The sequence below is a fragment of the Homo sapiens genome, chromosome Y (assembly GCF_000001405.40).
Source record: "Homo sapiens chromosome Y, GRCh38.p14 Primary Assembly".
NCBI lineage: Eukaryota > Metazoa > Chordata > Mammalia > Primates > Hominidae > Homo > Homo sapiens.
Window position 1 is genome coordinate 15,531,748 of NC_000024.10, and position 72,089 is coordinate 15,603,836.

The 72,089-nt window shown below is 39.7% G+C and overlaps 1 pseudogene; it reads left to right on the forward strand.

Annotated features, from left to right (window-relative positions):
- Window positions 15,471–35,162, forward strand: STSP1 (steroid sulfatase (microsomal) pseudogene 1; annotated as a pseudogene).

Sequence of the window (72,089 nt, forward strand, 5' to 3'; positions counted from 1 at the left end):
GAGCTCAAACACTGTGCTTGGAGAACCGCTGCTCTCTTCAGAGCTGTCAGACAGGGATGTTTAAGTCTTCAAAAGTTTCTGCTGCCTTTTGTTCTGCTATGCCCTGCCCTGAGAGGTGGAGTCTACTGAAGCAGGCAGGTCTCCTTGAGCTGCGGTGGGCTTTACCCAGTTTGAGCTTCCCAGATGCTTTGTTTACTTACTCAAGCCTCAGCAATGGCAGATGCCCCACCCCCAGCCAGACTGCCGCCTCACAGTTCAATCTCGGACTGCTGGCTAGCAGTGAGCAAGGCTCTGTGGGGGTGCGACCCACTGAGCCAGGTGCGGGATATAGTCTCCTGGTGTGCCATTTGCTAACACCATTGGAAAAGCGCAGTATTAAGGCAGGAATGTCCCGAATTTCCCTGTACAGTCTGTCATGGCTTCCCTTGGCTAGGAAAGGGAAGTCCCCCAACCCCTTGCATTTCCTGGGTGAGGCGAGGTCCTGCCCTGCTTCAGCTCACCCTCTGTGGGCTGCCCTGACTGTCCAGCCAGTCCCAGTGAGATGAACCAGGTATCTCAGTTAGAAATACAGAAATCACCCATCTTCTGCGTCAGTCACGCTGGGAGTTGCAGACCTGAGCTCTTCCTATTCAGCCATCTTGGAAGCTGATATCAGTATCTTCTTGTTTTTTGTCTTGTTTTGTTTTGGTTTGGTTTGTTTTTGTTTTTTTGTTTTTGTTTTTGTTTTTTGAGATGGAGTCTTGCTGTGTCATCCAGGCTGGGATGCACTGGCATGATCTGGGCTCACTGTAAGTTCCGTCTCGTGGGTTCATGCCATTCTCCTGCCTCAACCTCACAGGTAGCTGGGAGTACGGGCAACCACCACCATGCCTGGCTAATTTTTTGTATTTTTTTCCTAGAGGCAGGGTTTCACCGTGTTAGCCAGGATGGTCTTGATCTCTTGACCTCGTGATCTGCCCTCCTCAGCCTCCTCAGCCTCCCAAAGTGCTGGGATTACAAGCATGAGCCACCATTCCTGCCCTTGGTTCCAGTATCTTTCTACAGAGCAAGGCGGATATCAGCATTGACTGTTTTCTCTTTCTGACATTTTGCATCCAGACAATTACCAGGTTCTGTTGATTGTGTCTCAAATTGGCTCAGTTCTCTCCTGCCTGCCCCTGTGCTAGTCTGGACCAGCTTCCCTGGGGGGGTTATGGCAATTGTCGTGGGATCCACTCTAGTTTCTGTCTAACCCTTCTGCAAGGGAGCAGCCAGAATGTCTGCAGGAGTGAAATGAAACCATGCCTGTCACCCTAGTGTCCTCAATCTCTGCTTCATCACTTCTGAATAAAGATAAATGCCCCAAACCTAAATTAAAAGAAAAAAATGATAAATACCCTCCATGTCTGATCATGATGATTTATCCTGACCTCTTGTCCACCTCACAGTCAGAGTTTTGCATGGAAAAAATAACGAACCAGCCAATGCACACAGTTTGTAGTAATACTGCAACATCGGCAACTTATACAATAATGATAGAAAACAAAGAATATGGAGATAAACACACACATATTACTTGAGTGTCTCTCTGAGTGGCTGGTTGATAGTTTCTCTTTTGTGCATTTATAATAAAAGTAAAAAAACAACAAAAATATACTTTAAAAAAATTCCATTTTTGTGTACAAAAATTACAAAGCATAGTAGCCCAAAGTAGGTCTCTATATAGCTGTTTATTTTTGTGTCTGTGTGAGATTTTAGTTAATAGTCACATAGAGCCTGCATTTTGCTATATTTAATCTCTTTTTCAACAATTTCCCTTGGGGCTACACTAAATGCCTTTTTTTCTAATTTCAGTGCTTTCAATTTTCAATTGTAAAACACAAATTTATTTATTTATTTATTTATTTATTTATTTATTTATTTATTTATGAGACAGAGTCTCACTCTGTTGCCCAGGCTGGAGTGCAGTGGTGCAATCTTGAAGTACTGGAAGCTCCGCCTCCCGGGTTCACGCCATTCTCCTGCCTCAGCCTCCCTAGTAGCTGAGACTACAGGTGCCTACCACCATGCCCGGCTAACTTTTAAAATTTTTAGTAAAGACAGGGTTTCACCATGTTTGCCAGGACGGTCTCGATCTACTGACCTCATGACCCACCTGCCTCAGCCTCTGACAGTGCTGGGATTACAGGCGTGAGCCACCGCGCCCGGCCCCAAAATTTATTTTTATATGGTTGCTGAGTTGAGACATGTGTCCTTAAATCGCTTATATAAATTCTGATGAATGATTACTAATGAAACATGTTCTTAAAATAAGTTCAACATGACATTCAGAGCCACTACTCTGGAGTGCTTTTCCTCATATTCATTGACACAATTGAACTTCTCATCTTAAGCTGTTGGAGTTATCTACTACTGTGTAACAAATTGCACCAAAACTTAACAGCTTAAATCAACTCACATTTGTTATCTCATTGTTTCTGTAAGAGAGAAATCTGGGCACAGCTTCTAGGTCTCTATTAGTCTGCAATCAAGTGCCGGAGCTGCGGTCTCATTTGTGGTTCAAATGTGGCAGCATCTCTTTCCAAGCTCATTTAGTTGGTTGCAGGCAGGGCTTAGTTCCTCACAGGCTGTCTGCCTGAAAACCTCAAATTTTGCTGGCTGTTGGCTAGACATTTCCCTCTTTTCCTTATAACATGAGCCTCTCCATAATGGCCACTTACTTCATCCACAACCAGAAAGATCTAGAGTGCCAGCGAGATAGAGGTCATAGTCGTTGGCAACCCAATCACAGAAGTGACATCTGATCACTTTTCCCTTATGCTATCATTGGAACTAAATCAGTAGGTGCAGCCCATACTCAGTGGGAGGGGATTGTATCAGATGTGAATACCAGAAGGGAAGTCACTGGGGCCACTTTTAGTTGGCTGACCACATTTTTTTAAAAACACTATTACTATACTTTATACTCTACATATCATATTGTTATTAATAATAACTTACAAATTAATAATTCAATATTATTAAATAACTACAGTGAAAAACTGTGGCCTCTTACTATGATTTCCTTACTAAATCAATAAGTACTAAGAACCCAGAAGGAGACCCTGTCTCTCTCTAAAAAAAATTTAACATTAGCTGGGCATGGTGGTGATCCCTTGTAATCCCAGCCACACTATTAACAAAATTTAAGGTCCCCAAGGCTGAGGTGGGAGGATTGCTCGAGCTGGGAGGTCAAGGCTTCAGTGAGCTTTGATTGTGCAACTGCAATCCAGCCTGGGTGAAAGAGTGAGACTCTGTCTCAAAATAAATAAATAAATTAAAAATAAATATTTAACAATCCTCAGTGTGTAGTTTTATCCTCAAAATAATACTTATAAGGTATTATTATTCCTCTTTTACAGAAGAGAAAACTAACAGGCTAAATATACAGCTCGTGGTTTCACTGCTAGCAAGCACGGGAGAGAGAACGTAAATCTCAACAACAAAAAACACATTTCTGACTCTACTGCCCAATTTAGTGGACATAGTACTTGCGGATTTCCTCATTTGACCAGTCAAAGTCTTGTAAGGTGACTGTGTGTCTCATCCAATGTGGAACCACCACAGGACTGTTATGATGTCATCTTTCTAGGTTTTACACCGTGTTTGTGGAATTGAAATGGATTCAGTTGAATTGTCAGTGAATTGCTTTCTATTGTAAAAGTGTAGCTAGATTAAAATGCCCCTAACAAGTTACACTTGCCTACCACTTTATCATTTTGGAAAACTTTTTTTGGGGTGGAGGGGGAGGGCAGGGTCTTGGTCTCTCGCCCAGAGTAGAGTGCAGTGGCATGATTATAGCTCACTGTGTAGCCTCAAACTCCTGGGCTCAGGCCATCCTCCTGCCTCAGCCTCCTGATTAGCTGGGACTACAGTCACGTGCCACCAAACCCAGCTAATTTTAATTTTTTTTTCTAACCTCAGGTGTCCCACTGGCCTTGGCCTCCCAAAGTGCTAGGATTACAGGCATGAGCCAATTCCCCTAGCCTAATTTTTAAATTCTTTGTAGAGTTGTGATCTTACTATGTTTCTCAGGCTGGGCTTGAACTCCTGAGCTCAAGCAATCCTCCTCCTCAAAGTGCTGGAATTGCACATTTAAACTGCTGCATCTGGCCACATTTCAGAAATATTTTATTAGTCATCATGGGTGACTCCATGATGGTTAAGGTGACATCTCAGAGTGATGTGCAGAAGAATGATTCACAAGGAGAACATGCCTCCTAAAGCATCATAGCTGGTGGTCTGAGATGAGGTCAGAGTATGACTCATTTCTCCTTTCATTCTGCTCGTTCTTGAAAAACAGAGAATAAAAGCTACCAAGGAGATAATTAAGGAGAGTTAGGAATCAGAGAGTAGCTGCAACCAAAAAAAAAAAAAAAAATGGAGACTATCACATTTCCTGGCTTGGTTATCTTTACAGGAAGAATTCTGGAGCTCTGGGTTTGCTTTTTATGAAAACAGGAGATCCTGAAAAGGGAGGGAGGTGAGAAGGTGATTGGAAGTAGGTCAGGGGAGAGAGACAGAGAAGGCTATGGTGTCCAGGCTGGATGCAGTGGCCCATGCCTGTGATCCCAGCACTTTAGGAGGCTGAGGTGGGCAGATCACTTGAGGTCAGGAGTATGAGACCAGCCTGGTCAACATGACAAAACCTCGTTTCTACTAACAACAAAAAAACTTAGCCAGGCGTGGTGGTGAATGCCTGTAATCCCAGTTACTCGGAAGGCTGAGGGAGGAAAATCACTTGAACCCACTAGGTGGAGGTTGCCGTGAGTCCAGATTGTATCACTGCACTCCAACCTGGGCCACAGAGTGAGTACTCTGTCTAAAAAAATAAAATAAAATAAAATAAAGAAGGATATGATTCCCAATGATGAATGTGTGGGACTAAGGATTTTTTTTTTTTTTTTTTTTTTAGTTGGAGTCACTCTGCTGCCCAGGCTGGAGTGCAGTGGCACAATCTCGGTTCACTGCAACCTCCAGCTCCTGGGTTCAGGCGATTCTCCTGCCTCAGCCTCCTGAGTAGCTAGGACTACAGGCTTGTGCCACCACACCCAGCTAATTTTTGTATTTTTAGTAGAGATGGGGTTTCATCATGTTGGCCAGGATAGTCTTGATGTCTTGACCTCATGATCTACCTGCCTCGGCCTTCCAAAGTGCTGGGATTACAGGCATGAGCCACTACTCCTGGCTGGATTTTTTAATTTGGGTTCAGACTGGCAAGGAGCACGATGCTGTTGTGCATAGGATAACTCTTGATAAAAATGCAAGGTAGCGAAAGATTTGCCACATGGACAAATGGTGGAATAAGCAACTGGAAAGGTATGAGAAGAAGAAATATTTTCAGCCTAATGTTTGCCTCGAAAAGCCTTTTTGGAGATGGTTGCCTATGTGCATTGGAATTTAAGGGCTTCTATAACTTGTAGAAGTATATTATACCTAACGAAGATTGTCTGTTAGAATTGAAATGTACTTGAGGGTGCAAACAAGAAATTTTCACCTACTCAAATGGATTGTCATTTCCAAATCCTTTGGTAGATGCCCGTCTGCCTATGTACAGGGACAGAAGAAATAAATTGCAATTCTGTTATGTACAGGAGGTGAAAATGCTACAGATGATATTGTAATGCCAAAGGTTGTTGCCTTAGACACACCAAAGAATTTGTGTGGTGGCTGCTTGCGGAGAGTGATGGAGACGTGGACCAAGATTAAAAAAAAAAAAAGCTGTAGGCTTTATTGAGCAGAGTAACAGTATAAAGCTTCCACAGCGTGGAAGGGGTCCTGAGTGGGTAGCCAGAGTTTGATTATGCAGTTGCCTTTTAAACTCTTTAAGGTGGGAATTACGTCCAGAGGGAAGATGTTAACCAAGCAAGAAAAAAACCAGTAAATTATTTTGTGACATGCCTTAGATTTTGAGGAAAACCAAAATTGCAACTTAGGTTTTATCTACCTTTTGACCTTGCAGCAGCATGGTAAAGGAGACAGGATTTTACAGGACTTTACAAAGTATGTTCACAAGGAATTGGAATTGGGAGCATAGATAAGGACCACTGGTCACAGAAAAACAGGTCTTTAACATTCCTTTTAGTTTTAGGGGAGGGGGAAGGGAGAGAGGGAGAGAGGACACAGGGAAGCTTACAGCAAAATTTTTGCTGTCTATAGCTTTCTTGGGGAAGAAAACACATGCAAAAATCTTGCTGTTAAGAATATAACTTTAATATTATTCATCCAGGACAAAAGTAAGTCCTGAAGCAGGAAATAAGTGAGTTTCACAGCTTTCTGAGCCTTTACTTGACGCAGGAATGCCAGCTGGCCCCTCCTTTCAACAGGGAGGGTAACATGCTAGCAGTAATGCAGTGGTTTCAACCAGGGGCACTTGTGTGCCCCAGAGGATATTTGGCAGTATCTGAAAGACACATTTATTTCACAACTAGGGGAGAACAGAGAGGGTTGGGGGAAGCATCCTGTTGGGGTTTTGTGAGTAGAAGCCAGGGATGTTGCTAAGCATCTTACAATGCACAGAACAGCTCCCCTCCCCACCAATAAAGACTCATTTAGTCCCCATGTCAATAGTGTTGAGGCTGAGAAACACTATCAACAAAATCTGAGGTCCCTAAGTCAAATATCACTCATGATAAAAATGAGTTCCCCTGTTATTTTTTCACACAGGCGAAATTGGTTAAGAAGTAGGTAAAGCAGTTGCAGTGCTTGGTACATATTAAGCACTCAATTATTATTTTAATATAAGAAAAATTGTGTATTTATTTTCTGTATCTAGTGAAACATGAACCTAGTAATGAAGTAGATACACAGAACACAGCCTGCTGCCTCTAGCCTTCTCTGATATGAATACTATATATTGCACTCTTAGAGAGACAGGTTATTAAGCTCATTCTTTTGCAAATTTCTAATATTAGTTATGGATTTGTAAGGCATTAAATCTACTTAGGGACTCCTGATTCTCCAACCCTGAGCTTTTCATGGGCATTATTAATGGTGTTGTTGGTTATCTTTAAATCCTCCAGTGTGTCTCACACTTCATATTTAAAGACGGATGCTAAATTTGAATCTTCTCTGTACCCTGTAAAACCTTCCAATCATTTAAAAACTGGTGGATGGCCCTGCTTAATTTCTTCTCTGGTTGAAATGGCATGAGGGCCTTTTAATTAAACAGAATAAACATACATGTTTGATTTAATGTGTCTTTCTTAGATACTTGCTCAACCAGCCCCTGCTCACATGGTGTCTACAGTCCAATTAGGAAGGGGAACAATCCTCTGATCTCTGATTTACAAAACTTCTCTGTGATTATTTACTCATTGGCTCAGTTTACAAATATTGACTATCTAGTGTGTGCCAAGCGTGAGAGTGGATGGTAGGGACATAGCCAGGAGGCATTTAGACTTCTTCCTGCCTGCAGAATGTTTCCAGTGTAGCAGGGAAGATTAAACACAAAATAACCCAAACTGCAGTTGCTTGTATCATCAGTACTGAGAAAGAAATGCACAGTGATAATAAAAGGAGAACTTATTCCTCCCATACAAGGAACTTCCTCCCATGCAAGGAATCCCTAGATAAGTCACATGGAAGCTGGGGATGGGGGCTGAAGATTGGCCTCTCCAAATTATCTCTGTCCTTCTTTCATTCTTCAGCCTTTCCTCACCTCACTCCAATATGAGGTCCATTGTTATGATTGCAGTTTTTAAAGATGGGAAAGTTCACCTTTTATTACATTCATCTAGCTGTTTAAACAGAAGCATGCAGTACTTGTACAGATATTTTTGCTCATGCTTCCGATTTCTGTATCACGGATGTGGAATTGGAGCCTAGATTTGTCAGCCAAAGAGTTAATGATGTTGAATGCAATGAAGAATTGTCTCAAAATAGCTTTTCCAAGAAAGGGATAGTGTTTCTAAAACAAACAAACAAACAAAAAAAACACACGACAAAATGTGTTGGAGCACACATCATCTTGAGTCTAGTCTTAAAAAGCCTGTTTACAAGATAAGCCAGTTTTCTCTTTGTTACCAAGTTTGTGTTTAAGGACTTAAGATTTGGGAGAGACTCTCTACTTAGCTGTGGGTCCTGCCCAGCACAGTGTTCACAGTCTGCAAGGAAGGTAGCAGGGTACTGCATGGGATTTTATGTTAATGATGTTCAGGGGATGGTAATTCTCACCTGGGAAGGAGATGATCCATTAGTAACACTCTCAGTCTGTGTCTTAGGCCAGTGTGAAGCCATCACAGATCTTTAACTGCAAAATAATAATTTTATGATGAGATAAGGGGTAGTTTTATTTCTGGCCTCTTTTAAAAGAGAGAAGAGGCAAAGTCTATGCTAAGGACTATATCATTTTTTTCTAGACTTTCTATAGAATTCATGTCAAGTGAATGTCATAAATTATAAATGAAATGTGTGTCACATAAAATAATTCTGTGGTAATAATGATAGAACTAAGCTGAATAATCTGAATATACCAAATACATGTCTGTGTGTGTGTGCATGTGTGTGTTTTCATGTAAACATTTCCCCCATCATAGAAAGTGAATGACCATCAAACACATCCTTGAATTCTAGGATTAGTCCCATGGACTTTAGTCTCCCAAGGAGATAAAAGTGAAGAGACTTAAAGCAAACAAACAAAAAAACTATTTTGCCCTATTTATTTGAAAAAATAAGAGTAAGAGAATCAATCACTCAATCACCTTCCAAAGCTTAGGAATCTAACTGAATAACAAAAGTACCAACTCAATGTAGATAAGGAGAATTGAGTGGATCAGGAGAGAGAGAGAGGTGATTGACTATGATTAGTAATGTCATGTGTGAAGGAAGTACCCCCAGACTGCCAGTCACATAGCTTCCCACATTTAATGTGTCTTCTTTAAAAAATAGCATGCTTCTGAAAATACTTCACATTCTACTAGTGTGCAGCTGCAAGAACATAGAGTTAATGATTGCATGGAACAACTATGTAGGATGTTGTAAGAAAAAATACTTCTCTTGGAGCTAAGAGGAAAATGTAGTTGACAGTGACTTCTTTCTCATTACTGAATCTCTACTCTCTCACACCAGCTTCCTTTTTTTGCTGTAATAGAGTAGTATTCAAGCAGCAGAAATTTTTGTCTCCCTTTCTCTCAGCAGTGGCTGGTACAGTCTGGAGACATCTTTGGATCTCATAACTGAGGGGAGTTATACATGTTACTGGCATATAGTGGGTAGAGGCTAGAGATAAGCTGAATATCTTGCAATGCACAGGACAGGCCCCTACACTAAGAATCATCTGTCCCCAAATGTCAATAGTGCAGAGACTGAGAAATCCTGATTTAATGCCATTCATGACATATAACGGAACCCATTATCCTGACTGTCTAGTTTGCATTTGTGTGTACTCCTTTACCAAGGCTGAATTAAGTAATTTAGTGAATATTTATTCACTCAGAGAGCCATGGGGGAGAATTGCAAAGGAAAATTAAGGGATTATAAATACTTTATGGGAAGTCAAGGTGAATACACATGAAAACAGACCAAAAAAAAATCCACTTCAAAATGTTGTTGATTTTCTCTGGACCCTAATTATGTATATTATATCAATATTTGCAGTGCATAGCTTTTGTCTGTTTTTGCAAACTGACAACTCAGATAATATAGTGTCTCAGCAAATTGTTACCACAATAATGTCATGTACACTCTGAAGCTCAACAGTTTAACACAACAGTGTATATTCTCACTGGTTTTTCTGTTGGCTGAAACAAACAAGCTCCAAGCTGCCTGTTGGGCTGTGTCTGCTACAAATGCATTTATTCTGGGGCTCAGGCAGAAAGGGAGGTAGCACATACTAGAGAAAGTGCTTCTTGTAGTAATGACAAAAGTACAACGGGCCAGGCTAAACATGCAAGTATAATGTTTCTGCTTCTCTTACATCTGATAGCATCCCATTAGCTAAGCCAAATCACATGGTCAAGCCCCAAATCAACGCTGAACAAGTATACTGTGGTTTCTATAAAGCCAGTGCAAATTACATGGCCTCATTCAATACCAGTGGGTCAGAGAAAGGATTGCATTTTGTTGTTGTTGTTGTTGTTGTTGTTTTGAAACAGAGTCTTGCTCTGTCAGCTAGTCTGGAGCACAGTGACATGATCTTGTCTCATTGCAACCTCTTCCTCCTGGGTTCAAGGGATTCTCCTGTCTCAGCCTCTGGAGTAGGTGGGATTACAGGCACATGCCACCACGCCCAGCTATTTTTTGTATTTTTAGTAGAGATGAGGTTTCACCATGTGAGCTAGGCTGGTCTCGAACTCCTGACATCTGGACTGCCTCAACCTCCCAGAGTGCTGGGATTATAGACATGAGCCACCACTCCCAGCCATCTTTTTTTTAACTAAAATGTTCATTTTAATATTTCCATTTCAAATCTAACATTACAAGATTTTTTCTTATTTGTTTTTTAAGATTGGTTATTTATAATTGTGGCAAAATACACATAACATAACATTTACCATCTTAGCCTTTTTTTAAGTGGCATTAAGTATGTTCACACTGTTGTGCAGCCATCACCACTCTTTATCTCTAGAGTTATTTTCATCTTGCAAAACTGAAACTCAGTATCTATTAAACAATTATTTCCAATTCCCCGGGATTGAGTACTTATTTTTTAAAAATAATAATCTACCACCCATTTTTAATCAGAACAAGGCTTATTTTTAAAGACATAATTGGCATATAGCATGCATTTATACTTTCCAGCCCAACCTATGCCTAAGGTGTATTCTATCCAGGATAGAGACATATCTTCAGGACCCAAGGTAGAAGCACCACAGAAGTCTGTTTTACTCAGATAAAAAAGCCTATTGAGAAGCAATTCCTTCCAAGTTCAGGCTGAGAAGCAGTATGGGCCACAGCCAGGTAGCCTGATTAGAGAAATCTATTGACATTCAGACACATGTCCATTGATCACTCAACAGGGAAGTCTACCTAATTCTCAGGTTCCAAGGGGGAAAAAAGTGAAGTGCGCTTTTACTGAAATCCACAAGAAATATTAGGACTTAGGGCATCAACAGCATATAGCTGGAAGCTTCAGGAACAACCAGTGCAGGAGCCAGCCATCTGGCAGCAGTAGGGGCTTTAGCAGTATTAAACCCCAAAGTCCATGAGACAGAGCTCCGTATCCTCATCATCAGCCACCAGTGGTGGGACTCAGTCTGGGTGGGCAGTGGTTGTGAGGTTTTTAGACAGGACCTGTTTCTATCAGCAGGAACAGGAGGCATCAGTACAGAGCCCTGGGAAATGACAGGCATTATTCAGTAGCTAAGGGAACTGCTTGAGTAATTAGAAAAGCACTGAAGTCTCCACCATGTGGAATGCTGAAAAGCCCATTAGAAATACTGGGTTCCAGGGACAATCTGAGAGAGAAGAGCCATAAGGAGTCCTGGGTGCTAGTCTAGAAACCACAGCTTGCTGTGAGTATGACTACGGCAGTTCACTGAATCTCTCTGGGTCTTTGTTTTCCCTTCTGAAAGTAAGAGAATTGAGATACATTATTTGCCTGGTCTTTTCTAACTGATATTGTCTTACCTGAATATTATACGAATGTTGTTATATTATATCAAGCCAGCCTTTACATTCATGCCAGGTTTTTTTGGTACAAAGTCTGTATTCTGTATTTAATAAATAAATTAATTAGAGAGTCTCACTCTGTCACCAGGCTGGAGAACAGTGGCATCATTACAGCCCTCTGCAGCCTGGAACTCCTGGGCTCAAGCAGTTCTCCTGTGTTAGCCTCTCAAGTAACTGGGACCACAGGCGTGCATTACCATGCCCAAATAATTTTTATTTTTATTTTTTTTAGAGACAAGATCTTACATATTTCCCAGTCTGGACTCAACCTCCTGAGCTTCAGCAGTCGTCCCTCCTCAGCCTCCCAAAACACTGGGATTATAGGTGCGAGCCCCCATGACCAGCCAATCTCTCTGAGTCTTAGTTTCCCCATCTGAAAATAAAAGAATTGGGATGCGGGATTTGCAAGGCATTTTTTAACTGAAATTATACTATCTGCATATTGCGGTACACTCTGAAGCCAGTGTTTAAGTTCATTCCAGCTTCTCACTGTGCAAGTCCACAGTCTTAAACCATGCTTTTAAAAAAAGAGGTTATTTCTCATTTTTTTTCAAAGCGTAAATATTAGCCTAACCATTAAGATGGACAAAGTCTTTGACATGAAGACATTGTGTGTCTGGATTATTTCATTCAGTCTTACATGAGGAATTCAGTAAGAAGTTACTTTGCACCAGCTTTGTCTGTATTTAGCATTTAAGCACATTAAACTAAATTGGGGGCCTTTAGACTCAATGGCAAAAATAGTTTCACATAATAATAGCAGAGTGCTTTTTACATTCATAATCTCTGTTTGAACATGTTAAATTCAAGATACCAGGTAGATGTCCGTATGGAGAACCTAATTCATTGTTTGGACATTCAGTCTCTCTGGATGAAAAACTGTGGTGTTTCTTAGCATTCATCTGGTATTTAATCTCACCAAGACAGCATGTGTATTTCATAAAGGTAAGGAGGAGATCACAAAAGCAGAAAGTGTCTTGAGGATTACAATATTTAGGAAAAGCACAAAGTGTCTTGAGACTTATGAACTGGACAATGGACAATGGACACTAAGAAGTGGCACCAGGTCAGGAAATACGTATAGTCATTGTTTGATTGTTTCTTTGAGTACTTGCACCAAGTTAGCCTACACATTTGTTTAAATTATCAAACTAATGGTCATATAACTGGAGGAAACTCTGTGTGTCTGTCTTCTCTTTAAAAATTGGAAGCTACTACAAGATAACATTTTTCAGGATGGGTGCAAGCTCTGGGTTGGCAAAGTCCCCTCCCCATATCAATTGCTAAACCCAGGCCATTTCCCATCTCCCATCCAGCCTTTGTAATTATGTGGGGTTGTGATCCTGATTCTGAGGTCCATGAATGAGGAAGAACCAGCAAATAGAGACTCTGCAGAAGGAGGGACACAATAGGAACCTCAGGGAGCGTGTTCAAAGAGGAGTGCATACCTGAGCGAGGGAACAGCTCACTCTGACAGGTGTTGCTGGAAAGCCAGGGAAGAGATTCTGCCATACTGTGTGCACTGGCCTTGATGCCAAGTGTCCTCAGTGACTCTGGGGGTGCTGTCCACATGCACTAAGTCTGGTGTGAGTGCAAGAGCAGATGCAGAGTAAGGTCAAGCTCACATGCCACTTTACATGCTGAAGGGCGATCAGTGCTCCACATATGCAGCAATGAGGGTCCAGTGTCAGGAGAGAACAAATAGGTACACTAAAAGCCCAGACTCCACCAGTACACATGCATGTAAGATATCTGTACTATGCCCCCTAAATCTGCACACATTTAAAAAATTAAAAGTAAGTAAAATTAAGCTGAGCACAGTGGCTCATACCTATAATTCTTGTCCTTTGAGAGGCCAAGGCAGGAGGATCACTTGAGCCCAGGAGTTTGAGACCAGCTTGGGTGACATAGCAAGACCCTATCTCCTCAATAATAATTGAAAATAAATTAGCCAAGCCCAGTGTTGCTCACCATCATACCGGATACTCAGGAGGATGATGTGGGAGGAGCACTTGAGCCCAAAAGCTCGAGACCAGCTTGGGCAACATAGTAAGGTCCTTCACTCTGAAACATAATAAAAAAAAAATTACCCAGGCATGGCAGTGTGCAACTGTAATTCTAGCTTGCTCAGGAGGCTAAAGTGGGAGAATCACTTGAGCCCACGAGTTGGAGGCTGCAGTGAGTTATAATCACATGATTGCACTCCATCCTGGGCAACAGAGCCAGAACCCTGTCTCAATTATTTTTTAAAAGAAAATAAATAAAAATAAAATTACTTAATAAAATGAAAAAAATGTTCAATTTCTTTCACTTTACAGTTAAGAAAACTAAGATTCAGAGAGCTGATATGATTAACAGCTACCCACCCCACCACCACCTAAACTGAATGTCATGAAATTTTTTCCTGGGCTAGTGAGAAAAATAAAGAATATATGTATATTTTTTCCCCCTGGGAAGGTGAGAAACAGAAAGAGAAAGTAATGAGTTCTGTCTCCTGATGTCAGGGTCAGTGCAGCAGAGACTTGGCTCTGGAAGTTTGTTTTTGTTTTTTGATTTTTGATTTTTTTTTTTTGAGAGGGAGTCTCTCTCTGTCACCCCAGTTGGAGTGCAGTGGCATGATCTCAACTTACTGCAGCATTTGCCTCCTGGGTTCAAGCGATTCTCCTGCCTCGGCCTCTCAAGTAGCTGGGGTTAGAGGCACATGCCACCATGGCTGGCTAATTTTTGTATTTTTTGTAAAAACGGGACTTCTCCATGATGGGCAGTCTCATTCCAAACTCCTGACTTCAAGTGATCTGTCTGCCTCAGCCTCCCAAAGTCCTAGGATTATAGGTGTGAGCCACCACAATCAGCCAAGAAGTTTTTGAGAGCAAGAACCTGGCTCAGGACTCTGAACCAGGAGGTGGGAGAGATACTGCCTACCACAGCTTATGGGGAGAAGACTAGAAAGACATTGATATTGAGTAAGATCTAGGGCTACCACACCACACACCTACCTACCACCTTCAAAGAAACCAAGCCAGGCCTTTCTCTGGCTGGGAAACATGTTGAGTAACCTACTCATATTTGCTCAACATAAACTCTGGTTCTGAATAGAGAACCTGTTGCAGGTGGGTCAGCAAAACCGCAGGAATCAGAAGAGAGGCAAACCACAAAATGAAGTAGAAAGCCAGCAACCCCCTCAACAAGAGGGACTCTGACTCAAGGGGAGACAGGCTATGGAACACACACATAGACCTCCACACAAAAGAGGCATTGTGTGTGTGTTCAAGCTGCCATTCTCCCTGAAGCTTCCTCCACCTGTTATTCTTGGAAGGAATGAAATGCAGTGAGGTGAGAGAGTGTTGAGATGGCAGACATGGACAATGGATGAATTCTCTTCCCTCTGTATATTTTCCAGCACAAAGAGCTGCCCCAGGCTGGTGACCTTGTGCACTTTGAGTTTTGAAAGGTTTCCATGTTTCCCTTAAAAAGCTACTAAGCCAGGACAGGCATCACAACTTAGTCCTTTGAGAGGCTGAGACATAAGGATCTTTTGAGCCCAGGAGTTCAAGACCAGTTTGGGTAATATAGCAAGACCTCATCTCCACAAAAAATACAAAGAGTAGCTGGGCATGGTGGCACATGCCTATAGTCCCAGGTACTTGGGAGGCTGATGCAGGAGGATTGCTTGAGCAAAGACAAGTGTCTTTCTTGCACATATTGTGTGACAAAGGCAAGTTTTAAGAATGGCCGCTCCAGTCACTTTGTGCAAGGAGGGATAGGGGTCCAAGAGGTGGAGGGTCACAGCCAACCACAAGCCAGCATTGTTCATTTCCTTTTTGTGTCCTTGTCCTTTACAGGAAGAAGAAGATTCCTTTCCACCTACTGTTCTTTCCGTGAGAAGCTGAGAGCCATGCAGCATCAAGGCCGAACATCATCCTGGTCATGGTTGACGACCTTGGCATTGGAGATCCTGGGTGCTATGGGAACAGGACTCTCAGGTTGGAAAGGCAGCTCCTCAGTAAACACATAAATCATAATGTTGAAGAAAATCTTCTCCACAAGACATAGCCAAATGTGTCTCACTTTCAACCTGAACCTTTGCATAACATTGCTTTTTACTTTTTTAAAATTAGATTGACCTATGATGTTGCTTAAATTTTAAAAAGCATATGCAAAGATAAGATCTCAGTTTTAAGAGAGCACTTTTAATTAATTATCTATGTGTGTTTTCTGCCTCACCTTTTGCCTGCATTTTTAAAACTTTTACAGATTACTTTTTACATCTGTGATATAGATCTTTTTAATTTAGTTTTTCTTACCAGTGTCACAATTTTATTCAGTTTTTTATTTTATCTTTTTTTAACTTTATGTATTCCTAAGGTGTATTGAGATAATAGATAACTGTTCCTACCAAGATGTCTTAATTAAAAAGTTAGAGCCAAGTCTTTAAAGTTAACTCTTTACCAATTATCAAAAGAAAAAATGTCTAAAAGTCCCATGGAAGAATTGATAGCAATATCAACCCTAGATCTGTCTTGGGCTCTATGTTAGAGTCCCGTTTTTTCTGAGTTACATTTCTCATATTATAGTTTGTAATATCACACCCCAAAATAGTCATTTTTTTCCATGGGCCAGTATAGACACTAGGAGGTTTAATTCAAATGCAAAAACCCTCTCCATCTTCTAAGCAGCTCACTCTTTAAGAAAACAGCAAAGTAGAAATACTGATAATTAAACACATTCACTAAATTAATAAATGGCCACTAGTTTGACATTACAGATCCAAAGGAAGTATTTCCCCCTTCAAGCTATGCATCACTGCAGCACTACTCTTGGAGAGTATTGCTCTAGGGAAGACATAGGACCAATGAACAAGATGTATACTCCCACCCCACAGGTGGCCATCTTGGAGGGGAGCCTAGTTAGCCATATCATTGCTTCACAGTGAGGAAGCTGGTGGGTTGGTGGAGTATGGACTACTCTCCTAAATACAGGTCATTTCCTTGCATAAACAAGGAAGAGCACTGGAGGCCCCTGAGAATTTCATCTGTACCTGGAACTGAAGGATGGCAGATGACTAGCCAGGTAGGGAGAAAGGGATTCCAGGATTCCCAGTGGAGGACTTGGGATATATCTTGTGGGGTATAGCTTAGTATGGTCCAAAAACTAAAACATATTAATTCCTAAATGACTTCCAAACGATGATCAGCCTATCCATTCATGGAGAAAAGGCACCAGGGTGGCTTATCTTGCATAAGGTATCACTTTACAAGTGAGCTCATAACAAGTATTTATAAAGTGTATTAAAAAATAAGCCAACAAAGGGTATGTGGGGATCACAACATCTAATTTCTTCACTATAATGTTTGTGCGTTTTCCCTGGAGCATATTAACCCACTTATTGATGCTCACTGTTGAGGCAAATGGAATCTGAGTATTTCCTGTCCCTGGGGGCATGAGGAAATTAGGCAGGGGCTTATTAAAGCTGGTTTTTGTTATTCCCTTTGGCTGTGTTGGGAAGAGGGGAGTCAGATTGACCCTGCAGATTTCTCTTTTTGGGAAACAGAGAAACTTGGAAGATGTGAGTGGGAGTACCTTCCCTCCTTGTAGTATACCATTTCTAAGACTTGGTTTCTCTCTTCAAACTCGGGGCTAGTGGGACCAGGAGCTCACAGCCCTCTATAGCATGAATGGACCTTCTGGGGATGTCCTACCTTCATCATTCACATATCTCCATGGTTTTGTTGTAGTTTGAGTCTTGGTTCTGTATCATTTCTTTCCTGCTTCCTCTGCATCTCATTTTTTCTCTCTCCCTCTCATAACCCCAGACTCACCCTTGCTCATTGAAAAGTTTCTTACTATAAAGAGCCACAGCACAGCTTCATTTTGAAAATTATCACAAGGCGGCTGGGCACGGTGGCTCACATCTTTAATCCAAGCACTCTGGGAGGCTGAGGCAGGCAGATCACTTAAAGTCTGGAGTTTGAGACAAGCCTGGTCAACATAGCGAAACCCTGTCTCTACCAAAAAATATAAAAATTACCCAGGCATGGTGGTACATGCCTGTTGTCACAGCTACTCACGAGGCTGAGTTGGGAGAATTGCTTGAACTCTCAGACGTTGGGGGTTGCAGTGAGCGGAGATCGCACTACTGCACTCCATCCTGGGTATAGAGTGAGACCATGCCTCAAAAATAAATAAATGAACAATAAATGAAAATGATCACAAATACTATCATTCTTTTTTCTAGGACTCCCAATATTGACTGGTTGGCCAGTGAGGGAGTGAAACTCACTCAGCACTTGGCAGCATCACCGCTGTGCACACCAAGCAGGGCAGCCTTCATGACTGGCCGGTAGCCTGTCTGATCAGGTAACCTAACTGCATTGCAGGGGCTGTGGTCTCCTTTGGGACAGCTTCTCACCTCCAGGTATCTCCTGGTTCCTAAGGGTTTATTTTTTCCTGGTTCAGGAATGGCATCTTGGTCCTGCACTGGAGGTTTCCTCCTCACAGCCTCTTCGGGAGGACTTCCCACCAATGAGATTACCTGAAGGTTGAAGGCTATTCAACAGTGCTAATAGGTATGGGCATCTGAGGAACAGCAGGGAGGACTTGGACAAAGTTCGTAGAAGAGTGGGAGAGAGCATCATGACAATTATCTTAGGGATAACATCAGTGGTATACTTTGAACAATTTTAATTGGGAACAAAATTATTTCAATTCTAGGTTAAAACCACAATGAGCCTACCTGGACTACTTGAATGTATAGATGTGTGTGTGTGTGTGTGTGTGTGTGTGTGTGTGTGTGTGTGTTTTGTCTGGTGTGTGTGTGTAGAGATAAATAGATACTTAGATAATTCCTTATGATAGATGGATAAATGGATGAATGGATGGTTGGAAGAAAGCATTGATGAATGGATGGATAGGTAGATAGATAGATAGATAGATAGATAGATAGATAGATAGATAGATAGATAGATAGATAGATAGATAAAGATGATATAGATGTGATGGATGGATGGATGGATGGATGGATGGATGGATGGATGGAATAGATGATAGCTAACTAGGTAGCTAATTACCTAGCTACCTAGATAGATAATAAAGAGACACATAGAGAAACAGATAGAAATATAGAGAGATACATATATACATCGATATATAGACAGATGCAGAAAGAGACAAAGATGAGATAGATGGATGGATAAATTGATAAAATAGATGATAGATAGATAGCTAGATAGATAGATATTATCAATAAATAAATGCAACGAGAGAGGCAAAGATGACAGATGGGATGGATGGATGGATGGATGGATGGATGAAATAGAGATAGATAGATAAATAGATAGATGAAATAGATGATAGATGTAACAGATGAAAGATAGACATATAGATGGAACACACAAAACTATATATACACATCATGCTATTGATAAAAATTTTCATTTTACTTTCCAGTACTAAAATTATGTCAGAATTTGTCATGGTTGACACACTCACTGATTTTATACTGTAGATAGGATTGACACCTTCCTGACTGCATGAAGAACTTGAGTCTAAGCAAGTCGTAAGATGAATCCTAGCGAACCTCAGAGGAGCAAAATGACTCATCTCTTTCTTCCAACATCTTGTTAAAAAAAATCATTTTTTGAGGCACTCATTAATTTAGTGATCTAATTAACATTTTATAGGACATTTTCAGAGGTGCTTTAAATAATTGCTGAGTTACTGAGAGTGATTTCTTCATGTCTCAGGGGTATGTTCTGAAGTAAGTATTCATTTCCACTTTTAACATTCATGGAACAAAATTAAGTTGCTTCTAAAACTTTAATTTTAAGGGCCTGTCTCAGAAAAGCATCTGGGCAAGAAAAAGACAAAAAAAAAAAAAAAAAAAAAAAAAACCCTTGTAATTTTCTGTGGAGTGTTTCCTGCCCATTAAAAATGTTAGGTATTTTCTTTTGGGATTTTGATCCGGTTGGGCTTTTTTGTTTTTTTTTGTTTTGTTTTGTTTTGTTGGAATCACTAAATTACTTCCTATTTTCTGGTAGACTGAGTAGGTAATACCTTAGCATTTGTGGAAAAAGAAGTGAAAAACTCTAAGGTCCTATGAGCAGGAAGGTTAGCTTCATAAAGTAGTCAGAAAGAGCCTCCTTTTCAGTATGTGGGAAAAGAAGCTTGGATTGGAATCAGGGTATTTATTGGGACTGAAGTGATCCCCCATTTGTCTTCTCAGAGAAATGGCACATTGGGATAAGCTGTCACAGCAAGACTGACTTCTTGCTTTTCATCATAGCTTTGATTATTTCTATGGGATGACCTCCTTAACCCATCTGAGAGACAGCAAGGCAAGGGAGGGCAGTGTCTTCACCATGGGCTTCAAGAGACCGGTCTTCATCCCCCTGCAGATCATCAGAGTGGCCCTCCTTACCCTCACTGCACTCAATTGTCTGGGGCTGCTCCACCTGCCGCTGGCCACTTTTTTTGGCCTTCTCTTCCTAGCAGCTCTGATCCTGATCTTTTCCTGGGCTTCTGTGATTACTTCCAGTCCCTGAACTTCTTCATCATGAGGAACTACCAGATCATTCAGCAGCCCATGTCCTATGGCAATCTCACTCAGAGGCTAATGGTGGAGGCAGCCCAGTTCATATAGTGGTGGGTATTGCCTTGACTTCTGATACTGCCTGTAAAAAAAAATCATTCTGGGTTATTTTTTTGTGGAGCTGGAAGAACCAGCAGCGTTATTGTGCTAGCCACATTTTCCCTTCCATACCTAACATATTTCTTCATCCAGAGATCTCCATAGCACATGTTTAACAGCTTCAGAAAGGTATTGCAATGCAGTGTGCTCTCCTTAGGGTCTCTTTGCCAACATTCCCCACATCCTGGGCCAGAAAGTCCATGCCAAAATAATGTCTGCTGATGACAAAGGAGGTGTCAGATAACCCGCTGGCCTTTACTCTTCAAATGTGGCCATCAAGAGAGGCAAGGTAATGGTTTATGTTTAGCTGAGAGATTGTCCTTGTGACATAAATAATGTGGAAAGATCCAAAATATTTTGGGCCAATCTCTGGGCAAACAAAACAAAACAAAGACCTCTGTAAGTAAATTGGGTGAAGTGAATGACATCTTTTGGGTCTCTTGAGTCCCACTGAGTTTATAGTTTTGGGGATTGCAATCTGTAAATGGAATAACTGTCAACAGAGGAGCAGAGAATATTCCTGAGTTATACAGGTATAAGTATAATATATACGTATATTATAATACATAATATAGAGAGCATGAAAATACATAGTTAGATATGTAAAGGCTAATCAAGAATATTTGCTATTCAAAACACACAAATTAAAGTATTTTTTCAACTTGTAACTGTAGAGGACAGGACATTGAAGAGAAATGGAAATTTCAACTGAAAATCAGAACTTTGGTCTTTTTTTTGTTTGTTTGTTTGAGACGGAGTCTCGCTCTGTCGCCCAGGCTGGAGTGCAGTGGCGGGATCTCGGCTCACTGCAAGCTCCGCCTCCCGGGTTAACGCCATTCTCCTGCCTCAGCCTCCCAAGTAGCTGGGACTACAGGCGCCCGCCACTACGCCCGGCTAATTTTTTGTATTTTTAGTAGAGACGGGGTTTCACCGTTTTAGCCGGGATGGTCTCGATCTCCTGACCTCGTGATCCACCCGCCTTGGCCTCCCAAAGTGCTGAGATTACAGGTGTGAGCCACCGCGCCCGGCCAGAACTTTGGTCTTTATGGTGACTTAAATCCTAGGGAAGATTTAAAAGATAGTTTTGGGGGTGATTAAAAAATTATAAAGGAGGCAAAGGAAATGTAAGTAATATTGGTTTATCATCCAAATAATTGCATGACACAAAATTCTAAAATCAATATCTGGATTGAACAATTATTGACAATAAAAGGGAAGTTACTGTGATGAAAGGAAAGTATATTAGAGATTTAATTTAAAAATAAGCAAATGTGCTTAGCCTAAGAAGAAATATGTAGTTAAGGTATGTGGAAGCTACATAAGGTAGGACTGGTGAGAACGGTAAAAGGTAACATACTCTGTGAAAATTATTTTGTCGTTTCCTCACATGGAAGATGTTGTGTTCCTCTGTCCAGATCTTGTGTGCATGGAGTTGATGCTTTACTGGAGGTTGGGAATGGCAGTGGTTCTCCTCACTCTCTTCTTCCAGTTATGAAACAGCATAGAAGCAACCCATTCACCTGGAGGTACAACAGTGTCCTGCTACCCACAACATCATGGATTATGCAATAGATAAATCATAGGGTATATTTTTGTATATCTGTTATCACAAAAGTGTTTCGTCAACTCTGACAGAAACCCACATATGGTTTGGGTGTCTGAACAGACTATGAAGTGACCTACACAAAAGTTGCCATTGATAGTGTCATTTCCTCCCTCTAAAAATCAGACAGAAGTAGAATGATTAGTTCTTATAGTTCACACCACCTCTCAGTTTTAACAAATTTTATTAAAATCTAAATTGTTGTTTAACTGTGAATTATAAAAACTGGTCATTGGTCATTGTAACTATTCTCAGTTTCAGCCTCTGGGACTTGACTCCAGAGAGTATTCTATGTACTAGCTGTCCAACTGCTAAGAGAGCACCTCACAGTTTTTTTCATTTTGGTTAGCATCCCACTTCCTCTGCCATTTCTGTTTTTGTCAGTGAAGACTGACAAAATCTTGGAGGATTAACACTTGAAAGTTTGTTTCTTGCCCATTCAAAATCTATTGCTGCTTGGGTGACGCTGTAGGGAAGCTTTGCTCCATGAGGAGACTCAGGGATCCAGGTTGCTAATATCTTGTGCTTCTGTCATCTTAGTAGGTGGCCTTCCCAATGGCATCCACAGGAGAAAAGAGTTGAAGGATCACTTGGCAGCTTTTCCTTACTTCACTGACCTAGGGGTCAGCTTGTAGAACAGGCCCCATGTCTCCACACTGACTTGACGTGGGGCTAAGAGGCAGTCTCCCCATATGTTCAGGAAGAAGAAAGTGAAACAGCCTTACTGAACACATAGAAGTGATTTTCCTACTGCAGGCAGTGATTTTCAAATTTGTTTTAAAGCTGAGGAATATTTCAGATGAAATTTTATGAGAAGCTAAGTATGTCAGAGGCATAAAAGTTGCAGTGCTTGGGTGAAACTGGAACAGAGGACTGCATTTGGAAACTACTGACATTTAGTAAAGCCCCATGAAACCTCATGAACAGCTGGAGAGAAAGGGCAGACTCTGAAACAAAAGAATAAAAGAACATCTGAGCAAACATCTAGTTAGTGCAGACTCTAGGCAAATTAATATTTAACAGACATTCATAAGTACAAAATGTAGGCACATGAAGAGAAAAATCAATATGAGCCTTGGAATTTTAAAAAATGGTTATTTGATATTACAGCTATATGAGTGGAGGTTGAAGGAATTTGCCCGAGTTTATAGATAAATGTAAACTAAAGGGGCTAATTTATTATAAAATTTGGATTGTAGACATGACCACATAATGACATTTTGGTCAACAGTGGACCACATATATGACAGAGGTCCTATGAGATTATAATGGAGCTGCCTTATAAAGCTGGACGTTTGTATCTTTTATACTGTAATTTTTCCTGTTCCTTTTCTTTGTGTACATATGACTAGATACACAAATACTTGCCATTGCTTTGCAGTTGCCTGAAGTACTCAGTACAGTCACATGCTGTGCAGGTTTGTAGCCTAGGAGTAATAGGCTTTACCATATAGCCTCGGTAGATAGTAGGCTGCACCATCTAGGTTTGTGTAAGTGCACTCTATGATGATTGCACAATGATGAATTTGCTTAATGATGCATTTGTCAGAACTATATGAGAACTATGTCTCTGCCACTATATGATGCATGTCTGTACTTGAAGTGTTGATGTAAAGTATACTCTTCATTGGTATTGTAATATTTTCATCAGAGAAAGAGTAAAGAAAAAATATTTTTTGGTGTTGTGTGTGTGTATGTTTGTGTATACATGTATGTGTAAAGTAAATATATATGTGTATATATGTAAACTAAATACGTGTTTATATATATGTGTATGTATGTGTACTTTACACACATATGTATTTAATTTACAAAGAGATAAATTATTGATCCTGATTTCCAAGGGAAGCTGTAGGAGATATGCATGTATAGCAGCAGCAAGTATTAATGTAAAGAATAAAAAATTTTCTACCCAGGGATGGATAATAGCCACTGAAAGTCCTTTAAGCAACTATTTATTGGTCTGTCAGAATCCAGGTAAGATGTGGGCTATTTGTCATGATTTTCACAGATTTGGGCTGACGGGCACATGCTGGAGGGGTTGTGAGTCGTTCTTGGGCAATATGCCTATAGTCTGGGTGCCTGTCCTGGGTAAACATTGGGGTCTGTGGGTAACCATAGCTCCATCATGTCATGCCCATGCTGACAGCCTGTCTTACCCAGGCACCAGAGACTGCAGAAACCTATCGGATTCTGCTCACAGTAAAATGGTATGGTGAAGGATGTTGTGCAATTCCTGAGAGAGGAAGGAAGACTTTAAGCTGTCAGTCACACTCCTGAACATTTATTTCAAGTATTATTTTCACAGAGATACTGCAGAGTTATCAGTGCCAGTGTTCAGCCCACACAGCTAGATGCAGGCATTGCAGGGGTGGCCACCTGCCTCCTGGACATGGTGCTTGATTCAGAACTATGCATTGTAGGTGGCCCTTTGCTAGCCTAGTGTGTGGTGGGTTATAATATAGGATCATTATGACTTCCTAAAGGTAAACAAAGAGGGGAAAAGGGAGATAGTCTAGGACTACATGGGTAGACAAGTGATACCTCAGACTTTGCATAAGGAAAATCCCAGAGGTGCTTATTACAGCTGAAGATGGCCAGGATGAACTCTAGGGACTGTCACAGAGTAGTCCTGAAATGAGACTTTGCATCAGCATTTTAATAAGCTTCCCAAAACATTCTAAACTGGGTGTTTCATAGGACACTCTAAGAAACACTGGGTTTCATATACATGTATGAGCTTTGGCCACTATGCTGAAATATTGCAATTATTTGTCACCTAGATTTTTCTAGAACTTGATGCCAACATGTAAAAGCTTTGGAACTTAATAAGATACATCATTCAGTTATATCATCATCTAATAAGATACACACAGATATGTGATTGAAACAAAAGCTTACAGAAATGATCTTTCTCTTACTAGGGTAATTACCCTAATATTTTCTACCCCGGTTTATTCTGTTTTTTTTTTGTTTGTTTGTTTGTTTGTTTGTTTGTTTTATGATCTGGTTGTGGAACTAAATTAAATTCATGATGTATCAATGGGTCACAGTCTACATGATTGACCATGTTCTTACCTGGTGTGCGAGCTTTACTGTGTTTGATAAACAGGAGCATAGCCATTCCAAGATGGAGCAACACTCTGGGAAGAATGTCAGGCCAGTCTATTTAAGGCATAAAACAACAGTGTGCTGTTTGTCAAATTTGCTGGGAAAGCTGGACATCCTTATATTAGTCTTCATCTACCATGAATCTCTCAAAAGCATACAGAGTGGAGATTAATAAAATGTCCTTCATATAATGATGGTCAAAAATGACCCTGGGCTTCCAGGCTGAATCACCTTGTATGACATGTATTTTGTGTGAAATTATTTAATCTGTTAGGTATGTGAATATTCATATGATTAAAAGGCATTTTAATGGCTTCCTTAGTATATAATTTTGGGAGGGGACCAAAACAAATTTGATGATCATGAGGACATTGAAGCCTGACAAGCTAATATTTATTACCTCTAATTATTCGGGAGCTAAGATTTTCTTTTAGAACTAGAGATTTAAGATGTTCTAGCAACATCAAAGTTGGAGGGATGGTTATTGAATTACAACAAAAGAGTTTTTTCTTTAAAATAGGTGATTCTAGTGTAGATGGCTATTATCCACATTGGAGCACGCACTGCATGGTTAATATTAGTGAAAATGCTAGCATTTTGAACACTGTGATGCCATTCACAAACAGCTTCTTACGTACATTATCTGAAGATACAAAGATTTAAAGCACATTGTTACAATCATCCTTGGGTAGAGCTGTCTATCTGTGTTAGATTAGTTATCTAATTCTCTGAATATGATATCCAAGAGTCCTGAGAGAATGGCCTTGATATGCTACCAAAGACCTAATATTTGTGACACCACTATGTTCAGAAAACATTCCTTCAATATCTGAAGACACATTTATGTGTGTTATTTCATTATCAAGAATATCCTGAGCAATTTAGCCAGGTCTTACAACTTTTGTAAGAAATGGAGGTAGAGTTATTCAGCAGCTGAAAATGGAATGCCTGATTAAAGCAATGGTAGTATTAGTGGAATTTATTCAAACGCTTTTGAATTTAAGAATTTCCAGTTGCAACTGGTGCCTTGTTTAGATATTTTAACATATATATATATATATATATATATATATATACACTTATGTATTTGTACACAGCTTTTTCTCAGTTCATCTGTCAAAGGTGGGAGGAAAATGATTTAAAATTCTTACTTCTAAAATTTACAGTCTTTCTCTATGCTGTGTTGCTGATATGATTTATACTCAGGGGTTTGCTCCTGAGATGCTGGCTTGTGATATTAGTGTATGAATGACAAGGGGGCATAAGGCAAAGATGCTTCATTGGTTTGTGATTCTTGAAAATGAGGTCCACATAGTCAAACCCAGTTTGTGGCCTGGGATTCCATGCACATATTTTCAAGTTGAGGAGAGTGATGATTTAGAATATATAAACATGCACTCCACAATCTTTCACCCTAATTGTCTCATTGAAGGATAATAAATTTATCCTTCTATTACTAGAGAGTTGGATAATTAGCTCACCATATGTTATATGCTGCATAGTCACACAGGAGATGGGTCATCTTGCATACACTTTAACCAGAAATCCTTGTTATTCTTGCAGAGAGGAATGAACTATAAATTTCGTGAAGATACCCAATGCTCTGTATGTGCTCTGCAGATTCATCCCATTATGACAGTTTTGGGTTTTGCCATTCCTCTCTTCATTTCAATGCAAAACAGATACAACTTAGGTGCACAGCAGAAATGGTAACACAGAATGGGACATGTTCAAGTATAATGTACACCATGAAGTGGTTGCCAATTATGTATCAGGTGCTGTGGATACACACATTGCTTTGTGTACCTTCCATACCCATTGCTTCCTTCATACCACATAACAACCTCATAAGGTCGGTAAATAGATGTCTCATCACGAAGAAACTTTCAGGCTGAAGTCCTTTGATTTCAGCCCCACAGGTAATAAAGAGTAGAGGCTGAATTTAAACAGAGTAAACTCAATCATCTGAATGTTGGAATGGTCCACAAACAGTTGGGGGATTCTCTTCTCCTCCATCCACTCTGGTGCGGTAGACTTACTGAGTGAGGATTAGCTGGAAGAAGATTAGGGCACTATATGGGTGTCTGAACACCTTTCTCTAGATAGAAGAGTCTAGGTCCAATGCTTAAGGAAGGAGAATGCATCTCTTTAATCCTCGTAGATAAGTTTCAATGTCAGTATTGTTGTCATTACCATGGTAATGGAGAAGTACCTGAATGTTCTGATAAGAAAATAAGGGGTACATGATGATGGGTGAAGTTAGCAATGAATAGGTTATGTTATCCAATTATGGGATTTATAGATTTATCTGAAATTTGCCATAATTAAAGTTTCAATTAAAAACTAATAATCTGTAGTCACTCTCAATGTAGGCTAACTCTTGTTCTTTATCAATGATTTTTTTAGCAAAGGGTTTATGGGTACCAAATTGAAAATTTGAAAATGATGTAGAGTTCTGTTTTTAATCTCTGACTTCCTGCATAGTAACATCTCCTATTCTGACTATAATAAACCCTGCTCCCTGACAACTCTCCACAGAAAAACAAAACAAAACAAAACACCATGACATCAGCATGATAGAAAGTATCAGTAACCAAGGAGTTGGGGGTTGGAGGGAAATAATCTTCATGAAAAGATTATACCCCTAGTGGAGAACTGTGGAAAGACTGTCTCCTCTACCATTTCCTATCATCTGTAGTTTAATGGTAAATAAATACTCATTTCTATAAGCATTGCTTGTATAATCATAATCCCCTAAAATCTATGATAGATAGTAAATGTATTATTGGAAAATATATGACTTTTTGTCCTGGTCTATGTACTGCCATCACCATTTGGCAAGGTCACAATCCTGAAATGCATTTATCAGATACCTCCAGCCTATCCTCTCCCATTTCCAGCTGGACTCCAGTGTAAGTGGCTGTGATGAATAGCTGTGATTTGGCTAAAAGTGTCTTTTGAATAAAGTGATCTTTAGGAGATTTCATTACTTTAGATAAGAGTGTAAGCCAGAAAGGAATGGGGTGATATTGATTTTAATTCATGGTAAGAAAAGTAAATCAGATTAAACTTTAAGGGCAATACACGGGATACAAACAGATGCTCATTCAAAAATGGAAAAGTTAAATAATTAAAGAGTTGTCATCAAGAGTCACATTATTATATAACTGTAGATGACGCATGATTTGTTTTTAACTTTTGTGGGCCTATGAGATAATGTATTTGAAAATGAAGGTAACAGGCACAATTACTCATGCCTGTAATCCTAGCATTTTGGGAGGCCTAGGTGGGAGGATAATTTGAGCCCAGGAGTTTAAGACCACCTTGGGTTATATAGCAAGACTCTGCGCCTACAAAAACTAAAGAGACATTAGCTGGGCATGGTGGTGTGTGCCTGTAGTCCCAACTACTCAGCCGGCTGAGGTGGGCTAAGGTGGGAAGATTGCTTGATTCCAGGAGTTTGAGACCAGCCTGGGCAATATAGTGAGACCTTGTCTCTAAAAAAATAAATCTTAACTCGACATGGTGATGCACATCTATAGTCTTAGCTACTCAAGAAGCAAAGGTGGGAGACTCTCTTGAGCCTCAGAGTTGGAGGCTGCAGTGAGCTAAGACTGCAGAACTACACTCCAGCCTGCCCAACAGAGCGAGACCCTGTCTCTGAAAAAAAAAAAAAAAAGCTGGGTGAGGTGCTTCTTTTTTTTGTTTGTTTGAACCCCTGGTTTCTGCCTGAGCATATCATAACAATATAGGTTCTGAGGGATATTTATCTTTTGCCATACTAGATCCAGTGGGTCCATGCCATTCCCAACTCACTGGGGCATAAGGAATACTTAAACCTGACCCTGGAAATGCCCCTCCAACCATAAATTTCTGTATCTCTGAATATCATACCTGTGAATAGCTCGAAAACCTGCATGTTTATGGAAAACATTCACAAATGCTGTCATGCTATGTGAACCTTTGGAAGCTACCTCTTTCTAGGAGCAAATTCTGACCCCTGCCAGGTTGAGATAAGTTCTCCTTCTCTGAATTCATTCTCTGCAGTGCTGAGTAGGGGCACTTAAGACAGCTTAGATTAGCTGTCAATGCTCTTGTCTGAACTGTGGATTGCTGATGGCAGGGTCCGATCCAGCCTCCTTTTGTATTTCTAGTGCCTGGTATCATGTGTCAGCAGAACATTTGCTTAGTAACTGCAAAACTCAGATGGAAGACATGAACAGCTGGATGTATAAATCCACCTGCTGCACATAGAGGTGGTCACATGAACTTCAGGGAGGGTGGGGAGGCAGCGACTGTTGATACCGCTATCTGATTTATGCCATACTCTAATTACCAGCAGCAAAAGGTAACCAGAAGGAATTCACAGACATCCCTACTTGCATTCCCATTATTCCCTATGTCCACTGCAGTTGGAACAATACTACAATAATAAAGGTCAGACACTCAGATGAAGATTATTATTCTGAATATCTTCAGAATTATATTTAATGGCAGACAGAAAAAAATGCCTTAGGCATCTTCTTGCCTGCATTTTTATTCGTGCCTCTATAGGACATAAATCTTTTTTGTTCTGAGATTGGAATGATTACATGTTCCTGGAAAGGCTCAGGGCTGCCTTCAGTGTTTTTAACAAACGGAGCACAGGCATGTAGCAGCTGAAAGTTCTATCTTTTTGCACAGTGTGAAAAACAGTGGCAATAAATTTTCAAAACAGTTCTTTACTGAAGTACTCCAGCTAATAAAAAAGGAGTTAAGCTGTTATTGAGAAATCTTTCTCCTACCAACTTGCTGATATGTCATTCAGTTTTCTAGGTCATAGAGAAGAGAGCCCAGATCTCCTCCCTGAGCCTGGGTGTGAAGCAAATGACCTTTCCTGATCTCTCAAAGGATACTACAAAGCAAGAATTCCTTCACCCGGGCACAGGCTGTCAATTACACCCTAGGTGTGTGTGGGAAATCTGGTGATTTATGTCTGTCTAGCCAACATTCCCATGCACCATTGATTTCATTTCTGTTTCCAGATGGTAAATCTTGGAACAGTATTTTTGCAAGCCAAGTATGCTTTTCTGTGTTTTCTGGGTTTGTTTTTGTATCGTCAAACCTAATCAACTCTACTCGATGCACAGAGTATACACAAAGATGCTCGTATCTCTGATGTCACCTATAGGATGAAAAACCACTGCTTTATAGAGAGATGTTAGAAAATGAGTTATATAAATATGTGAATTGTGAGAACAAACACATTAATTTCCTTCTCCCTTTCTAAGGGGGATTCCCCTGCATTCCAAGACAAAGATCATGTTCATAGCCTTGATTGAACCCGGAGTTAGATCTCTGACTCATCTGCTATTGAAGTCCTCATGAACTGGCTTGTATTTCATGCTCTCTTATTTATTGGTTGTACCATCTTTATCATTTATTTCTTTATTTCCACCTCACATTTTAATATGCTTCAATTTTACAATCCTGTCAATCATGTTGGCTGGTGTCTGTTTCTTGTTTATCATTCTTTGTTGTTGTTTTTTTTTTTTTGAACTTTTGAACAAGAGGACAACCATCCAAAATTGGAGAATCCAAGTTGAAACATGCAGTAGCTCTTCCTGCTCAGCAAATTCTGCCAGTCACATGCTATATGACCATGCTTGGGAGATTGAAATTTTAAGCTTTCTCATCTATTTTCTTTAACTTTAAATCTAAAAATAAATGGGAGAGCAGATGAGAGAGAAATTGCAGTGAGACTATTCTCATACATAATGTAACTATCTAATTAGGAACACAAAGATTGTAATTTCATATTTGTTTTGAGGAATCTAAGCGAGTTTAGGAGAACACAATCTGCTTCTGGGGAAGGAGGTGCAATTTGCCCAGGTGTGAATAAACTTTCCCCATAATAAGTAGGATGGAGGCCTCACAGTCTGCCCTGGGTGGCCAAATTCTCTAACATACTGTGGCTCCATTTCAGCTCCTCCAGGTTCCTCAAGGGCATCTTCTCTTAGAAGGAGCCAAACACATGGCTCAGTAGAGAGGCTCATATGTAAGTCATCAGCTAGGATGACAATTACAGTGCTTCCATCTAAGCAGTAGTATGTCCTCTTTTCTTTCTGAGACATAATGGTGAATGTTACAGACCAGGTCCAGTGGGCTCTCATTGCATGCCTTCTTATTCCAGTTACTGTGAGAGGAGAGACAAACCCCTGAGGAATTTGTTCTTTTTTTTACTTTCTGGGCTGTGAGATATTAATTTCCTTGCTTTATATTCTTGTAAAAGATGGGGAGTGGGACATAAATTGCCACAATGTACTGGAATAATAAAACATGGTACTAGTTATTACCAACAACTTGTTAGATTTAATCTGCCTATTTTCAGAGAACTGGAGATACCTGGCTTAGCTCTCACCCAAAGTGTGCTGTTCTGTGTTAATTTTCTGTTTAACAGGAGTAGGGGTTAATAAATATAAGGATTGACCTTAAATGGGAAGTGTTACAGCCATAGGTGTGAGCAGTTCACCTAGAAGGAAACACATGGTCTGGAGGATCCCAAGGTATATTGACATTAGCAAAATACAAATGCATTTAGAAAAGCATACATCTGGGCCAGGCATGGTGGCTCACACCTGTAATCCTAGCACTTTGGGAGGCCAAGGCAGGCAGATCACTTGAGGTCAGGTGTCCAAAACCAGCCTGGCCAACATGGTGTAAAAATATCTGTATTAAAAATACTAAAAAATTAACTCGACATGCTTGTGGGCAACTGTAATACCAGCTACTTGGGAAGCTGACGCAAGAGAATCATTTGAACCTGGGAGACAGAGGCTGCAGTGAGCTGAGATCGTGCCATTGCACTCCAGCCTGGGTGACAGAGTCAGATTCCATCTCAGAAAAGAAAAAAAAAAAAAAAAAAAAGACTCTCCAGGCCCTAGCACCATGCCTGACCTGTGGAAGATGCTTAACAATATTGTTTTAGGGTTCCCTTTTCTAAGCCCCAACAGTGAAACTGGAGAATACTGAAGACAAAGAGGAGAAAACCAGCAGAGAATTGTCTCTCAGTCTCATCCTCTCCTGAGGCTAGCCGTACAAACTAGAATCCCTTTTCCCCAAGGCAGGTTATAGAGACCAGAACACCTTCTCCCCAAAGCTAGTCATAAGACTGAAAAATAGGACAAATTTTTCCTCATCATTTCTATGTAAAAACCGGCCATAAAGAAATCCCCCATCCTACCTTGTTTGACTGTGGGTCTTAGTAGTACCATTCCAGAGAAGGTCTTACACCACACCTAGGAGGAAGGCTCAGAGAGGCCAAGAAGAAACTAGATAGAAAGGCCTTGTCGGCTTTCCCCATTCAGTCCATTACCTTTTGCCCAATCCCATTTCTTTTTTTTTTTTTTTCTTTTTGAGATGGAGTCTCTCTCTGTTGCCAGCCTGTAGTGCAATTATACAATCTCAGCTCACTGCAACCTCCACCTCCAGGGTTCAAGCGATTCTCCTGCCTCAGCTTCCCAAGTAGCTGGAACTACAGTCATGTGCCATCATGCCCAGATAATTTTTGTGTTTTTAGTAGAGACGGGGTTTTACCATGTTGGCCAGGATGGTCTCTATCTCTTGACCTCGTGATCTGCCCGCCTTGGCCTCTCAAAGTGCTGGGATTACAAGCATGAGCCACTGTGCCTGGCCTGTCCAATCCTATTTGCACATGCTTTGTTGAACCTAAGCAGAAAAATAGACAATTTACCCTTTATCTTTGGATCTTCAATCTGAAGGCTCCTGTGTGTACACATTAAATGAATTTGTATGCCCTTTCTCCTATTAAAAAAAAAAAGAAATCAAATTCCTGCCCTCATCCATTCATTGATTCTCTCATTTGTTTGGCAATATTATTAAGCATCATCTACAGGCCATGCATGGTGCTAGGGCTTGGAGATTCAGTGGAAGGCAAATGCCCCATGGTGCTTTGCTCTGATGGGACTGCCTGGAAAAGGGGAACAGGCTCTCAGAGAATGTGGCATTGGAGATGGCTTCTGAGTAATGACTGCTTACCAGGGAGAGGAGGAAGTAAGTTTTAGGTTGAGAGATGATGATGTGCAGAGTATTGAGCTGTGAATATGCAAGCTGTGTTTGGGACTGGTTATCACATTGGGGTAGAAGCTGGGCTGTGTGAGAGTGTTGGCATCAACATAAGGCTTCATCAGGACTCTTCATGTTTTGTTAATAAATCTGAAGTGTAGTTATTTAAGGAACCCACCCAAGTTCACAGAAATAGTTAAAGCTTGAATCAGGGTAAGAAGAAGACATTGGGTAGTGGGCAGTGAGGCAGGGGCTGTCATTAAGGTGTTTCCCCTCTAAGCATTGCAGCTTCTTGCATGAATCTCTTAGAGCTTCCTCCACCCCTAGGGAAGTGGACACTTGTCCTGTGCCCTGATAGCCTTCAAAAAGGCCTCTCACCCAGTATTGTCTTTTAGCAGAAAGAAATTGCTAATTATTTCCCAGATGAGGGGTAAAGATTGAGCCTACAATGTGAAACTGAGACACAGCACTAAATGCATCTCTCAGAGGGCAACCTGAGGTGATGAAGCAGCCTTGGGACTTACTGATCTCTATCAGCAGACTCAGTTGTGAAAACTCAGACCTCCCTATAGCAACATTGCTCACAGCCCATTGTAGCAAGGGCCATGCATTGACAGTGACTTATAACTCTTGAACATCTGTGCATTGTAATCAATTCAAATGAAGGAGGTTTAGGTGCCCTCTGAATTTAGGAATACATTGGCAGTATCATTCCTCTCTCGATAGGTTTGGGCCAATTGAATGAGTGTTCTATTAAAATTTTGAATACTCTATTCAAAATTTCAGTATTGACCATTGAGTGTTCACTTTATACTTGTTGTATTATAGAAGCAGGTAGAACACAAAGTTGAGTTGGACTTAAAATGGCATTGATGAAAGTAGTTGACAAATGAAGGTACACAATGGAATACGATTTACCTTTAAAAAGAAGGTAATGCTGTCATTTGTGACAACATGGATGAACCTGGAGGACATTCTGCTAAGGGAAATAAGCCAAACACAGAAAGACAAATACTACAATATCTCACTGCTTTTTGGAATCTAAGAAGAAAGTTGAACTCCTAGAAGCAGACAGTAGAATGGCAGTTACCAGGGAATCGGGCTAAGAGAGTGGATGAGGAATGGGGAGATGTTGGTCAAAGGATAAAAAGTTATAGTTAGACAGGAGGAATAGTTAGGGTATGTATTGCCTTGCCTGGTGAGTATAGTGAATTACAATGTATTATATGTTTGAAAATTGTGGTGAGAGTAGATTTTAAATATTTTCACCTCAAAGAAATGACAACTATACAATAAATGAATATTTTAATTACCTTTATTTAATCATCCCACAAGTGGACATATATTACTGCATTGTCCACAACAAGTATATATGAGAACTATTGTGTATATCAATTTATTTATTTCAAATTGGTATTTGAATTTTTGTATATATATATTTCATATATATATGTATAATTATTTGCATATATCAATCACAATTTTTAAAAGATGGTATTTTTTAATAATGTGCATATATTTGTGTATAATTTTTTTCCGAAAGAAAATACTATTTTCAGGGTGCTTGAATTCATTTTAATCACCGCATACAGAAGGAAAAAGAGAATTTAAAACAAAACAAAAAAACAAATACAGACAATTTTCTATTAAATCTCTTTCTGAGTTGGGTCTTTGGGAGATGTGTCAGTAACATAATTCTTCACTTACTGATCCATAGAAGGTAACAATAAGTCACTTCATAGAGACAAAATAGAGACTTACCTTTCTCTGACAGAAGATACCATCAGGAAATTAACTTGTAGTATTTTGTGAATTTTCAAATAGCCTGCTATGATAATAGGTGGATCCTAATCAGAAGGGTGGCAGACATACTCACATTGTCTGTGGTCTTTTTTTCCTCCCTTTTTTTTTTTTTTTTTTTTTTTTTTGCAGGAACACTGAGACTCCTTTCCTGCTTGTCTTGTCCTACCTCCACGTGCACATGGCCTTGTTCTCCAGCAAGGACTTTGCCGGCAAAAGTAAACACGGAGTCTGTGGGGATGCTGTTGAGGAAATGGACTGTAGTGTGGGTATGTCTCTCCTCGGTGAATACTTAGAAAGCTGCTAAGTCTTTGCTTCCTTGTGTTTTCTTTCTTGTCTATTTCCACCTATGTTTCTGATGCCTTTAGAGACAGCAAGTGTATGGTGTTTTTTGAAGGTAACCAAAAATGCATTGATCCTGAAAGGTAAAGAGAATACAAAAAGCACCTTCACCAGCCAGGGCAACATAGGGAGACCCCATCTCAACAAAAAATAAAAAAAATTACCCAGGTGTGGTTGTGCATGCTTGTGGTTCCAGCTACTTGGGAGGCTGAGGTGGGAAGATGGCTTGAGCCAAGGAGGTTGAGGTTGAGCTATGATTCTACCACTGCACTCCAGTCTAGGTGTCAGAGTGAGACCTGTCTCTTTAAAAAAAAAAATCTTTGCCCCCATGTGCATGTCTGCAGTTGCCAGTGGATACATTGCAGGGGAAGTCTAGTCTGTGGTCTGAAGATGGAAGAGATTCATGAAGGAGAGAAGACAAAACATTAGTCCTTATTATCCCTTATTCTATCAGCAATGAAATATGAACAATGTCTTGTCATTATCAGTTAGATGTCTGGATCTTAGGCAGATAAAAGATGAAGGGGGTGAAGGGGAGGTTAGAGACTTGAGGCTTCTTCAGTTTAGCATGTCAAAATGCCATCTTTGGGGATATCAGTTGCTGAGTCCCAGCATGTAACCTCATTTTGTGCTGCCAGTGGTCTTTGTGCAGCAGGTGATGTTCTCATCATTCCCATTCCACAGGAAAAAGGCAAGCGAGGCTTGCAAGTTAAGTACACCCACCTCAGGTTACAGAATTCATAATGGATGAGCATGTGTTCAAATGCAGGTGTCCCACCTAGAACCTGAAATCTACATGACTTTATTCTTTTTCTTCCCATATAACAAGAAAGTGTGTATTATGTCAGTGCAGTCAACAACGTATCTCCAGGAAAGAGCCAGTTCATTTATTAGTCATGTTGACTGGATGTCTTCACACCTCCCTGTCTGTCTCTGATCTTTGCTTCCATAATCTTGTCTCCTTCACTTACTCTGACACACCCGCCTCCCTCTTATAAGGACACTTGGGATTATGTTCGGCCTGACTGGATAATCCCACATCATCTTCTCATCTCAAGATCATGAACTTAATCTGCAAATTCTTTTGCCCTGGGGTGTAACATGTTTGCCATGGGGTGTAACATCCCAGGGATTAGGATGAGGGTATTTTAGGGAGGTCATTATTCAGCCTACATGAACCCACAATACACTATTTCAAGCTGATGCTTCTTTTAACTTTTTTTTTTTTTTTTTCAGCATTAGCTGAGCCACTTTCATGGTGGATCAGGCATCATGCTAGTTATTGGAGATATTCAATAAGATCCAGACTCTGGCTTGTACAGCGTATGCTTTGGTACATAAAACACACATATCTAACATCTAATATTTATACTTAGACATATCTAAATGTATGTAGACACACCTATCCTTTAATCTCTATATACATTAGGCCTAACTAAAGTCTAATATATACATACCTAATGTCTATGTTATGTGACAGACATTACATGACACACAGTATTGCTGATTTCACAAAGTGATATGATACCCAAAATGATGTATTAGTTCTAAGGGTTGGAACTCTGCAGCCAAACCTGCAGTGGATGTGGGTTGAAGGTACAAGAAGAGATGATGCCTTAGCCAAGAAGGTAGGGTGTATCAGAGCTTACATGCAAAGATATGAAAGAATAATATAGGGAATGCTTTTATCTAACAATTTGTTTAGAAATGTTGATTATCTTCTGTGTTTCCGGCATTGGGCCAGACACAACACTAAACATCAAACATGGTGTCTGCCTTGAAGGAAGTCATGTTGCAGTAGGTGGGTGGGTAGGTGATGGCGTGAAGCCTAGAAGACTGGTGAAATTTGATAAAGGTGCTGACACTTGTATGCACAAGATACTAATGACACAAAGGGAAAGAGAGCCTCACTTGGCGGTGGTTCCCAGGAATGTTTGCAAAGGAGATGTGGCTAGAAATGAGGTCACCAGTGGGTCTGTGCATCTGCTCTTATTCTCCTTCTATCTGTTTCTGCCTTTCCAACCCCTTGCTCTCTTTCAACATGCTGGAAGTGAGAAGAAGCAAATAGCTTGTCATGCAAACTGCAATTTGCTCAGGAAGGCCAGACTACACGACGCCTGAAGCAAAGAGAAAGAGTGCTCTGTAGCATATCCTTTGGGCCGCAGGTACCTTATGAAACGATATACTTCTATTTACATATGCATGTGCACATCTGGAGTCCTGTGACAGGCTGAACAAATGGGGGAAGGAACTAACTCCTACATCTTTTTTGACCTGGCACCTAGCACAAAAAGATGCCTGTTGCATCTGGATGACCTTTATAGGCTTCTCAGACATCCTCCCAGCCTCTTCCTTTAGGTCTCATTGTTACATTGCTCAATGCATTATGCATTATCAATATGTAATGTGGGTTCTATTAATGAACAAATGTGTTTAATCTGAACAGGAATAACCCCAGTAAGCTATCACTCTTTCAGCCCTTCTCTGTGTACTACGTTATTTTAGAGTAACAAAAAGTGGAAACATGTACTTCTCATATATGAAGACTTGGTGTCACTGGGCTGAACTAGGATCCACTCAGCCAGTACAGTAGGGCCAAACATCCACACCAAACTTTTGCAGTGGGGGAAAGGAAGGTATCTATTTGCAGAGTTGCAATCAAGTAGAATGAGGCAGCTCTCACTTAAGATTCTACTTCCCTGATGGTTTGCAAACAAAGGCTTTTAAAGGCTAGGAGGCAGAGGCTACAGGCAGTCATAAGTCAGTACATGGAGGTTATATGTTCGTTTGACCTCAAAAGGCAGGACATCCCAAAGAAGGGCACCTGCAGGTCACAGGTGGCTTCAAAGCTTCCCTGATTTGCAGTTGGTTGAGGAAGTGAAGCTTTGTCTGAACGATTGCTTTGGTCAGCAAAAAACAAACAGGATATCTGGCCTGTGGTCATGGCTTCTTCCAGGACCCTTGAGAAGAAATTTGGAACAAAGAATGTCAATGAGAGTTCAGTCCTCAGTTCCTCCTCACCTCTGGTTTAAGTCCAAGCAGACTGCATTTTCCATTTGGTAGCATTCCAGGTTTCTGAAAAACAACCCCTGGACATATGTTAACATGTTATCTTTAATTATTATAGGGAGCCAAACATTCTGTGGCTCTAACTTCCTTGTCTGTGGCTTTACACTACCATTACCTTCTTGCTCATTTATCTTTTAAAGATAGCTAGGTGCCTGGAATTTTTCTTGAAGGAACTCAAGATTTTTCTCTACTTCCATTCTGGGGGGAGCCCAGAAGACCCCTAAGAGGGGTCCTTGCTCCATCTCATCATTGTTTCAGTGTTATTTCCATGAGGCTATGGCCTATGAGGAGAGAGTTGTTTTTATTTCATGTTGTGGATGCCAGTGTCTCTAAAGACTGGAGTTCCAGGCTGCATTCCACACTCTCATTCATCTATTTATTCATTCTCTCTCTTACTGTCTGTTCAGTTCCAAAACAGCTTAGCAGCTGCCAAGGAGGAGATGTGTATATAAATCACAATGCTAGAAGTGGTTAGAGAGTAATAGTTTCTTAAGAAGGGTACATATATTGCAAAAAATTTCTCCCATTCTGTAGGTTGCCCATTAACTCTGATGGTAGTTTCTTTTGCTATGCAGAAGCTGTTTAGTTAAATTGGATGCCATTTGTCAATCTTGGCTTTTGTTGCTATTGCTTTTGGTGTTTTAACATGAAGTCCTTGCCCATGCCTATGTCCTGAATGGTATTGCCTAGGCTTTCTTCTAGGGTTTTTATGGTTTTAGGTCTAACATTTAAGTCTTTAATCCATCTTGAATTAATTTTTGTATAAGGTGTAAGGAAGAGATCCAGTTTCAGCTTTCTACATATGGCTAGCCAGTTTTCCCAGCACCTTTTATTAAATAGGGAATCCTTTTCCCATTGCTTGTTTTTCTCAGGTTTGTCAAAGATCAGATAGTTGCAGATATGCGGCATTGTTTCTGAGGGCTCTGTTCTGTTCCATTGATCTATATCTCTGTTTTGGTATCAGTGCCATGCTGTTTTGGTTACTGTAGCCTTGTAGTACAGTTTGAAGTCAGGTAGCATGATGCCTCCAGCTTTGTTATTTTGGCTTAGGATTGACTTGGCAATGCAGGCTCTTTTTTGGTTCCATATGAACTTTAAAGTAGTGTTTTTCCAATTTTATGAAGTTTTGTGAAGAAAGTCATTGGTAGCTTGATGGGGATGGAATTGAATCTATAAATTACCTTGGGCAGCCTGACCATTTTCATGATATTGATTCTTCCTACTCATGAGCATGGAATGTTCTTCCATTTGTTCATATCCTCTGTTATTTCGTTGAGCAGTGGTTTGTAGTTCTCCTTGAAGAGGTCCTTCCCATCCCTTGTAAGTTGGATTCCTAGGTATTTTATTATCTTTGAAGCAATTGTGAATGGGAATTCACTTATGATTTTTCTCTCTGTTTGTCTGTTATTGGTGTATGAGAATGCTTGTGATTGTTGCACATTGATTTTGTATCCTGAGACTTTGCTGAAGTTGCCTATCAGCTTAAGGAGATTTTGCGCTGAGATGATGAGGTTTTCTAGATATACAATCATGTCATCTGCAAACAGGGACAATTTGAATTCCTCTTTTCCTAATTGAATACCTTTTATTTTCTTCTCCTGCCTGATTGCCCTGGCCAGAACTTCCAACACTATGTTGAATATGAGTGGTGAGAGACGGCATCCCTCTCTTGTGCCAGTTTTCAAAGGGAATGCTTCCAGTTTTTGTCCATTCACTATGATACTGGCTGTGGGTTTATCATATATAGCTCCTATTATTTTGAGATACTTCCCATCAATACCTAATTTACTGAGAGTTTTTTGCATGAAGAGTTTTTGAATTTTGTCAAAGGCCTTTTCTGCATTTTGCAATCCACTCATCTGACAAAGGGCTAATATCCAGAATCTACAGTGAACTCAAAGAAATTTACAAGAAAGAAACAAACAACCCCATCAAAAAGTGGCCGAAGGATATGAACAGACGCTTCTCAAAAAAAAAGACATTTATGCAGCCAAAAAACACATGAAAAAATGCTCATCACCACTGGCCATCAGAAATGCAAATCAAAACCACAATGAGATACCATCTCACACCAGTTTGAATGGCAATCATTAAAAAAATCAGGAAACAACAGGTGCTGGAGAGGATGTGGAGAAATAGGAACACTTTTACACTATTGGTGGGGCTGTAAACTAGTTCAACCATTGTGGAAGTCAGTGTGGCAATTCTTCAGGGATCTAGAACTAGAAATACCATTTGACCCAGCCATCCCATTACTGGGTATATACCCAAAGGATTATAAATCATTCTGCTATAAAGACACATGCACATGTATGTTTATTGTGGCACTATTCACAATAGCAAAGACTTGGAACCAACCCAAATGTTCAACAATGATAGACTGGATTAATAAAATGTGTCACATACCCACCATGGAATACTATGCAGCTATAAAAAATGATGAGTTCATGTCCTTTTTAGGGATATGGATGAAACTGGAAACCATCATTCTCAGCAAACTATCCCAAGGACAAAAAACCAAACACTGCATGTTCTCACTCATAGGTGGGAACTGAACAATGAGAACACATGGACACAGGAAGGGGAACATCACTCACCGGGGCCTGTTTTGGGGTGGGGGAGGAGGGAGGGATAGCATTAGGAGTTATAGCTAATGTTAAATGACTAGTGCAGCACACCAACATGCCACATGTATACGTATGTAACAAACCTGCACATTGTGCACATGTACCCTAAATCTTAAAGTATAATAACAACAAAAAAGAAGAAGTGTACATATAAAAGGCTGTGGAGACTCAGGGCAGGGAGAAGTGACCCCTGACTGACAATCCCAGAGAGGCTTCATGGGGCAGAGAAGGAAAGACATCACATTTTGCAAAGATAGTTTGGTAGGGCTCAGACACACAAGAGGTATGGGTCAGAAAGTGAGCCTTGAGGGTCTTTAATGATGGCTGGGAACCCATGTTTTATCATACAACCCCACAAGTATGTCAGGAATTATTTTTTTTAAAGAAATGTATTGGATATATTAGAAAAAATGTTTTGCTTGAATGTTGGAGATACCATCAATATGTGACACTATTAATGTCTCAGTCACTGTTCCACCACTGCTCTATTGCAAAATATTATCCTTTTATCAAACATAGTTCAAATTAAATTTACAGTTAAACATTGTTAAAATACAATGCCCTAAAAATAAGGTGGGGTTTCCTTCTAGTTATGGGAAGTAGGCTTCTGAGTGTCAAGACATCTTGTTCTCTAAAGCTGCAAACTCAAACACACACCTATGGTTTATGCAGACACAGAGAAATCACGGGATTTAACACCTGTTCAAAATAGCTTCCTTTTCTGAGTAATCACAACTTCTACTCTCCATCAAAACCCCTCAAAGATTCTTTTCTATTGGAACTTTTTTTTTTCCTTTTGAGAAACTCTTGCTCTGTTTCCCAGGCTGGAGTGCAGTGCAGTGACCTCTACATTTGAACCTACTGATTCCACTGCATTCCTAACTCAAATCTGTTTCCCTACTGAAATCTACAGGATTCATCAAATGACAGATTGGATAAAGAAAACGTGGTGCATGCATGCAGTGGCTCATGCCTGTAATCCCAACACTTTGGGAGGCCAAGGCAGGTGGATAGCGAGGTCAGGAGATGGAGACCATCCTGGCCAACACTGTGAAACCCCATCTCTACTAAAAAAAAATAGAAAAAAAATTAGCCTGGCATGGTGGTTGGTGCCTGTAGTCCCAGCTACTCGAGAGGTTGAAGCAGGAGAATGGCATGAACCCGGGAGGCAGAGCTTGTAATAGCCGAGGTCGGGCCACTGCACTCCAACCTGGGCGACAGAGGGAGACCCTGTCTCAAAGAAAAAAGAAAAAGAAAGAAAGAAAAAGAAAAAAAGAAAATGTGGTATATATACAACATGGAATACTATGCAGCCATAAAAAGAATGAGATAATGTCTTTTGTAACTTGGATGGAGCTGGAGGATATTATTCTTAGCAAACTAATGCAGGGAAAAAAAACCAAATACCACATGTTCTCACTTATAATGGGAACTAAATGATGAGAACTTATGAACTTGTAAAAGGAAACAACAGAGACTGGGATCTGTTTGAGCGGGGAGGGTGCGAGGAGGTTAAGGAGCATAAAAGATCACTGTTGAGGACTAGGCTTAATACCTGGGTGATTAAATAATTTGTACACCAAACCCCCATGACATGAGTTTACCTATGTAACAAACTAACCTTCGCATGAATCCCCAAATCTAAAATAAAAGTTAAACATAAATAAAATTAAATATACCAGACTTCCTGTTAAAAAAAAACAAATCTATGGGCTAATTTGATAGAATAGCTAGGATTAAATCATCCTTCTATTAAATTCAACATGTTATTCCTTTTAATAAGAGGGGCATTACATGTCTGCTGCAGTCTATGTTTAAAAACAATTATTTAATATTACAGGGGTAACTGAGTAATAACAGGACAGTTTCATTTTTTATTAAGGAAATGAGTTTGCAGTATGATTATTCTGTTTAGATTTGGTTATTGGTAAATTTTGTCTTTGCCAAAATGTTCTAGCATAAAGTGAAATTGGGAAATAGAAGTAGGGTCAAATGTGTATTTTGGATATAATTCTAGTCAAAGTTTAGAAATCTTGGCAGTAAGTCCTTTATAGAGTACTTCCTAAAATATTTCCCTCTGAGACCTTTCTAAAATAAATTTTCTTCTATTGTCCACATGCTTTGAATGATTGTGTCAACCTAATAAAACCAATTTTCTAAGGAATAATTTATCTTCCCATTTAATAATTAAGAAATCATTGTCTCCATTAGGGCTTCCAGTTAATTTGACAGTGTTCCATACCATGTGATTATGATTTTCATAGACAGCAAGATAAATAAGTAAACCACAGAACAACTCATACCCTGTGACCCTTTGTAGCTGTTAAATGTAAAATTTTCCATCAGAGCTGTAGACATTTGAAAATGTTCACGTTGCTTCTTTGGGATCTCAGGAGTAGAAACCATTGCTTTAAACTCACAGAGGATTTAAGATTTTGACGCAATCCTGAACTCTTTCTGGAAAACTTGCATTATGGCTCAAGCATGTTCCCGCACCCTGGATAGGTATTGGATATACTTGGATCAGCCTGGTGGGTGAGTCTTGAGAGGATACTTCATTTTGCACTTGTATCTGTGTCAAGGCAGTGGAACAGAAAGGAGTTCAAGTCAAAAGTCCTGTGAATTGCAGTGTCTTATTGAAGGAACAAGTTGTACCATACCCAGCTTCACTTGTTTAAATCAGAGTTATAAGCCTTTGAGACTCTCTTTGCATAGAGAAGTGGAAACATATTCATGGAATTTCCTTCTCAACCTTCACAGCAGCTCCTTCTCACCTGATCCACCTCTTGATATCAATGTTGGACATCTCTGGGACTCTGTCCTGTGGCCCCTGTCCTCCATCCTCCTTTATCTTCACACTTGCCCTATCTGATGTCATCTAAATCCAGGACCTCATATGACATCCAACTGCAGGGCATCCCACATACTGAGCTGGGAACCTACTGTGAAGGTCCATGTTGCCATGTCCAGCTGCCCACTTGCCACACAGCATGGAAGCTCAGGAAACATGTCATATCAAACAGATACAAGCTAGACCTCAGATGCAAACTAGCCCAAGCCCACACATCCCCAGATTTGCATGATCTTACTGAATGTTTTATGCAGTGACTGAACCTCAGTGCTGTGATGTTTGCTGGTTGATTGTCTTGTTTTATTTTGCCTTTCTTTAAATCCTATGTATCCCATCCTTTGGAATCACATTTATTTTCTAAGTTTATCTGACATTGGTCCTCTTTTTTCAGCTGTATCAATTTTCCATCTTGTCCAGACCACTGTGCTCTGCCCTATGGACTTCTCCAATGTGCTTCCTGGTGGTCTCCCTAATTCTTTGTTCTCACACTCCATTCTCTACCCAGACACTGGAGTGAGCTTTCATAAACATAATGTACTCTGTTGAATTTCTGAGGACTGACATAACTGTTAGTACCACAAACTGGGTGGCTTAAAAGCAGTAGAAATTTTTTCTCTCTCAGTTCTGGGGGCCAGGAGTCTGAAAGTAAGGTGCTGGAAGTGCTGGGCTCCCTATGAAATCTCTAGGGGAGAATCCTTTGTTGTTTCACCATTAATTCTTAACTTTCCTTGACTTGCAGATATATCACTCCAACTTCTGCCTCTATTTTCACATGGCTATCTTCCTTTCTTCGAACACTCAAATATCTACCAGGCATGGTGGCTTAGACCTGTAATCCCAGCACTTTGAGAGGCTGAGGTGGGTGGGTCACTTGAGCTCAGGAGTTGGAGATCAACCTGGGCAACATCGTAAGTCCTTGTCTCTACAGAAAATATGTAAAAATTAGCTGGCTGTTGTGTTGAACACCTATAGTCCCAGCTACTGGAGAGGCTGAGGTAGGAAGATCACCTAATCCCAGGAGTTGCAATCTGCAGTGAGCTATGATTACTCCACTGCACTCCAGGCTCATCAAAACAGTGAGAACCCTCTTTCTACAGAAAAAAAATAATAATAATACATTAACCAGATGTGGTGATATACATCTGTAGTTCTAGCTAGTTGAGAGGCTTAGGTAGGAGAATTGCAATTCTGCGGTGAGCTATGATTGCATCACTGCACTGAACAATAGAGCGAGATCCTGTCCCCAACAAACAACAAACAGAGAAAAAACAAACAACAACAAAAAAAACCTCACTCCAATTTCTTCCCATACACTCAAAATACAATGTGAAGTCTGCTACCCCAACTGTACAGTTTTCTCCTCCTCTCTTCATGTTTTTGTCTGGGGCCCCCAACCCATTAATCTTGTTCTCACTTTAGGGTCTTTGTGTTGACAGTTTCTTCTGTTAGAAACTCATACTCACATCTCATCTCTGGATGGATTTTCTCTTTCACTCATATGTTGCCTTTGTAAGGTCTCCCTGGACCACCAAATCAAAAGTCCTTGGCCTCTCCCACCACTCTATTCTAATTGCTTGCCTATCTGATATCTTACCTGTTTATTATTTTATTTGCTCATAGTTCTTCTCCTGTGGAAGCTGAGATCTGGGCTGCCTCATTCACCACTGTGTCCTAGTGCCTTGAATACCCATGGAGTAAGCATTCAATAAGAATCTACTGAATGAATAGGGTTATAGTTTGGCTGCGTCCCCACCAAAATCTCACCTTGAATTATGGATCCCATAATCCCCACATGTTCTGGGAGGGACCCAGTGGGACGTAATTGAATCATGGGGGTGGGTCTTTCCAGCATTGTTCTCGTGATAGAAAATAAGTCTCATGAGATCTATTGGTTTTATAAGGGGCAGTTCCCCTGCATGTGCTCTCTTTCTTGCTGCCGTATAACACTTGTCTTTGTTCCCCCTTCAACTTCCACCATGATCATTAGCCCCTCTGCCATGTGGAACTGTGAATCCATTAGAACTCTTTTTCTTTATAAATTACCCACTCTTGGGTATTTATTCATAACAGTATGAAAATGGACTGATATAAACAGTGAACCCTTCTCAGATTTCTCTTTCTCTGTCTCCTTCTCTCCTTGAGTATTTCCTCTCTTTTTCCTAAAATACTATCCTTTAGATGGGATCAGAATAACTTCCTTAAGATTTCCTTTTTGCTGAGTTTAGAGTTGTTTGCCTTTGCCTTATTGTAAAATATTTCCTGTATTCTCAGAAAAGAACAGTTAAAATTCTATCTCTGGCTTCATTTCCATCCCTCTCCCAAATCAAGGTCACTCTGAAGAAGGCTCTTCCTCCCTCTCTTTTTCTCTGCCTACAGACAAGTAATAAATGTCAGTGGAATGGATAGATGAACTCTATAGATGTCTTCTGCAGAAGTGTGGGGTGGGGGATCACATTTTTCAGAATGTTCAAGAATGCAGACTTTTTTTCCATGTGCAGAGAAATGCTTTTAAAATTCCCTGATGGCTGCGTGGAAGGAACTGCTCTTTGTGCATGTTTTTACTTTAAACAAAAATTCCAAACACATGGCTTGGGTCCATATTGCTTATGGGTTGCTTCTTACAGTCACTGCTTTTGGCATCTCTTTCCCTCATGCAATAACACATCTTTCAGAGAGCAATTGATACTTTCATTATGAAAAAAAAATAGTAGTGACTGGCTCTAGTAGATTATTACAAGGTAGTTATGTTCAAATGATGTTGGCAAACATTGTCATTGGCTTCCCAAGAGTAGGCAAAGCTGCCGCTTCATGATAGTATCAGTATTTAGTCCTCCAGCAGGTATTCACAGCTTTTCACCTTTGAAAGAAGATCACATCAGTCTCATTTATCTGTGCATGCATTCAGTTGAATTTGACAGACATGCAATTATATATTGATTCTATAGAACATACCATGCATATGCCTAGTTGCTGGGCTATATAGGATAATTTTGAAGGATTCTTTGAACTGATATCAACAGGTCATTTTTCCTTATTTTTGCCCTCATAATAATTGAGTAATATGTGGTAGAACCTAAAAAATCTCATTACATTACTCATCTGCAATTCATACGTTTTAGTCTCTGGCATGAATAAATCAAGGAACGTGAAAATGTAGCATCTTGGGTGAGAAAACATTTCGCATGAATTATCACATGCTTCAATGTGGTTTGCCTCAATTCAGAGAATCAGTGTTATTTCCAGGTAAGGAGATTCAAGGAGAAAAAATGAAAAACAGAATATTACATGAACCTCTGCCTAGATCAAGCATAAGAATGACTAGCATATGCTCTTGCCATTAACAGTTATTTGACCTGCTGTGTGGTAACATTCAGAAGGACAAAAATAGAAGCCTTGTTTGCAAGCAGCTGTTTCTGTCAAGTCTTGGAGTACATTGTAAGAGAATCCTCTCTATGCTTGCCTGGAGAGATTGAGTAACTCAGCCATCATCCTTCTATTATGGGAACACAACCACAACATGCCATCAAGATATTTAAAGTGTGAATTGGACAATTACTGTAACAAATTTTAAACTTAAACCAGACCAAGACTTTTTCTCTGCTCATAAATTTTCAGGAAAAATAATTCATACTCCTTCACCTGTTTTTCTTTTTCTTTCCCCCATATTCCATTCTCCAACTTTCCTAAGTTTATTTCTACTTTGAAACCCAAATCAAAATCTATTTTGATTTTGGGCAGATTTTTACCTGGGCAGATTTTCCCAGGTAAAAGACATTTTCTGTTGGCACTCAATCAATTACCTGTGGATGTATCTTTTTGGGTTTTCTTTTTTGTGTGTGTGTGACAAGGTCTCACTTTTTCACTATATATAGATATAGATATACAGATATAGGGGGAACTTCTTCCCTTATATATTGCCCCCAAGTGGGCAATTTGTGTATATCAAACCATTAATGAAACTACTCCTTTTTCTTATATAGGAATCACTTGTTTTGTTGTTAAATTTAAAGTGAAAATGGTGTGAGTTTGATCAAGTAGAAGGATAAGCAGGTGAAAATTCTATGAGTTTGATGGGTCAGAGGAAAAGAAGACTATAATTCACACATTATGATTTCTCACAAAGCTCTGCTTTCAACTGCCTGAATGAACGATGGCAAAGTAATTAAACTTCTCATTTGTTGGTTGTGATCTCTGTGAAGCAGGAATCACAATGTCTCTCAGAGAATTACCTTCAGGTGATATTGAAAAGATAAAATAGGGGAAGAGTTTTAGCTTTCATAGGAGGCCATTACAGTATCTAGAACACATGATGTGAACTTCCATGATAATCTTCCCTAAGTGTCTGTACATATGGAACATATGAATGTCTGCAAAAGGCAGAGCCTGCCAGCAAGAGAAATTCCATCTACAGTCTTCAGTTGTAAGAAATAATGTTTTAACTATTCACAATAGCAAGGACATGGAGTTAACCAAAATACCCATTGACAGTGGACTGGATTAAAAGAAATGTGATACATACACACCAAGCAGTCATATAAAAGAAAGAGATCCTGTCCTTTGCAGCAAGATGGATGGAGCTGGAGGCCATTATATTAAAATAATTAATGCAAGATCCTAAAACCAAATACTGCATGCTGTCACTTATAAGGGGAAGCTAAATTTTAAGTACGCATGGACACAAGGAAGGAAACAACAGACCTTGGGGCCTACTTGAGAGTGGAGGGTGGGAGGAGGGAGAGGATTGAAAAACTACATATCAGGTACTATGCTGATTACCTGTGTGATGAAATAATCTGCACACCAAACTCCCAAGACAAGCAGATTACCTATATAAAAACCCTGCACTTGTACCCCTGAACCTAAAATAAATAAAAACAAATACATAAACAAATACATACATAGATAAATAATGTAACATCTGAAAAACACACTGGAGCAGAATACAATAACAGGAGGCATTCCTGTAAAGATTAAAAAGAGAGAGAGAGAGATGAGCTTTTAACAATGGAGATTTGCTTCAGGATCCCTGAAACCTCTGTCTCTAGTAATTTACCTCCTAAATTGACTTATTTCCACTGTGGCACTTATTTCCACTGTGACTCACACATGATACCCCTGTGAGGAATGAGTGTTTTTCCATTGGCTCCATTCTCACTTATCTCACACCAATTGTTTAAAACAGTCTCTTTCTTAGAGTAGCTGAACTTCAACTCCATTCCCTTTGGCCCCAGGCTAACTTCCTGATGGCTACTTCTATGCCACTTAGCTCTATGCTCTGTTTGTTATAAAAGGTGAGGAAGCAGTGTTTATTCCCCAGCCATGGGTCACCTGCCCAGCTTGAGTGACTTCAGCCCTGGCCTGTCTGAGCCCTATACTGGAGCACTTGGTCTCTATCCCTCAACGGGAGGTGTTGGTCATATAAGGGCCACAGGAAAACTGCCTATCTTGCAGGTGGTAGGCTCAGTGCTTGTGATAATCGTTCCACATAATACTCACATGGAAACACTGTGGGAATGTGAGACACAGAAAGCTGAAGCTATTTTCTCAAGGGAACAGGGCTGATGTGCCTGTTTCCTATGTCTGTTGTAATAGTTGACCATGAATTTAGTGGCTCAAAAAATGATTAAAAAAAAAAAAATTAGATTCAGAGAGTACGTGTGCGGGTGTGTTACATGAGTATATTAAGTGATGCTGAGGTCTAGAGTTCTAATGATACTGTCATCCAAGTAGTGAACATAGCACCTGATAGTTTTTCACTCCTTGACCACCTCCCACTTTCCCCCGAGTAGTTCCCAGTGTCTATTGTTGCCATCTTTATGTTTATGAGTACCAAATGTTTAGCTCCCACTTATGAGAAAGAACATGCAGCGTTTGATTTTCTGCTCCTCTTTGGGGGCTATTTTGAAATATGTCAGCGAAATGTATTTTGGGGTAAAGAACTTCAATTTCTGTCAGGACTTGCTATCTGTCACATTGGTATCTTACTGCTACAAAGAGTCTGTTTGGTCCCAGAGATCCCTAAGAATCTCTGGATCACACTTTGAGACTAGCCAGTGCTATGCTAAGAGTAGAGATTCTAGACCCCCAAAGCTTGAATTAATATACATATATATTTTCTTTTAGATGGGGATCTCATTCTGTCACCTAGGCTGGAGTGCAATGGTGCGATCTCGGCTCACTGAAACCTCCAACTCCCAAGCTCAGATGATCCTCCCACCCCAACATCTTGATTAGTTGGGACCATATGTATGCATCACCATGCCCAGCTAATTTTTTTAGGAGGTTTTCTGGTGGTTTTTTTTTTTTTTTAAATTACACTTTAAGTTCTGGGACACATGCAGAACATGCAGGTTTGTTACATAGGTATGTACATGCCATGGTTGCTTGTTGCTCCCATCAACAAATCATCAGGACATAGGCATGGCCAAAGACTTCATGACTAAAACACCAAAGCAATGGCAACAAACACTAATTTTTTGTTTTGGGTAGAGACTGGGTTTCTGAGATCAAGCATTTCTCCTGACTCAGCCTCCCAAAGTCCTGGGATTACAGGCATGAACCACCACACCCAGTGAGTTCATATTCTTGTATTCACTGCAGGATAAGTGTTGAACTTCCTGGGCCTTCACTCCTTCTCTGGAAAATGAATTCAGTAATAGCACTGACTTTACAGGATTGATAGGATGATTAAAAACCTACTTGCCTGTAACGTGCAGTAAAAGAAGTCATGAATATTTGCCATTTTTCATTTTGCCTGCCATATTGAGATAGTAGTTACTTATATATTAGTATAATTCTTTCCTCTTCTACATTTAATACTCATCCAAGATAATAAAATCATAAAATTTGAGGGCTAAAGTGGAATTTTAAGATCTTCTACTCTAGTCAAATTATTATTTTTTTTCCACTCTAATGATGGAAAACATGGCAGCAATAACACACATAATGTTTTTTCTTATATAAAGACAAAAATCCCATTCTCTCTTTCACCTTTTCATTGGCTGTGGTTGTTACCTTTGAAATGAAGCTTAATACTTCCTCAAGTAGCTAGAACAAAGTGTTCAGGCAATCTCATTCATTTCATTTCTTTCTCATGACCCATAAAATTGAAACCATAGACACTCTTCACTTTCATAATATCCTGGAATGGTTTTCCACCCAGTCGGGGGAAAGCAAGGTAAGGAAAAATTTCAGAGGCAAGAAAAAAAAAAAAAAGAAAATGTTGTTATAATGGAAAATCCCATCAAAGCTTTTCAGCAAAAGCATCTAGACAGTACCCTCACATCCGTATCCATCTTTAAATGTGATACACAGATCTCTGCCCTTTAGAAAATAGGCTTAACTCTTTCTTGTTCAGAGAGGTGCTAATAAGCTTTGTAATCTTCCTGATAGAACAATATTAAATTTGCATTTCTCAGGAGAAGAAACTCATGCAGAGGGTTGGATCCAAGCTGTTTGATGAGCACTTAACAAAGTGCCTTCACTCTTTATTCATTTTGTTTGAAGAAGAGAATTTATGTTCAGCAGACCCCCATTCTTCAAGAACTGTCCTCTAATTTTCAAAAAGGATTTTGGAACAAATGGGAGCCCTTCCTGGCCAATCAAAGTATGGTGGGAGATCAGAAGCCCTTGGATCTAGGGTTTCTACTTAAGTGAAAAGAAAGGTAGTCTGGAGGAACAAAGGAAAGATTTATTTTATTTTAGTTGCAGCATCTTAACCCTGCAGTGAGAATAGTTCTCTAATTCAACCCCATGGTATGCTTATGTAAGACTTGTCTCTGGTAGTGAACTGTTTCTTCATATGCATGTTAGTGATTCATTTTCGTTCACTGGCATGACTTATCAGAACTTTCAGTGCCCATCATCCTGGGCATATTCAGAAAAATTATTTTCCCCAGGTCTCCAAATAAGCTGATATTGGAAATAAAGGGCAGCCTTTTGGGTTATAAAAGGCAGGCAACACGGGCTTATGAAAAAGAATAATCAAATACCTAAATGCATTAATTCATTAACATGAAAATTCTTTCTGTGGGTCTCATCTTTGCAAGCAGATACAATATTGTCATAGTATGAGTATGACCATGCCCCTTCCTAACATGTTATTAACATCATTAATAAAGAATGGTAACAAGCCATAGTTGGTTACATCTTTTGTAAAATATCAAAATTTTAACAATAGACCCTTCAGATGGGACAGAGTGCTGGCAACCTCAATAATCAAATTTTAGAGGTGAAATATTTAGATCTTACAGTCCATAATTAAAATAAAAATTGACTTTTTTTTTAAGTTACAAAAATAATGTTTTTAATTCTCAACATACTTTTGTCTAATAGAGACAAGGAATGGGCTTAGCTGACTTCTCCCAGTAACTTTTGCTGGTTTATAGCTGAGCCACTAGAGAAGACCTTTTCGATAGAGTAATACAGACAAAAAAGTCAGTGAGCTATATCTGGTTCACATCAGTTTTGCAGAATCAAAGGTGACTCTCTTCATGGGAACAACCTCAAGTTTGTGTGTGCAACCACTTATAACTGATCTTGCTTTCTGTTCAACAAAGGGCAGAAGGTTTAATGTTTACAAATGGAAACATATTTTTCTAAATTGTGAAAATAACTTTCTTATACTTAAGAGTCCCTATAGTTTATTACATATATATGTACTTTCTCCTAAAAACCTTTCCTTAACTATGACTGTCTACATTGAAATCACTGTCATTTTTATATCGAACAAGTTGCTCACAAACATTGTGCCCCAAATAAGCTTTTCTATTAGTCTCCAAGACCTCCCTTTCTGTATTACCCCCAAAACATTTTCCTTTTCTTATGATCCTTCAGTCCTTCTAGAGTTGGCCAGGCAAAGGGCGTGTGGGAAGGACATTTCATGTGGAGGGATGAGGATGCTGAAAGCCTCAGAACTGAGAGAGAGCACAGCACATTCTTGGAGGATTGATGTGAATAGGGTTCAGGAAACGTTTCCAGAACATGTCCTTTTTAATTATGTAAAAATTATCTCTATGGTATTTAACTTGACCTGAAATTTTGACACAAGGGTCCCTTGCAAATAACCTGTTAATTTAATAGTACTACCATTATTGTCAGTCAGGAACCAAAGGAAAATAATTTTACCTTCCAAATTAACAACATTCCCAAACACCCACTTTTCCACCAAGAGCCATGTGGACAGTAGGACAGACAACACATCCTGTTTTTTAATATTGGCTGTTATTTCAAACATGCCACAAAAACTTCAATTAATTTGCAAGAAAAAGCCCTTTAGACTGTTTACAGAGAAAACAGCAATGTTTGGGGTCACTTTGAAAGTGGATTGGCCCATCTCCCCCAGAACCCAACATTCTAAAAGCATTTTTGTACTAGCAGCATTAATGGAAATGTGCTGTCCTCTGGGTTGTTACCATGGTTAACTGCAAATCCCACAAATGGTTTAAAAGAATCCCAAATATTTCTTTTTTTTATTTTTTAATTTAATTATTGTTATACTTTAAGTTTTAGGGTACATGTGCACAATGTGCAGGTTAATTACACATGTATACATGTGCCATGCTGGTGTGCTGCACCCATTAACTCATCATTTAGCATTAGGTACATCTCCTAATGCTATCCCTCACCCCTCCCCCAACCCCACAACAGTCCCCAGAGTGTGATGTTCCCCTTCCTGTGTCCACGTGTTCTCATTGTTAAATTCCCACCTATGAGTGAGAACATGCGGTGTTTGGTTTTTTGTTCTTGTGATAGTTTACTGAGAATCATGATTTCCAATTTCATCCATGTCCCTACAAAGGACATGAACTCATCATTTTTTATGGCTGCATAGTATTCCATGGTGTATATGTGCCACATTTTCTTAATCCAGTCTATCACTGTTGGACATTTGGGTTGGTTCCAAGTCTGTTATTGTTAATAGTGCCACAATAAACATACGTGTGCATGTGTCTTTATAGCAGCATGATTTATACTGCTTTGGGTATATACCCAGTAACAGCATGGCTGGGTCAAGTGGTATTTCTGGTTCTAGATCCCTGAGGAATTGCCACACTGACTTCTACAATGGTTGAACTAGTTTACAGTCACATCAACAGTGTAAAAGTGTTCCTATTTCTCCACATCCTCTCCAGCACCTGTTGTTTACTAACTTTTTAATGATTGCCATTCTAACTGGTGTGAGATGTTATCTCATTGTGGTTTTGATTTGCATTTCTCTGATGGCCAGTGATGGTGAGCATTTTTTCACGTGTTTTTGGCTGCATAAATGTCTTCTTTTGAGAAGTGTCTGTTCACGTCCTTTGCCCACTTTTTGATGGGGTTGTTTGTTTTTTTCTTGTAAATTTGTTTGAGTTCATTGTAGATTCTGGATATTAGCCCTTTGTCAGATGAGTAGGACGTGAAAATTTTCTCCCATTTTTCAGGTTGCCTGTTCACTCTAATGGTAGTTTCTTTTGCTGTGCAGCAGCTCTTTAGTTGAATTAGATCGCATTTGTCAATTTTGGCTTTTGTTGTCATTGCTTTTGCTGTTTTAGACATGAAGTCCTTGCCCATGCCTATCTCCTGAATGGTAATGCATAGGTTTTCTTCTAGGGTTTTTATGGTTTTAAGTCTAACATGTAAGTCTTTAATCCTCTTGAATTAATTTTTGTATAAGGTGTAAGGAAGGGATCCAGTTTCAGCTTTCTCCAGTTTTCCCAGCACCACTTATTAAATAGGGAATCCTTTCCCCATTTCTTCTTTTTGTCAGGTTTGTCAAAGATCAGATAGTTGTAGATAAGTGGTGTTATTTCTGAGGGCTCTGTTCTGTTCCATTGATGTATATCTCTGTTTTGGTACCAGTACCGTGCTGTTTTGGTTACTGTAGCCTTGCAGTATAGTTTGAAGTCAGGTAGCGTGATCCCTCCAGCTTTGTTCTTTTGGCTTAGGATTGACTTGGTGATGTGGGCTCTTTTTTGGTTCCATATGAACTGTAAAGTAGTTTTTTCCAATTCTGTGAAGAAAGTCATTATTAGCTTGATGGGGATGGCATTGAATCTATAAATTGCCTTGGGCAGTATGGCCATTTTCATGATATTGATTCTTCCTACCCATGAGCATGGAATGTTCTTCCATTTCTTTGTATCCTCTTTTATTTCATTGAGCAGTGGTTTGTAGTTCTCCTTGAAGAGGTCCTCCCAGTCCCTTGTAAGTTGGATTCCTAGATATTCTATTCTCTTTGAAGCAATTGTGAATGGGAATTCACTCATGATTTGGCTCTCTGTTTGTCTGTTACTGATGTATAAGAATGCTTGTGATTTTTGTACATTGATTTTGTATCCCGAGACTTTGCTGAAGTTGCTTATCAGCTTAAGGAGATTTTGGGTTGAGACAGTGGGGTTTTCTAGATATACAATCATGTCATCTGCAAACACGGACAATTTGACTTCCTCTTTTCCTAATTGAATACTCTTTATTTCCTTCTCCTGCCTGATTGCCCTGGCCAGAACTTCCAACACTATGTTGAATAGGAGTGGTGAGAGAGGGCATCCCTGTCTTTTGCCAGTTTTCAAAGGGAATGCTTCCAGTTTTTGCCCATTCAGTATGATATTGGCTGTGGTTTTGTCATAGATAGCTCTTATTATTTTGAGATACGTACCAGCAATACCTAATTTATTGAGAGTTTTTCGCATGAAGGGTTGTTGAATATTGTCAAAGACCTTTTCTGCCTCTATTGAGATAATCATGTGGTTTTTGTCTTTGGTTCTGTTTATATGCTGGACTACATTTATTGATTTGCATATGTTGAACCAGCCTTGCCTCCCAGGGATGAAGCCCACTTGATCATGGTGGATAAGCTTTTTGATGTGCTGCTGGATTTGGTTTGCCAGTATTTTATTGTGGATTTTTGCATCAATGTTCATCAAGGATACTCGTCTAAAATTCTCTTTTTTGGTTGTGTCTCTGCCCAGCTTTGGTATCAGGATGATGCTGGCCTCATAAAACGAGTTAGGGAGGATTCCTTCTTTTTCTATTGATTGGAATAGTTTCAGAAGGAATGGTACCAGTTCCTCCTTGTACCTCTGGTAGAATTTGGCTGTGAATCCACCTGGTCCTGGACTCTTTTTGGTTGGTAAGCTATTGATTATTTCCACAATTTCAGAGCCTGTTATTGGTCTATTCAGAGATTCAACTCCTTCCTGGTTTAGTCTTGGGAGGGTGTATTGGTCATGGAATTTATCCATTTATTCTAGATTTTCTAGTTTATTTGCATAGAGGTGTTTGTAGTATTCTCTGATGGTAGTTTTTATTTCTGTGGGATCAGTGGTGATATCCCCTTTATCATTTTTTATTGTGTCTATTTGATTTTCCTCTCTTTTCTTCTTTATTAGTCTTGCTAGTGGTCTATCAATTTTGTTGATACTTTCAAAAAACCAGCTCCCGGATTTATTAATTTTTGAAGGGTTTTTTTGTGTCTCTATTTCTTTCAGTTTGGCTCTGATTTTAGTTATTTCTTGCCTTCTGCTAGCTTTCAATATGTTTGGTCTTGCTTTTCTAGTTCTTTTAATTGTGATGTTAGGTTGTCAATTTTACACCTTTCCTGCTTTCTCTTGTGGGCATTTAGTGCTATAAATTTCCCTCTACACACTGCTTTGAATGTGTCCCAGAGATTCTGGTATGTTGTGTCTTTGCTCTTGTTGGTTTCAAAGAACATCTTTATTTCTGCCTTCATTTCGTTATGTACCCCGTAGTCATTCAGGAGCAGGTTGTCCAGTTTCCATGTAGTTGAGCAGTTTTGAGTGAGTTTCTTAATCCTGAGTTCTAGTTTTACTGCACTGTGGTCTCAGAGACAGTTTGTTATAATTTCTGTTCTTTTACATTTGCTGAGGAGAGCTTTACTTCCAACTATGTGGTCAATTTTGGAATAGGTGTGGTGCTGAAGAAAATGTATATTCTGTTGATTTGGGGTGAAGAGTTCTGTAGATGTCTATTAGGTCTGCTTGGTGCAGAGCTGAGTTCAATTCCTGGGTATCCTTGTTAATTTTCTGTCACGTTGATCTGTCTACTGTTGACAGTTGGGTGTAAAATCTCCCATTATTATTGTGTGGGAATCTAATTCTCTTTGTATGTCACTCAGGGCTTGCTTTATGAATCTGGGTGCTCCTGTATTGGGTACATATATATTTAGGATAGTTAGCTCTTCTTGTTGAATTGATCCCTTTACCATTATGTAATGGCCTTCTTTGTCTCTTTTGATTTCTGTTGGTTTAAAGTCTGTTTTATCAGAGACTAGGATTGCAACCCCTGCTGTTTTTTGTTTTACATTTGCTTGGTAGATCTTTCTCCATCCTTTTATTTTGAGCCTATATGTGTCTCTGCACATGAGATGGGTTTCCTGAATACAGCGTACTGATGGGTCTTGACTCTTTATCCAATTTGCAAGTCTGTGACTTTTAATTGGAGCATTTAGTCCATTTACATTTGAAGTTAATATTGTTATGTGTGAATCTGATCCTGTAATGATGTTAGCTGGTTATTTTGCAGGTTAGTTGATGCAGTTTCTTCCTAGCCTTGATGGTCTTTACAATTTGGCATGATTTTGCAGTGGCTGGTACCGGTTTTTCCTTTCCACATTTAGGGCTTCCTTCAGGACCTCTTTTAGGGCAGGCATGGTGGTGACAAAATCTCTCAGCATTTTCTTGTCTGTAAAGTATTTTATTTCTCCTTCACTTATGAAGCTTAGTTTGGCTGGATATGAAATCTGGGTTGAAAATTCTTTTCTTTAGGAATGTTGAATATTGGCCCCTACTTTCTTCTGGCTTATAGAGTTTCTGCCGAGAGATCCGCTGTTAGTCTGATGGGCTTTCCTTTGTGGGTAACCAGACCTTTCTCTCTGGCTGCCCTTAACATTTTTTCCTGGTGAATCTGACAATTATGTGTCTTGGAGTTGCTCTTCTCGAGGAGCATCTTTGTGGCATTCTCTGTATTTCCTGAATCTGAATGTTGGCCTGCCTTGCTAGATTGGGGAAGTTCTCCTGGATAATATCCTGCAGAGTGTTTTCCAACTTGGTTCCATTCTCCCCGTCACTTTCCGGTACACCAATCAGAGGTAGATTTGATCTTTTCACATAGTCCCATATTTCTTGCAGGCTCTGTTCATTTCTTTTATTCTTTTTTCTCTAAATTTCCCTTCTCACTTCATTTCATTCATTTCATCTTCCATCACTAATACCCTTTCTTCCAGTTGATCTCATTGGCTTCTGAGGCTTCTGCATTCTTCCTGTAGTTCTCGAGCCTTGGCTTTCAGCTCCATCAGCTCCTTTAAGCACTTCTCTGTATTGTTTATTCTAGTTATATATTCGTCTAAATTTTTTTCAGAGTTTTTAACTTCTTTGCCTTTGGTTTTAATTTCCTCCTGTAGCTGGGAGTAGTTTGATCATCTGAAGACTTCTTCTCTCAACTCGTCAAAGTTATTCTCCGTCCAGCTTTCTTCCATTGCTGGTGAGGAACTGCGTTCCTTTGGAGAAGAAGAGGTGCTCTGCAGAGTTTCCAGTTTTTCTGCTCTGGTTTTTCCCCACCTTTGTGGTTTTATCTACTTTTGGTCTTTGATGATGGTGATGTACAGATGGGTTTTTGGTGTGGATGTCCTTTCTGTTTGTTAGTTTTCCTTCTAACAGACAGGTCCCTCAGCTTCAGGTCTGTTGGAGTACCCTGCCGTGTGAGGTGTCAGTCTGCCCCTGCTTTGGGGTGCCTCCCAGTTAGGCTGCTCAGGGTCAGGGGTTAGGGACCCACTTGAGGAGGCAGTCTGCCCTTTCTCAGATCTCCAGCTGCATGCTGGGAGAACCACTGCTCTCTTCAAAGCTGTCAGACAGGGACATTGAAGTCTGCAGAGGTTACTGCTGTCTTTTTTTTTTGTCTGTTCCCTGTCCCCAGAGGTGAAGCCTACAGAGGCAAGCAGGCCTCCTTGAGCTGTGGTGGGCTCCACTCAGTTTGAACTTCCTGGCTGCTTTGTTTACCTAAGCAAGCCTGTGCAATGGCGGTCGCCCCTCCCCCAGCCTCGCTGCCACCTTGCAGTTTGATCTCAGACTGCTGTGCTAGCAATCGGTGAGATTCCGTGGGTGTAGGACCCTCCAAGCCATGTGCGGGATATAATTTCCTGGTGTGCCATTTTTTAAGCCTGTCAGAAAAGCACAGTATTAGGGTGGGAGTGACCCAATTTTCCAGGTGCTGTCTTTCACCTCTTTCTTTGACTAGGAAAGGGAACTGCCTGACACCTCACCCTGCTTTGGCTCACGCACGGTGCGCTGCACCCACTGTCCTGCACCCACTGTCTGGCACTCCCTAGTGAGATGAACCCAGTACCTCAGATGGAAATGCAGAAATCACACGTCTTCTGCGTCACTCACGCTGGGAGTTGTAGACCAGAGGTCTTCCTATTCAGCCATCTTGGCTGTCTCCTCTCCCAAATATTTCAATAGCTTAGACACCACCTAAAAGTTTAGCTCAATAGAGTAACTTTGTATTTTTTACGGCAGAAATGAGGCTTCCTTTGACACACCATATTTCTGCAACATTGTTAAAGGGTGGCTTTCTATAGCAGCATAATTTATGGCCTGCCTCTAGGAAGGACCACGTTTGGTGTAGGATATTAAAAACAAGAGTATCTTATTTTTAAGTAAGAAAAAACAATTATGATACTTGGAGTCTTATTTTGTTTTAATTAAATCCCCCTTTCCTGTAACCATGATCAATTTCAGTTATCCAGTACTGATCTTGGCCAAGACTGGAAGAGAGCTTGAGGCCAGAAGTTCAAGACTAGTCTGGGCAACATAGCAAGACCTCACCTCTAAAAAAAAAAAAAAAAAAAAAAGAAAGAAAGAAAGAAAGAAAGAAGGAAAGAAAGAAAGAAAGAAAGAAAGATGGCTGGGCATGGTGGCATGTACCTCTAGTCCCATGTACTTGGGAGGATGAGGCAGGAGGATCACTTGAGCCCAGAAGGTCGAGGCTTCAGTGACCTACGGTTGCATCACTGCACTCTAGCTTTGATGTCAGAGCAGGACCTTGTCTCTAAAAAAATTTTTTTTTAAATACTGATCTTAAGACAGCAATTTCATTTCCCATGTTCTTATATCATATAGCGAATTTTGTTGACAAATGAAAATAAAAAAAGCCAGATTCAAAAAGTGAAAGTCTAGTTTGTGTCCCAGAAAATGGGTATTCCATCTTGATTCTGGGGAGTCATTGAAAGACATTCTCCCCACTTGGGGAAGGAAGGAAATCCTCTGTCCCTTGTCTCTCCCCTTCAGATCACTTTTCACCATTGGGGGCTTTTCCTGGTCTAATTCTCTTGCCTGCCCACTTCCCCTCTTACTTCTTCCTTCCTTTCAACTTTATTTGGGATCTCATAAAGGACTGAGTCTTTCTTGAGAGGAATTTGAAAAGAACCAAGCACTATGACTGCCATTTCAGGATTGAAAAAGTATTTCAGGGCACACCCTGCATCTCCATAGAACTCTGCCTACCATGTTGCTTTCTCTTCCCCTCGTGGTTCATGTGAACGCTGGTTTGGGAAGGGAGCCAAGCCAGTCTTTTGTTCTTATTTTTAACTTATAATAACAACATATTTTCAGTCCACAGACTTCTGCAGATTGTGTGATTAATAATAAGGGTTGAGGCCAAAGAAGTGCTAACAACAAGGCTATAATTACATTATGAGTTTTTAGTGACAACAAAATAAACCATGGGAGAAAGCTCAAGGGACATAGGACATCTTAAGCACACTTACCCAAATTATATAGCCACGTCAAACTTCCAGTTTTTAAATGCCTTGTAACAAGAGATGATAGGGATGTAGTGTTTTTAATCAAAGAAAGAAAATCCTCAAGTTAAACCCTCACCCTTAAAAAATAATTGTATGCCCCTCATTTTGATGGCAACAACCTAATGGTATCCATGGCTTCAATTTCTCATGTAGCTGTTAACTGATGTTTAATGCAAAACACAATTTTACACTTTATTCATTTCTTTAAAATTCAAGCAATCTTATTTTGCTCATCACCAATTCCATGTGTTTTATTGTTTGCAATCTTGAAAGCTCCCCTTCTTAGCCTAGTTAGATACCTAGAACTAAAGCAAGTATATTTTCATTTGGGAATTATCTATTTCCTGGTTATTTAATGGTATTATTATTATTATATATGAATTAATTCATTCTGATGAAAAATTTTCTTTCATTGAAGTCTGTGAGATACCAGTTGCCTCATGCAATACAGTATTTTTTTTTAATCCAAATTGCTAAATGCCCTTCTTTTCAGCAGACCTGTATTTCATGAATAAATCATTCTCTTTGGTAAGGCAAAGGAAAATAAAATTGTGTTTTGGAGAAGCAATAGGAAGAATAAGAGTGTGAATGCCAGATCAGCCAGATTTCAATCCCATCAGTTCTTTCTTGTCCCATGACCTTGAGCAAATTACTTAACCTTTGTGTGCCTATATTTTCTCATCTGGTCAATGGGGACAACAGTAGTTCCAGCTCATGGTGCTCTTTGCACATGTAGTAAGATAATGCATGGACACAGGCATTATTGCACAAGGCACCCAGTTGGAGTTAGTCTTCTTTGTATTAATTACAGCTGGAGCCCTCTCATGCTCTTGTTGTTCAGAAGGACATTTGAGAACACAGGACTGATTCACCACTTGATGCCTGGCTGTTTATCCCTCAGGATCATTGATGGACATGATCTGATGCCCCTACTTGAAGGAAAATACCAGTACTCTGATCATGAGTTTCTCTTCCGTTACTGAAATGCCCACTTAAACGCTGGTGCCCTTGGAACAGTGAGTAAACTGACCTTTCCATGCTTCTCATGCTTCATGCAACCTATGCCATGGGAATACATAAAACTAAAATGCAGCTCTGCTTGATAGAGGCCAACAGGTTCCTCAGTGTGTGACCATACTTTGCTTTGTCCTGTTCTCCCTCTTCCTCCTCTCTTCTCCTTCTTGTTCAGGTATGATGATGTCAGGGGTGCTGTGTTATTCACCCACCTGAACGACACCCACAGCTCCTCTTTACCAGCAGAGGAAGTCCCAAGTTCTCAACAGGGTACTGTGGCTGGTCATTTATTGCATGCACAACTGCCCAGCCTCACTACCTGGCACTCCTCTCACGCTGAGGCCAGCAGCCCCTGTACTCTGTGCATTGCTGTGCTTATACTTGCAGGTTCTTCTCCTAGAAGGTCTCCTCACCTTGTCCTTCTTGGAGGGTCCTACTCAATGCCCCCCAGTCCCTGCTGAAATGCCTCCTCTGCCTGCCCTCAAAGCATTTCCCTCACTCTTTTAGCACAGCACTAAAAGCTTGAGAATGAATGAGTATATGGCATTTAAATGTTTACCTGACTGACTTTCGCAGCCTAAAGATGATGGATCATGACTCACTGCATCTGTATTTTGTGCATCATGCATATTTGCTATATTTAGATATTTAAAGCAAAGTTAAAATGTTCTTCAGTGCTATCACATTTCTTGAACTGGGAGTTTCTTTAATTGTGCAATCAAACAGGATCTCATGTTGCTTTTCTAATACTCGTTTTATAGTGGCTTTTCCAATTAGCAAACAGGAACAAATGGTTTATAATCTTAAGTGTGGTTATTCATTTCAGACCTTTCTTTCATATTTTTAAAACTTAGAATTACAGTAATATTCCTATCACTAAGATACCTGACAGTCGATGGAAAGTGGTGAGCAATTTACACAACTATCATATGTTCCAGAGGTACCTGTTGAGGTTGGAATTTCAGTTCCTTCTTTGGAGGTAAAATAAAATTCCCCTTTTCTCTAAGGGGCTTTGGAGCTCTGTTTCTCGAACCTAGGACTGACCCCCGATGGGGAGGGAATGTAATAACATCCTAGCTGCTAACTTCTTCTTAAACTCAGGATGATTCCATTCCATTTTCCAACAAATCTTTGTCTCTTCCTCAATCAGATAGCCAATTTAACCAAGACTAATTTAAGGAACAACCTCTTTTTTATTTATACAACCTTTTTATGAAGTTACACCCCTAATAAGGCGGTGAAATCACACCAGTTTTATGCTTCATAGTTTCTCCTTTAAGTCTGGGCAGTTTCCTCATGATATGTTCTAGAAGACAAAAAACAACAGAAACATGGGCTTGCGATTTTACTTCTGGAAGCATTTTATTCACATATCTCATCCATGTGGCCAGAATTCCTAGTTTCCATAAGCACACTGCTTCTTTTTTTAGATCAGTTTATAGCATCGACTTCTGAGCTTTGTAATAAATGAGAGCTCAAGGACTCTTAATTTCTTTTTATATGGCGCCAGCAAGGAATGTGAAGAACAAAGTCTCTGTGACTACTGCATGTCCGAATAAGACTGTATCATGTCCTGAACCTTGCAAAATTGTATTTTAATAGAGCCAAATCCCCAGTTAGAGAAGTTGGAAGGAACATATTGGATCAGAGGCTGGAGGAACACATTATGTGGAGGAGTAAAGAGAAAGGGGACAGGAAGAGATAGAAAATAGGAGTAAGAAAAACAAGACCCAGTTTCTCATATGCAACTGGTCCCAGGATAAAATTTGCTTCTTACGCACAAGTAACATTTCCTGTGAATGCTATTCGTTCAACTCTCCTGCCTTGAACAGGTAACAAAAGAAAAAAAAAGGAGAAATAAAAGTATCTCGGCTGGGCGCGGTGGCTCACGCCTGTAATCCCAGCACTTTGGGAGGCCGAGGCGGGCGGATCACGAGGTCAGCAGAGTTTGAGACCATCCTGGCTAACACGGTGAAACCCCGTCTCCGCTAAAAATACAAAAAATTAGCCGGGCGTGGTGGCGGGTGCCTGTAGTCCCAGCTACTCGGGAGGCTGAGGCAGGAGAATGGCGTGAACCCGGGAGGCGGAGCTTGCAGTAAGCCGAGATCCAGCCACTGCACTACAGCCTGGGTGACAGAGCGACACTCCGTCTCAAAAAAAAAAAAAAAAAAAAAAAGAAAAGTATCTCAAGGCTAGACTCAGTCATCAAGATAAAGAACGTCAAGAAAACCTGATGTTTATGAATCATTTATTATGTATTTTTCAGATGCTATTTGAAACTTGTAAACATGTTTGCTGTCTTTGGTTTCATGTATGGCTTCATGTTTACTCATTTCGTATTTTATCTATTCATTTTTCTCTAGAAATATGTATTGAGCCCGTACTGTGTGGAATGTACTGTGTTTGTGCTGACATCTGTCAGGAAGCAAAACAAAGTTCTCTACTGACGAGTACCTTACATTTTAGGGAATGAGGCACTGCTAGTTGTGCAATGTGCTGGAAATACAGGGATGCGTAAGGAAAATGTGACTATCATTCACTGGAGCTTTCTGTCACCTGGGGAAGACAGATGTTAAACTAGTACTAGTTGAGTGAGTCTCCATAGCTCATCTCAGGTGGACTTTGGTAACAGCTTGTCAATAATCACTAGCTTATGGAACACATTTCATAAATCTTAGGGATAAGAGGGGTTGTCACCTGACCTCAGAATACTTTATTAGAGAAGAAAAAGAAATGTAGGATTAGGGTTCAGTAGCAGGCAGTGGTATGTAGGAGTCAGCTTTTGATTTTTCAGGAATCTTGCCAGCTGCTTGTGAAATTATTGCTCATTTTCATTTGGCTCTGTTGGGGGTGTTTACAATATGGCAATTGGAAAACACAACAAATCCAGGCTGGCTTCCTCTCTCAGAGCCCTAGATTAACAACAGTTTGTTTGTATCAGTAGAACTGATTGCAAATATTTTTAAGATGCTCTTACTATTTATCTTGATTGCTTGGAAGACTAAATGTTATTCCAAACTCATGAAATACTGATTTTTAAAAATTCTAGAGCTAGGATGTAATTTCCACCCTTTAAAAACATGAATCACTTTTAAGTTTTGTATATAATATCTTCTCTATAATTTAGTTTTCTCAGCAAATTAAATGACAATTTAATTATGATCTGATATCATTATTCCTATTACATGTTAAAAGAACTCATGGAAAGCATGATTATAACATGGATAACTTTTCTCACGCCAAGTGGGAATTTTGAGTTAAAATTTACAATTCAATGGGTATGAAAAATCTTGACTTTAATGTTTGATATTATGAATTAATATTATTAAAATTAAACACAATGTCAACTTGATTTTATAGATGGAATTTATCTTAGAGGGTAGATGGATATTTGGCTCCAGAATTTTCAAGCTGATGACTGTAGTCTGTGAGATAAATACTCACATTAATGGAGAGTCCCCAAACCAGGTGGTCACACTAAAATCCATGGGATAGCTGTAGGTATATTCTATAATGCAATGCAACATAGTACACAATTAATAGCTTAAAGCATTTTGTACAGACATATATGGAACCTTAGTATCATGTGGAAAAAAAAGGTGACATTTATTTGAAATGTCACCCTTTAGTCAGGAAATGGGATCTCTATGAAGCTATCAAAATTAATGCAAAGGAACAAGGCACTCATACCATCCTTTCTCTGGGAGAAGGATGTAGACATCCTCACACTGAACTAGCAGAGTCTCATAAATCTTGCTCCATTTTCAATTCAAGTTTGTTGGAACCTTTTGTTTTCCTTTGATTAAAAAAATACCTTTATTTTAAAAATGACAACATGAGGAACATTTGAATGACTCTTTTTTAGCTATTGTGAGATATATAGTCAATTAATGTTAACTGGTGATAGATATCCCAGTTTCCCTGATTTGAGTATAAGAGTGTTTCAAATGGTCACAGGTACCTTGAAAATATATACATCAAATATGAATCAATAAAAAATAAGTAAATAAAATTATTACAGCAATATGATAATGAAATTTATTCTTAAGGAATGTGTTCTTATCCAACTTTCTGAAGGACACCTTTCTTTCAAAATAGGAGCTCAGTAATGGTTTAAAATGAAAACCAATGTTTCTATGGTAATGCAAAAAAATGCTTTCATTACTCACTGTCCAACATTTTCATTTAACTAAAAATTAATTTTGCCTCTAAAATATACCTAATAAAATAGAAGAGATTTTCATAACAGCCACATATGAGTTAACAGCTTCAGAATGCCAGCACTTGGCTTTTGCTTTCTTTAGTAATTTTGGTGAGTATTTGCCAGATGCCCTTCCTTGTCTGATCCTCAGAATTAGGATCTAAAGTGTCAGAAATAACACATTGAGAGCTGAAACTGACCTAATGTGAAATGGAGCATTGCCAAATTTAAGCTCACCAAATACAGTCCAGTGTTTCAGCTTACCTTATAAAAGGACATATTCTCATCCTAATCTGTAACTGTAGCAATTAAGAAAAAGCACATATATGTAAATCATTTCAAGGTTATCTTTTATGTCTCAAGTTTTTTTTTTTCTTTTCCTGTGAACACCTCAAATGCTGCATTGCCACAAGGTTTTAATAGTTCAGACATGTAGCCATTATTTCACTCATGTGCCTGTGAAGCTTAGTAACAAGGTGCAACATTTGTACTCATAATTGTAGCAGCACAGGATTATGGTGTCCTGGGATGAACAGAATTTGCTTCAGAGACCTAGAAGAAGTAGTAACTTAAGAAGTTAGAAGAGTTTCCTTAGACTTCTAATATTTTTATTGAATTTATTGCATATTGTTATGATCCAGACACATCAGTAACAGGCTTAACTTCCCCAAACATTCATTTCTTTTAGTGGTAAAAGAACACACATGAATAGATTTTGTGTTTTTCAACACAGTCTATTAAACTTATATTCTCTTATGGAACTTCATATTACCTTATAGACAGTATGAGACAGTATATGACATAAACTCACTTTTCCTCCAAAGTTGTAATCTGTTTAATCGAACAATACACTAATACTGTGGAAGAAACAGTCCTGGTCATTGCTTTTGATAATTTGCTACACTACAAACTTACCTCCTTATAGAGACAAAGTAAATCAAAATTGAATTTCTTTCTTGAATTCCAATAAATATATAAATAAATCCTACAAAAAAACTTGGTGTGTCTGAAAGTTCAAACGCCTTTTACCATCTAAGCTCGGCACCCAGCTAATTCTGATTTTTTTTGCAAGAGGTCACTTTGATCTCTTCTCCTTGCATTCTCTGTTCTACCATTTCATTGATTTTCTGCAGTATTTTGCATATCTCTTTTCTCTGACTTCAACATGGGGCATCTCTCAGTTATCCCGGAATGTCTGTTTATGTTTCTAACCCACTGCCAGATTTGCTTTTATATGCTGTCAGACCTGGTGTTTTCTACATAGACATTTTAGTTCTAACCAGGACATGGAATATTTAGCAGCTTTTTGCATCTTCCTTACTTTTGTATGTTCTATACAAAAAATGTTTTGTAGGTGGTTATAGACATTTGCCTTGTTAATCTCATAATCTTGAAATTTCTCATCTCTTTTATTGATTATTGTGCATCTTTTGGAGACATGCTTGACAACAGTAAACATTGATGTTTGTTGCATATTTACTGTCTGCTAGGCACTTTGTCGATGACTTTGCATTTGATATCTCATTTAATCCCCTGAATTAAAAGAGATAATGATAATGTTAGTTTCATGTTTGGTTTTAGTAGAAAACAAACAAAAAATAATAGTTTACATTAGAGAGAAGTTCATATCTCCATCTCACAGGTGAAGTCTAGGGCTGAATGGTCCACAAAGTCTCTTAGAATCACCTAAGTGGCTTCTCCACCTACTGTAGAATGCGGCAGTTTCATCTTCTTGGTGAATGATTGTCTCTACCCTAAGTGCATACAGTGGTGGAGTGGATGGGAAAGATGGGAAGAAAAAAGGCCACGGGTACTACTTCCCAAGGAAGATAGTCAGACTCTTCTCAGAGGCCGGAAGTTGGTCACCTGTTCACATCTAGCTTCACAGGATGCTGTGAAGGAGACTTTTGTTATGGGTGTCTATGTACCCAGAGGAACATTCAATGACTGTGGGAGGCTGCGGGAACAGCTAGCTGTCTGTCCTCCCAGTGTAAAACCCCATCTCTCATAAAAATACCAAAACTAGCCAGGTGCCTGTATTAAAGCTATTAATACAGGCAGGTGCCTGTAATCCCAGCTTCTCAGGAGGCTGTAACAGGACAATTGCTTGACCCTGGGTGGCAGAAGTTGTAGTAAGCCAAGATCGTGCCACTGTACTCCAGTCTGAGTGACAGAGCAAGATTCCATCTCAGAAAAAAAATCATTATTATATTTCTAGCATTACATACATGTTAAAAGTTAAGCAAATTGATTACTGAGGTATACGTAGGCATCACTTTACAAGGTCAGCAACCCTGCAGGAAAAGCAAAGTTGCAATCTACATATCATTGTTACTAAGGAGGTCTTTTTTTTTTTCCAATAAAGAAGCTCAGTTCTTAGAATTTTCTGAAGGCACACAATGAAGAATGGAGGGGAAAAAGCACACACCAAACAAATATTTCACTTATTGCAGGAATCTGATTGCATCCAGGGAAATGTTTACTTAGAATATGTTAATGCAAAGTTAAAATAAAATGTTCCTTGGCAATTAAAAATGCTGTGCACTAATACATGCTTTCTAATGTGATTCAATTCAACAATGTAGTGAATGCTTACTACATTTTCAGCTTGATGTCAAGCAATGGGGAATACAAGTTCCAGTTCTGCAAAGATTCATCAACTTTCTTAGCTCAAGAGAGAGGCTGAGAAATGCAGGGAGGAATAAGACATAAAATACCTCCAACCTCCATGATCCGAGAGTGGGGAAAGGCCTGATTATAACCCATCAGGCACACTTCCTAATGCCTTTTTAGGGCCTACAAAAATGTTTTAATTTCTTTTATAATCAGAAGAAGAGAAAATGAACATTGGGGATTGGAGATCATATTGTCATTTGGAGCAACATTGTCATAAAATGTAATGTTAATATGTTTTTATATAATATATTTTGATATTAAAATATATTAATATATTTTGCCTTTGTGACCCACGGAAGTCTTACTGGGCCCTGGGGACAGGACCCTATCCTGGTGAAGCAGCTGCTTTGCTCTACAAACACCTGGGGCAGAAATTTGGTTTGAGAAATATTGTTCTGTCTTTACTTTTCTTTCAATCAGATTCCTTAGGAAGACCAAGCCAGTGTCAGAACAAACCTCTGAAGCAGTAAGAAGCTGGAGTGACAAGAGCATACTATGCATACTAGGATCAGCTCTGGATTGACTGAGCAAATTTAATAAAATGTCAAAACATGTCCATAAAGGTGCTGCTGGTGCGTGCATGCCCATAGGGAGCTAATATGCTCAGGAAGAAAGGTGTTGATCCCATGGAGACTTTTAAAAGCTAAAGCCTTGTTGCCTTCTCTTTAGCGCCCAGAGAATGTGGTATGTGATGCGAATGCTCAAAACCTCTTAAATCATAGCTGTCTAACCTCTGTGTAACTCACCTCTATCCCAGGCTTCATGAACAAAGATTCACCACTTGACCAAATGTTAGCCAAGCTCCTCAACCTTTTCCCAGGCCCATCTGTGCACTTCCTTGTAAAATCCAATTTTAGCAAGAAGCTTGTTAGAAAAACATGATCGTCTCCATGTATAAATAATTTAATTTGAAACCTTGGATTCTCAAATCCTCAGTGAAGCAAATTTTATATCCCAAACCTCGATATAAAAGTGACTGTGTTTGCTTACATAGTAAGCTCCTCAGCCTCCTCTGCCCTCCAGGGGATGTGTGGTCACCTGGTCAGCCTTCTAGAATCCTGTTAGGTCAGTTCAGCTGTAATCCTGCTGGACTTTGGTGTTTCCTCTTGGTAGTTTCCATCCACTGATGGGCACCCTGCTCCCTGGCTATGAATCCCCACTTTCCCATGATGTATTAAGAGCTGAGCCCAATCTCTTCCCCCACTGTAAGCCCCCACTGCTGCAGTTGTCATGATGGTCCTGAATGAAGTCTTCCTTACTGTGTTTTAATAACTAGCACTGAATATTTTTTTCTTTAACATCATCCATGAGAACTTAAAACCTGCTGGGACGGCATAACTCTGTGGTGTCTTTAGAGCTCAGCTTTGTTTGTCCCTGAGCATTCTTGGTTTTCTGACACCGTGAACCTGTTTAATGTTGTGAGAGATCACTTGAGCCAATGTTACTTAATACCATCTCTTTGTGACTTTGAATAAGGTAATTGTAATGTACCAATATTTTACTTTGTCAAGTATTATCTTAATGGAAGCCTTCCCAATGAAGGAAACAACAGCTTTCCCAGTTAGAACGTAAGCAGTTTAAAAACTACCCAAGTCTTTCTGAAAAGGAAACATTCCCATGTAACTATCAGTTTTCTAAGAACTTCAAGGGCCTTTCATATAGAAGACATTCAAGTTCGGGGGTTCATTAGACAATGGTTCTACTTATTAAGTTCAAATCCTCTAAATGATTTTTCAGTAAGTTTATCTTCTTTTTTTTTTTTTTTTTTTTTTTGACAGAATCTCACTCTGTCACCCAGGCTGCAGTGCAATGGTGTGATCTCGGTTCACTGCAACTTCCACCTCTCTGATTCAAGAGATTCTCCCATCTCCGCCTCCTGAGTAGCTGGGACTACAGGTGTGCACCATGACTCCATGCACACTTTTGTATTTTCAGTAGAGATAGGGTTTCATCATGTTGGCCAGGCTGGTCTCAAACTCCTGACCTCAGGTGATCTGCTCGACTCAGCCACCCAAAGTGCTGGGATTACAGACATGAGCCACAGAACCTGACCATGATAAGTTTGTCTTACCTGGCAAATACATCACATCTTCAAAGTAGCAAATTGTACAATTTCTTATATATATTTTACATAGTAAGCAAACGCAATCACTTTTATATAGTGGTTTGGGATATAAAATTTGCTTTACTGAGCATATGAGAATCCAAGGTTTCAAATTAAATTATTTATACATAGAGATGATCATGTTTTTCTAAAGAAAATATTGTAAATGAGCATGTTTTTATAAATATGTGCTTTGAATTGCTAAAATTTATACAAATTTTACAATGTATACAAAAATAAATACATCAAAGTACTGTATTTACAAAGATACACATATTTTCCAGTGGCAACGCCCCAGTGGTGATTACATTTGGAATAGAAGCTATCTCATGAATCAAATATACAGATTTATCCCAGTGAGTTCTGAGCAAGATGATATTTTCCTATTTCTCTTATAGTAATGTTGGCACCATATGAACCACTTGGGCCTGACCATAACTTTCCGTGATAATCCACTATGATGGGGCTCCCCAGTCCCTACACCATAGACTCCTGCCAGTCTGTGGCCTGTTAGGAACTGGACCACTAAGTGGGAAATGAGCAGAGGGCAAGTGAGCAAAGCTTCACCTGTATTTACAGCTGTTCCCAATCACTCACATTACCACCTGCACTCAGCCTCCTGTCAGATGAACGACTGCATTAGATTCTCATAGGAACATGAAGCCTATTGTTACCTGCAAATATGAGGGAGCTAGGTTGTGCACTACTTATGAGAATCCAATGCCTAATAATCTGTCACTGTCTCCTATCACCCCCAGATGGGACTGACTAGATGCAGGAAAACTAGCTCAGGGCTGCCACTGATTCTACATTATGGTAAGTTGTATATTTATTTTATTATATATTACAATGTAATTACAAATGTAATGTGCTTGAATTAACCTGAAACCATCCCTCACCCCTACCACCCCTCGTTCATGGAAAAATTGTTTTCCATGAAATCAGTCCCTGTTGCCAAAAAATGTGGGGGCTGCTACTCTTTGGGTACTCTCTGCTTGTTGCCACTGAAAATCCAGATAAGAGATCAGAGGAAGAGGCCCTAATGAATGAATTGTGATATATTACTCCATTCTCATTCTGCTAATAAAGACATACTTGAGAAATTTATAAAGGAAAGAGGTTTAATTGATCAGTTTAGCATGGCTGCAGAGGCCTCAGGAAACTTACGATTATGGCAGAAGGAGAAGCAAACACATCCATCTTCACATGGCAGCAGGAAGGAGAAGTGCAGTGCAAAGGTGGGGAAAAGCCCACTGTAAAACCATCACATCTCATGAAAACTCACTCACTATCATGAGAACAGCAGGGGCATATCTGCCCCCATGATTCAATTACCTCCCACCAGGCCCCTCCCACAACATGGGGATTATGGGAACTACAATTCAAGATGAGATTTGGGTGGGAACACATCATTCTGCCCCTGGCACCTGACAAGTGTCATGTCCTTTCATTTCAAAACACAATCATGTCTTCCCAAAAGTCCTCCAAAGTCTTAACTAATTCCGGCATTAA